Source organism: Archocentrus centrarchus, unplaced genomic scaffold, assembly GCF_007364275.1.
Source record: "Archocentrus centrarchus isolate MPI-CPG fArcCen1 unplaced genomic scaffold, fArcCen1 scaffold_32_ctg1, whole genome shotgun sequence".
NCBI classification, from domain to species: Eukaryota; Metazoa; Chordata; class Actinopteri; order Cichliformes; family Cichlidae; genus Archocentrus; species Archocentrus centrarchus.
The window spans coordinates 753,183-825,271 of NW_022060260.1; positions in this window are offsets into that span (position 1 = coordinate 753,183).

Consider the following 72,089-nt stretch of genomic DNA (forward strand, 5'->3'; position numbering starts at 1 on the left):
TGAAATAATCCAGATGGAAAAAGAAACTGAATTCATGCTTCACCGTCACATGTCAGCACTGAGATCTTCCACAGCAGGCCTGTGGTAAAACGTCTTTGCTCATTCAGTAATGGATGCAACCTGAAATGTGTCTGACAGCACTTTAAATAAAAAGTTCTTAGCTTGAGTACACAGAAGGAAATCTTTGGCACAGTAACTGAGTGTTTTTTCTCTGAGTTCAGCCCATGGTGTCCACTGTGCAGCCTGACAGGAAGGGTTTCACTCTGGATTTATTCTGAGTAGTCCGAGTCGTTCGGCTTCGGTGCTTAACCTGAATTAGCCCGTTGTTTTTAATTGAAACCATCCTCAGATAAGAGGCAGCTAACCAAATGAAAAAATGATTTGCTCAGGTTTGCTCTGACTTATGAAATGTGCCGGACTGAAAGAGATCTTATTACACCCGTGTTCCAGGAGAATATGGAGCAGTGCTGTGTGAACAGTTTAACCCTCTGTTCACTGTGTTAAAGTTACATCTATTTATTCAAATGTACATCTGTAGCTCATGAACACACACACTGTGAGCCCACGAGCAGAGCAGCTCGTAAAGCAGGCAGTGACGGGGTGATTGATCCCCTGCTGAAAATGGGCGATATTCTCCCAACATCGATATCAATAAAGCCTCTTAGGCTCGAGGCTTCTCAGGGTCTGCTTTTGTTTCTCTTCCGAGGAGAGCTCAGAAAAATCTATAGACAATTGATGGTGTCTGGGAGAAAGGCTCTATTGGAGTATATCAAATCAACATATCGGAGAAGGGAAAGTTTGGTCTGTGAATTAGACTGTTTTTGCTGCAAGTTCAGCAGCAGGCTAAGAGGGATGGACATGGTTTAAACTGAAGGAAAAAGGTGACAGTAATCTCAAGAACAGGTGGGAAAACGTTTCTTTTATGGTTTGATGGATGAACATGGCACCACACAAGTTGTCGGATTGGTTAAGAAGTGAAGATTGTTCATCCGCTGTGAGTCCACGCTTTTAGATCTCATATGGTGTTGGAAAATGAATCTTAATCTCCTCCTTTTTATGCACCAGCAGGTATTTTAATCAGAAACAACAAACCTTTAACTACGTAACCTGATCCCAACGCTCGTCTGCCACATCTGCAGCGCTCTGTGCTGTTAGCATGGCTTCATGCTTGTAGGTGGGTGCTGCAGGTAAAGCAGGTTCTTAATTTTAATCATGCTAGCATTAGCAAAGTCTTAAATACCAACAGAAACTCCACACAAGGGCAGAAGCTAACACAACTGCTTCACATAGGATCCAGAGCTCAGGTTAGCCTGTTAGCACTGCTTAGCAACACAGATTAAATGTGGAGCTTTGTGTGTGCGTGTGTGTGTGTGTGTGTGTGTGTATGGTGGGGGATATACTGAGTCAGATCTGATGTGTTTTCACAGTGTTAGCTTATAAAAACAGAGTGATGAAGTGCAGCTTCACCCCAACTTCAGCTTTAATTCTGCTTTGTAAAGATGAAGATTGAAGTGGTTACTGTTACTAATTACATATGAATGTTAGTGTCACATTTAAATGCAGAGTGTATGCATCATTTTGAACATGCATTTTGAAGATGCATTTTAGCCCAGACCACCTCATTTTCCCTAAACCTACCTCATTTTTTAAACTAACCAGCGAGTAAAAGTCAAAAATGGACAAACAGGATGCAAACCATAGCAACTTCACATTTACATCACCACTCATCCAACCTCTAAATCTGGAGTTCTCCTTGTGTAGTTCCTGTTCCAGTGGTGGAGGTTCATGTTAAACATGGCGTTTCCAGTAATGAGCTCAGTGTGTGTACAGTAATGCTCTAAACACTCAGTTTATTACAGGTCTTTCTTCTCTGGGACATGTATGATGTCATGGAGAGGGCATAGAAGCTCCACCCACTTTCTGTTTGTGAGGGGCAGCCAATCAGAAGAAGGTTTTCCTAAAGAGGGAGGAGCTAAAACAGCTTAAGACCAAGGATGAGCTGAAGGGCTGCACCAGGACACAGTATGAAATAAAGAAGGATTATTTTGGGCTATGAATCATGCTGAGCTGCTTTGGGAGAGTCCAGGAATGAAATGAGCAGAATAGGTCTCCTCCAAAACAGGAATATTGCCTTTAGGTATACAATATGGCCGTGGACAGCAAAGGACTCTTTTGGTGTAACTTTAAAGATGCTTGCAGGTTCTTACAGACCAGCCTCGTGAATATCGTGTTTGCTTTGTCACAGAACATCCACACCAAATGATTTGTCTTGACTGATTCTCATTTTGTTTATGGAGCTGGAACAAAATGAAAAACCAGAAAGAAGCTAAACAAAGCTCCAGATATGGTGCATCTACTTCATCCTTAAGCAGCCGTAACAAGCTGCAAAACAATGTGGTGTTTATAATTCATAATTATTTTCAGTTCTATCCCTGCTGGTCAGAATAATGTGCTTTTTTTAGGTTTAGTTTTGATCTGCATTGCCCCTCTTTCTCTGTATTTTCACAGGGGGCTGAGTGGTGGAGGAGACCCTAAGCAGGCCAGCCTCTGGGTAATTATTCTTTTCCAATCACTGTGACTGTCTAATTGCAGTGCTAGCTGCTAATTTATGCACGCCTTTGTTTTCTTCAAGGAATGCATTTAAAAAAAAACACATCAAAAGATTTTTGATATGTAAAGAATATAGCCACGCTGCAGGCGCTTAAATAGAAACTCCTTTTTATTTTCATATGATAATAAGTCAGAGAAAATGAGCAAATCAAAAGGGAAGTCATATAATGATGTATGGGCACAAATATGGCACTTATTGTATTTTTGCTCCACTTGAATACATTAGCATATTTCAGTGTTTTTTTTGGGGGGGGAGGGGGGGGGGAGGGGGGTTGCCTTAAGCTGGAGTCATGTAGGACAGCTCACTGACCATCATTCACAAGCTGCTCTGTTTCTGCACCTCGTCCATCAGGCAGCAATCTCAAATACATAACTGGCATTATATTTAATGTAAATGATGTCACCATTAAAGCATGCACGTAAATAGAAGCACACACACACACACATTTATCCACACTGTGACACCAGTGCACATGGGAACAGCAGTATTTGCTTTATGCATGAGGACAGGTAAAAAACACACAGGCCCACCGTGGACACAGGCTGTAATTGAATGTGACTCCTCTGTATACTATCCATAGCTTGGGGATCCTGCCAGCTAATTGGAATATACAGCTCCCTAAACTGCCGCTGAACGCCACAGAGAGGATTGCTGTCAGACCAGCACAGGTTCAGCTGTGGATCTCATACGATAATGTTCAAGCTGTGCTTCGAATTAGAGGATGATTAGAGTGATGAAGATATGCAGATACTCCTGGAAATACAGTATATATACACTGTAGGCCCAATGTCTAGCACAAACCCAGAGGACTTCTGCTATAATGGAGACCACCCACTTCCTGTTTCAGGGGGTGTTCTCAGGCTGCTCCAGAATGAATGGGGCTCTGTGGAGCTGCAGAACAAATGATACATTTTGGGGTAAACTTCCTGTTTTTGACGGAAGGACTCGAGACAGTAGGAGCAGTAACATTTTTATATGTTTTGCAGATTTCAGTTGTAGTAAAATTCCTTTCTCTGAGCATCAGGGACATCGGAGCACCTCAGATAGCTTTACAGTGTTCTCCATTGAAGGAAGCAGCAGCAGCTTCCTGATAGTGTTCCATTCAACCATCATAACCAGCTGCGTCTTGTACACACATGGAAGCTTCTGCTGGGCTTTAACCACACTGTCAACGTCTGCTGGAGTTATGGTTTGGAAATCTGTGCCGGAAGATGTCCGGTCCTAAACCTTTAACCAACCAATCATCACACATTAGCAGAATACTAGCGTTTTAGCTTCACTGTGAGAGAGACTACAGGATAGAAGCATTGTTTTATTTCAGTTATCCATTATGGATTTATTCACACTAAAATAAAATGTGAATGTTTTGTCTAGAACCAGGTCAGAATAGTTACTTTCATGTAGGCTGGTTGGGAGGCTGCTTTGTGGACTCAGAGAGGGCGTAATGTTTATGGACAGAATTTCTAGGCATAGCCAAGTAATGGAAAGTTTCCTCTTTGGTGGTGTCATGACCTCAACTCTGCTGTTTTTTTTTTTTAAACACTTTATTTATAAGGTTTTTTTGAGCATTATACATGGGATACAAAAACACAAGCAATTTGTTTAAGAAATAAAAACAGAAACGTTTTCTTACAAATAACTATGATTTTAACTATGAATTTTTAGAAATACTGTAAAATAATAATTTTAATAATCAACCAACGAGGTTGGACACATTGTGACTCACGGGTATTTCACAGTTCCTCTGACTGTGCCTCTTCGTGCTGATGCAGCAGGTGCCTTTGTCGGTGCAGAACGTGTCATCGACATTGTGGGTTTCGTCGTGGAGAAAATTTGCAAACATGTAAATTTGCCAAGCCGAACACATTCTGTACTGAACAGAGATGGAGGAGATTGATTGACAACCAATCAGGATGCAGAACACAATGCACGTTCATACACTGTAAAAAAAAAAAGCATTAAAAAACTGCAATAAAAAAATACGAGAAACAGCGAGGCTGCGAAGGGTGAAGCGCGTTTATAGTGAGGGTTCACTGTATATATATATATATATATATATATATATATATATATATATATATATATATAGATCAATAAACTGATCCACAAAGCCAGTGATGTGGTGGGAGTGGAGCTGGATTCGCTTATGGCAGTGTCGGAGTGGAGGATGCTGTCTAAGCTGCAGGCCATTATGAACAATGGCTCCCACCCACTCTACAACACAGTGATGGGACACAGGAGCACATTCAGTGCAAGACTCATCCCACCAAAATGCACCACAGAGCGCCACAGGAGGTCATTTCTACCTGTGGCCATCAGACTCTATAACTCCTGCCTTAATAGGTGACATTGTGGTTCATCAGTGTCATTCACTTATTAGTATTCAATTGTACATAAAATTGTTTAAATTTCCACATACATTGTACATACACTATATACATTGTACATACACTTATACATTGTACAAAAAGGACTGTGCATATATATATATAATGACACCTATTTAAAAATTTATTTATTTTTTTTTTTTTTTTTTTTTGCACTCACAAGTTTCATATGTGTATAGATTTAGATGTGTTTATAGTCAAATTATCTCTTTAGTCTTTATATTTTTATGCCTTAGTGTATGTTATTGTGTTTTTGGTTTACTCGTCTAAATGAAACGGTTGCAGCTGTAACAACAGAAATTTCCCTCTGGGATCAATAAAGTATTCTGATTCTGATTCTGATATATATTAGGGCCGGGACTTTAACGTTTTAATTTCAATTAATTAATTACAAAGACTTTAACGCGTTAAAAATTTTATCGCAATTAATCACATTTTTTAAAGTTTGGAGCTGGAACCTTTGTATTCACGTGTTCTAGCATGCCTGTAAATCTGATGCACAAGCGACATCCATAAACAACAATGGACGACGAAGCCGCTCCTCTTGGTCCACTGAGAGACAACTTTAGCTTTAAAAAATGTTCTGATGGGACTTTCGAAAAGACTACTGTTGTATGTAAGTTGTGCAAAAAGGAGTTTGCTTTTCAACGAAGCTACTCAAGCCTAAAATATCATCTCAATGCAAAACATGTTGCGGCAGGAACAGCCGTCCCCACAGCTAATGTCAGCGTCCCCAGCAGTGGCACAAACAAACATTTCAGCCGGCCCATATTGGACCAGATGACAGGGTTCAGGGCCAAAATAAGTAAGTCTACATCTGAGAAATTAAGCAACTCCCTGGCTAAATGGATCGCAACAGACTGTAGACCGCTTTCGGTGGTAGAGGATTAGGTGCTACAGTCTGTGTTACAGATAGCGACATCGGACCCTGCTTACGAACTCCCGTGTAGGAAAAACATGGCGAGTAAGATTACGCAGCTTTATGATGACGAAAAGCAGTCAAAACAAGACATACTGAATGCAGTTGAGTGTGTTGCATTGACAGGGGACCATTGGACTTCCGTCAGCAATTCTAACTACCTTGCCGTGACCGCGCACACAGTATGCGTTGTCAGCAAAGAATGGCAATTAGCGTCTTTCGTCCTCACTGTAGAAAAAGTCAACAACAGACATTATGCAGTAAACTGCGCAGACCAGTTTTTTCTGTGGCTGAGTCCTGGAAAATTGAGCAAAAGGTTACAACAATTGGCACAGACTGTGCCAGAAACATGATGGCAGCAGCAAGACAGCTCCCATTTCAGCACATGCCATGTGTTGCACATATTTTGCAGAGATCAATCACTGTGTGCCTGGACAGTTGTGGATTTAATGATGTACTAGCAAAGTGCCGCAAGATTGTGGGTCATTTCAGACACAGTCCAGCCAACACAATGGAACTGTATCAAGAGCAAAGGAAACTTGACCAGGAAAATGAAACCCTAATCCAGGATGTTTCCACAATGTGGAACTCCACACTGTTTATGATCTGTCGTCTTCTCAAAAACAAAGAGGCAGTAAAGGCTACTCTGGACAAACAGAGGCACAAACTTGTCTTATTATCAGCAGCAGAGTGGACAAAACTAGAGAGGTTGGCCGCCATCCTTGAACCATGCAGGTAAATGGAACAATGTAAAATATTTCCTAAATAATTATTGCCCAAATTGATCATTGTAATTGATAAACTAATTTATTTTATTTCTTTCTCACTGCAGATATGTGACTGATCTTCTCGGTGGAGAGACTTACATCTCATGTTCTGCGGTCTTGCCTGTCCTACGATTCCTGGACCACACTATGAAGGTCTCTGATGAGGATTCTACCTACATTGTGAAATTCAAGACTGCTTTCATAAAGGACTTGTCAGAGCGGAAAGCTGCACTTAATTATGATTGGCTCAAAATGGCTACAGTGCTTGACCCTCGCTTTAAGGACTTAAAGTGTCTTCCAAGAGAAGAGCGAGAAGGCGTGTGGAAAAAGCTTGAAGAACTCCTTCAAGATGGATCTATAAAAGCTACCTCTGAGCCCACAGATGAGCCACCAAAAAAGAAAGGCCTCTTGTGCTTTTCTTCTGACTCTGACTCTGATTCTGATGATGTAGGGTCTAACCATGCCTTGAGCCTCTATAAAGCAGAACAGACAATCAGTGAGACAGACTGCCCACTACAATGGTGGTCAGTGCATGCAGGGGCACATCCACAGCTCTCCGCTCTGGCTAGAAAATACCTAGCAAGTCCTGCCACTTCTGTCCCATATGAGAGGGTGTTCTCACTTGCTGGGAACATCATCCAGAGGAAAAGAGCAGCCTTAAGCGCTGAAAATGTGAACAGGCTTGTTTGTCTCAGTAACTGGCTCAAGGAGAAAAAGTAGCCTCAGTGTTATATGTTTTGGTTGTACAAAATATTGCAGGTTGAATGTTGTGTTAAATTCTAAGCTCTTAAATGCAATATGTTGTTTTGCCATAATTCGGTTGTTACTTTAGAAATGGCACTTTAATTTTTGTTTACACCAGATGTTAAACTTTCACAAGAGTTGCAATATTGTATAGTTGTTGTATTTATTTTTCATTTTTACAGTTCTGTACAAGAAATGGTGCTATCATTATTGGCTAGTGTGCTGTTCACATTTTTTTTTTTCAGATAAGTTAAACAATCAGGGGTTCCTGAAATACTTGAAATCTGAATAGCATTTTGCCCAATCTGTTGGTTTAATAACAATTAAAAAAACATTTCAAAAAGAAATAAACATGTTTGTTGTTAAACATATATGTCTATTCATTCAAAATTTTAGTAGCAAAAGGATTTTTTTAATTGAAAATGTTTAATTTGTTGATATATGGTTTTGCGATTAATTGCGATTAATTAATTACAGACCATGTAATTAACCCGATTAAAAATTTTAATCGAGTCCCACCCCTAATATATATATATATATATGCCTCCCTATATATATATATATATATATATATATATATATATATATATATATATATATATATATATATATATATATATATATATATATATAGGGAGGCAATTTTGCAATATTGGCTGCCCAGTAATAATACAGAAAATTAAGCAACCCTAGTCCACCCTTCAGCCTGGGCATTTCCACAATGGATCTTTTCATTCAAGAACTGGATTTATTCCAAATAAACATAGAAATATGGCTGTAAAGATCTCTAAACATGGACTTGGGTAGAAAGAAAGGAATCATCTGAAACAAATACAATAAATGCGGGAGCACTGGGGCGCCCGGGTGGCTTAGTGGTGAAGCCGGCGCCCACATACATATGCCGCGTTGCAGTGCGGATGCCGCAGGTTTGAGTCCCGGCCCGTCGCCAATTTGTCCGCATGTCTTCCCCTGCATCTTTCCCCCATTTCCCGTCTCTCTCTTTCTCTCCACTACCAATAAAAGCTGCTGTGGCCAAAGATGCAAAAAAAGAAAAATAATTATGTTAACCCTGCCTGAAAGAGGGATTGTCGGGGATGACCAGTTTATATATATATATATATATATATATATATATATATATATATATATATATATATATATATATATATAGTTTATTTTCCTTATATGAATGTGTCACAATGATACCCAAATAATTAAATGAGTTTGATTCTACTTTAAAAGGAAGGTCATCATAGATAAAATCTCAGGTTAATTGATTGACCGGAAATAGGAGACTTTTGGAAAAGTTAAGTTTATATCCAGAAAGCCGGCCAAAGCTATGAAATAGGTTTGTGAGCCATGGTAAGGAATTTGTTGGGTCAGCTATGTAAAGATGCAGGTCATCCGCATAAAGAAAAACTTTATGGCAAAAGTCACCTCTTGAAATCCCTGCAATTTTGTCGTCGGCTCTAAGGGCTGGCAAGTGGTTCAGTTGCAATATTGAATAAGTAAGGGGATAGACTGCAGCCTTGTCTATCACCACAACGAAGACTAAAGTAATTAGAACAGTCAAAATTAGTACCAACCAATGCAGTAGGAGAAGCATAAAGCAGCTTGATCCCGGATATAAATGATGGGCCAAAACCGAATCTATCCAAAGCTGAAAAAAGGTAATTCCATACAATAAGATCAAAAGCTTTCTCTGCGTTGAGAGAGAGCACAGTTTCTGCATGAACACTGGAGTGAGAGGAGTAGATCACAGTGAATAGTCTGCACGTTATAAAAAGACTGTCAACCTGGTAAATGGACTAGTTCTTATATAGCGCTTTTCTACTCAGTCAGAGCACTCAAAGTGCTTATACAACACGTTTTACATTTACCCATGCACACCCATTCATACAAGCACTTCCATATTAACTAAGCTAAGTGCTTTAATTATCTAACATTCACTCACATTCATACTCCGATGGTTGCGTCGGAGAGCAACTTGGGGTTAAGTACCTTGCCCAAGGATACATTGGCATGTAGCCTGGAGTAGCCAGGAATTGAACCCCTGACCTTCCGATCAGTAGGTGACCTGCTCTACCTACTGAGCTACAGCCACCAGCCACCTGGTGTGAACCCTGTTTGATCCAGAGAGATAATTTTCAGAATAACTGTCACAGTAGGCTGTGCAAGTATTTTTCAGACCAAAGTATACTATTCTGTAAAAGTAAATACTAGGTTGTCGGCCGATAGGCACAATATTCTAAAGGATCTTTATCTTTTCTGAAATTACAGCTTGTGTCATTGTTTCAGAAAGTTTCTGAAGTAGCAATGCCTCCTGATAGATGGAACATAATAGAGGAGCGAGCCTAGATGCAAAGGTTTTAAAAAACACAATGGGGAACCCATCAGGGCCGGATGTTTTGCCACCTTTCATGGAGTTAATAGATTTAATAATTTCTTGAGATGTTATTGGAGCTTCAATGATTTTAAGGGCTTCCAAGTCAATCTTTGGAATCTCTATCTGATTTAGAAAATAATTAATAACAGAAATGACTGCATTGAATACAAATTTAAATAAAACTGCCCGAAGCACTCATGAATAGTTTGGGGGTTGGTAGAGGTCACATTAGTTGCCACACGGATCTCTGGAATAGCATTATTGGCTGTCATTTGTTTAAGCTGATGGGAGAGAAGTTTATTTACTTTGTCACCATGTTCATAGAATATTTGTCTGAATTTGAATCCACAGGTTTCTGGAAGAGCACACGTAGGCTGCCATGACAGACGGCTGCTTCCACTGTACGGTTTTATACTTCCGGTTACCCAAAGTTAGAGCCAGAGTTAATGACAAAATTCAGTTACTTTTTGCTGTAACAGGCGGCTTTATAAGTTGGAATATGAGCTTGGATTCAACTTGTGCTGTTGTCGGTTGTCACTACATCAGTCTGTACATTATTTCAAATTATTTTATTCTGTAAATTTGTTCTTTTTCCCCAAAATTATTCTACCCAGTTGCACATCCTATTATTGTATTTTTTCCTCATGTTTTAAGTTTTCCTTTAATGTACAGCTGCTTATTTTTTTACGTTATTTTATTTATAGTGTGACACTACAGCATACAGCCTACACAAAGCTTAAACAGTGCCTGCCTTCATGTAAACACGTAGCAGTTAGCAGGATGACAGCTGCGTGTCTCCTCGATCACAGCCTTCAGCCAGTCCAGTGTTTCTGTTTCAGTGATCTGAACACTCTGATATCCAGATCAGTGATTTACCTTCCACAGAATAGCTGCAGCATCACTACATGATTTCCCTAATCAGTGATACAGGAACAGCTGACTGTCTCCACCGCTCCACTTTCCCTTAGCATGACCCATGCTAAGCGCTTAGCTTGGCCGATGCTCTGGCACGGCTCTACAGCTGCTTTAAGGAAATTAACGTTGCCTTGTTTGTTCAGCATTACTTGATTGATTTTATAGATTTGAAGGTAATCTGGTGCTCTTATAATTACATGACTCCCCGCCATCAACACCTTTGGAAAAAACAAGGTAATTGATAATGTCGATGTAGCTGACTTTGGGCCATAATTTCATGTCATCTACCCAGTCAGTGAGAAGTGACGGGTGAGGCACTGTTACTGAATTGTCCTCGCTGATTTTTAAAACATCCTTACAATGTATCCACCTCCAATGTGTAACCATTTAGGCCAGGTAAAAGAAACTGCAGTGTCAAAATGTTTGAATGAAGGTAATACTGGCTTCCACTATGAATTGGGGTAATGGCGCAAAGTCAGGAATACTCTGGATAGAAGCCGTTCCATATGCTTGATTGACAAATTGTCAAATTCCATTTGTAGCAAGAGTCGCTCTTTATATAGTTCCGGCTTAAAGTTAATAGATAGTTTTTTATCAATATCAGCTATTTGCGTAGATAACTCTGAAAGACGGCTCGTCCGTTTCCTTTTCTCGTAGACTGAATAGGAAATTATCTGGCCTCGAAGGAGAGCTTTCAGAGATTCCCATGCCATAGCGTATGACATCCATTCAAATTAATGTCCAAATAAACATCAATTTGAGTATTTAAAATTTTTAAGAATTCATTACTGGACAACAATATTGGATCAAAACGCCAAGTCCGTTGTGGTGCCATGCAGTTTGGGAAGCACATTTCTAGCCGGACTGGACTGCTGTTGGAAATAACAACGTTATGATATTGGCAGTCCTTCACAAAATGAAGAGATCCACTGTCAAACAAAAAGAAATCAATACCTGAATACGACTGATGGGCTGATGAGAAAAATGAATATTGTTTAGTTGTAGGATTGTGTTTCCTCCATGGGTCTGAGAGCTTACAGAAGAACCTTACCAGATTTGGAAATTAAACTGTCTGGTCTAGGTCTGGATTTATCTAATCCTGGATGTAACACACAATTGAAGTCACCTCCCAAGATTAGATGGTGGGAGTGGAGATCAGACAGTTTAGCTATGAAGTGGGAGAAGAACTGTTCAGTTCAGACCATGAATATTAGCTAAGACAATCTGTAAGCCAAGCAGTATAAATCTACCATAAATCTACCATTATCATCAGCATTTACAGAAGTTGTGACAAAAGGAATTCCTATTCTGATCAATATGGCTGTGGCTCTGGATCTGTGCTTGTACATGGAAGTACATGGAATCTGCCCAATTGAATTTCTGCTCAATTTCAAGTGTTTGCTAGTACACAGGTGACTTTCTTGTTAAAAAAAATAATATCTGATCTCAGAGATTTAAGGTGTGTAAAAGCTCTACTATGTTTGATAGGGTGGTTGTTCCCTTTAATATTCCAGCTGGTAAACTGGATAGAACCTGATGGACTAGTGCCAGATGTCACCATGATATATTAACATTTGATTAGTTGTACTGAATGGTATGGGTTTTGAGTTAAAACAAAAAAAACCAAAAAAACAATTAAAGGCCCTTGCCACCTGTGTGCCCCCGCGAACCCCCCACGACCTGCTTGAGAGCCGCTGCTCCTTCCACATGCGAACCGCCTTCCTTGCAAACCACCTGCCCTGCGAACAGCTTGCAACCAACCAGCAAGCCACCTGAAATCCCACTTTCAAGCAGTGTGCCACTGCTTCTGCTAAATGTAATCCCCACTGGCAAAAGTGGAAAATCTTGGCAAGGATGGACATGATAACACTGTTGATTCTATCTGTTTGTCTGTTTCGAAGTTTTCTACCTTTTTTCATGCATTTCAGAGAACCTAAATCTGATTCTCACCATGTAATGCTTTGGTTCCATCTGTACAGCGCGCTAGTGCAGTTGTTGCCCTGAATCCATGAATGTAAATTAAGTTTTGTGCAGTACATAAGAGAAAAAAAATGGCAAAGTGCAGAAAGAGTGCGTGAGTGATTGCGCAATACGTGTGACAAGGTTGTGGTTTCTCCATAGCAACGTGATCTTGACATTGGGGTGGTGGTCACGGATGCAGCGTGAAAAATAGGGCATGGGTCCAATTGACTTTTTTGATGAGAAGTATCTGAAGAATGTTGAAACAAATTTTCATGCCTGTCAGAGAAACTAATTTCAAGGACCGCCATACAAATTTTCATTTTGTTCTGTAGGGGGCGCTATTGCGGCAATCGCCATTGTTTCTCCATTTATGGATTCAGTGTAAGTCTGTTCATAACTGATTCCATTTTGGGGAAGATCGGGCAAAGCATGTGCGACTGATGGCAGGAAAGAGGACGGGAAATTTTTGTAAAACGAAGGCCAAATTCAGGGGCCTGGTGTGACAAGACCGTTGAAAAGAATACAAAACCTTTGATAACTGTAGATGCCCTATGTCTGTAGATGATGCTGAGCCATTTTGGTGATAGTGGGTCAAATGCTGTAGGAGAAGATGTCTCAAATACAAGGTGAGCGAAAAAAAAAATGGCAGGCAAAGTGCAGAAAGAGTGCGTGAGTGATTGCGCAATACGTGTTACAAGGTTGTGGTTTCTCCATAGCGACGTGATCTTGACATTGGGGTGGTGGTCACGGATGCAGCGTGAAAAATAGGGCATGGGTCCAATTTACTTTTTTGATGAGAAGTATCTGAAGAATGTTGAAACAAATTTTCATGCCTGTCAGAGAAACTAATTTCAGGGACCTCCATACAAATATTCATTTTGTTCTGTAGGGGGCGCTATTGCAGCAATCGCCATTGTTTCTCCATTTATGGATTCAGTGTAAGTCTGTTCATAACTGATTCCATTTTGGGGAAGATCGGGCAAAGCATGTGCGACTGATGGCAGGAAAGAGGACGGGAATTTTTTGTAAAACAAAGGCCAACTTCAGGGGCCTAGTGTGACAAGACCGTTGAAAAGAATACAAAACCTGTGATAACTTTAGATGCCCTATGTCTGTAGATGATGCTGAGCCATTTTGGTGATAGTGGGTCAAATGCTGTAGGAGAAGATGTCTCAAATACAAGGTGAGCGAAATTGCTGACTTCAAATTTCAAGCCAAGCTAGTGGATTTCCTGTGGGTCGTGCAGGGGTGCCTCAAGAGGATTTTTTGTTTGTCTGGACATGATCTATGTCTGACGAGAATTTCATGACTCTAGGTCAAACTTGATTTTGACTTCTCCTATAGGGGCCTGAAAAATGAATTTTCCACGGGGCGGTGTGGAGCCGCATTTTTGAGTTTGTTTTTGACGATATTAAAATATGTAATTTTTCGCTGGACCTGACCCCTATGCAAAAACTGGTGACTTTTCGTGCATGTTCAGGGGGTCAAATTTGGGTTTGAAGATGGAGAAAGTATAATAATAATAAAGAAAAAAAAGAATAATAATGATGAATTCGAGCAAAAACAATTAGGCGCTTTTCCAGTCACCCTGAAGCATACCTTTTCGGAAACGTCTCGACCTGACCCACGTCCCTATGAGGTCAGGGGTCACTTGCGACCACGTCCCATGCGACCTTGGGGATTTTTGCGCATTTTGGGGTATGTTGCATAGTGATTCCAATAGGCTCCTCGCCGAGACTTCATCGGCTCGGGCCTAATTTAAAAAAAAAACATGAAAAAGAGATGTAGAAAGGGAGGGACTCCCATAACACTATCTCTATGCTGATCACCAACCCTGTGGAAGAAAAGGCACCTCAAAAGTGCATGTTGCATGGAAAACGCAGCCTAAATGTGGCCTGCAGAAAAAATTTAGCTTAACATTAAGGCACCCTTGAATGGATTAATAAGAATAAGTGAAAAAGTCACAAAGTAGATGATAATGATTTAAAACAGAGAAAGCCAGAGAGCTATACTTTTAAATAGAAGTCGGTAAACATCTTATTTAATAACAGGCACTGTCAGTAATTAAGAGGTTTACCAGAGAAGAGAAAATACATCTGAACACTTGACTGTTCTATAAAACTGTTTTATAAAACTGTTTTCTGAATTATTTCAACACTTTAATGGTCAAAATCGCAGAATTTACGCATCGCCTGTTCAAACAGACGGAGGAAATGCGGAGTGAGCCAGTGCAGTGCTGTGGCTCACCTCTGGGGGCGCTGTGTCACATACAATAAATGAAGCAGGCGGTTGGCGCATGCCCATTGCTGTCTCTCTTATATCTCTTTATATACATGTTTGATGACACATGTGCTGCACATGCTGACGTTCCACAGTCTGTCTAATATACTGAATGAATGTGTGTGACATGTTTATTCTTTGTGATCGGTCATAAATCACGGTAAAAATACACAGGGTCAGGCAGAAAGTACCTTGCTGCACCGATAGGGGGCAGTGCTGCAGCAGTGCTTCCCCATAGGGAGAAGGATAGGCGCATGGACTTCATCTTCAAATAAAGATAAGATAATACATGTTTTTTTTATTTATTTAAAAAGCGAGATACCCTGCTCCCCCCAAAATAGTTTGACCTTAGAATAAATATTTTGTTTTTCTTGCCTTCATTGTTGAACAGTATGGAGTTGATTAAAGCATAATTAATCATTAGCATAATTAAAATTGAAATATAAGCTTCTATTTTGGGTTCATATATGTGAACATCCGACCCCAGACGAGTCAGTGCCTCACCGTCACAAACCTCACCGCATGTCACTGCTGTATAGTCGGGGAAGATGGAGATGGAGACATGTCGTTCTCCTTGAGCCTCTGCTTCTCTCTGGCGACGTGTAGAATCTTGACGCAGTCACTGTAGTAGTGCAGACGTGCTATTATGGTTCTCGGTCGCTGTCCTGTCTTTGGCACCGGTTGTAGGGATCTGTGGGACCTGTCAATCAGCAGAGCATCGGCTAGTCCAAGAGCCTTCTGTAGTAGGGTAGCAATGGATGAGGGGCAGCAGCTGTCGGGGCCCTCTGGAACACCAATGATCCTGATATTATTTCTTCGGGATCTGGATTCAAGATCTTCACATTTGTTCTGTAGTGAGTCAGTCAGAGCTCCCAGCCGCTTAACCTCTCGTTTCAGTGACTCGACATCATCGGAGCAGGCTGTTACCCAGGGTGCTACGTAGCGATGCTAACTCCGTGTTCATCGCTGTTTTAAAGTCCTCAAAGCCTGCTCGAACCGCCCACACATCTGTTTGAATCACTTCCATTTCACTTTCCAAAACCCCTCTGACCTTTTTTTTTATCATGGAGACGAAATCCGCCCACAGAGACAGCAACATATCTCGTTTTACAACCTCCATGTCGAGAGGCCCGGTGGGAACGTCAGGGTCATTGTCACATTTGCCACCAGAGGTTGAGGAGGCAGACGGTGCATCAGGCCTCGATGTTGCTGAAGTTGTTTTTCTTCCTTTATTGCCTTTATTTGCCATTATTTCCCAGCAGCGGTGTTTCCGTACTATTTGTAGTACTTTTCCACTTATATAATTATGTAAAAAGAGCCTTTAATATACTTATTTATGCAATAGTTCTGCAGAGCTAAGCCTTAAAGCATCCTACTCCATAGCTTGCTAACAGCGCCCCCCTCAACTCTGCTTTTTTGTAGATGATGTGGTTCTGTTGGCTTCATCCGACTGTGGCCTCCAGCTCACACTGCAATATTTTGCAATAGTCTTGAATAATCAGGCACCATCTTATCTCAAAGACCTCATAGTACCATATCACCCCAATAGAGCACTTCTCTCTCAGACTGCTGGCTTACTTGTGGTTCCTAGGATACTTAAGAGTAGAATGGGAGGCAGAGCCTTCAGCTTTCAGGCCCCTCTTCTGTGGAACCAGCTTCCAGCTTGTATTCGGGAGACAGACACCCTCTCTATTTTTAAGATTAGGCTTAAATATAGGCCTAGTCTGCTGGGGGGTTCACATAATGCACTGTTTCTCATTCACCTTATTTACTTTGTTTATACTCCACTCTGCATTTAATCATTAATTGATATTAATCTCTGGCTCTCTTCCACAGCATGTCTTTTCTCTCCCCTCAGCCCAACCGGTCGCGGCAGATGACCCCCCCCTCCCTGAGCCTGGTTCTGCTGGAGGTTTCTTCCTGTTAAAAGGGAGTTTTTCCTTCCCACTGTCGCCAAGTGCTGCTCATAGGGGGTCGTTTTGACTGTTGGGTTTTCTCTGTATTATTGTAGGGTCTTTACCCACAATACAAAGCGCCTTGAGGCGACAGTTTGTTGTGATTTGGCGCTATATAAATAAAATTGAATTGAATTGAATTGAATAGTTTGCAGCATAGTGTGAAGTGTAAGGAATGAGAATTAACACTTCTAAGTCTGAGGTCATGGTCCTCAAACAGAAAAGAGTAGAGTATCCACTCTGGGTCAGGGATGAGTTTAACTATCTCAGGGTCTAATGAGAGCAGAGGGGAGCAGGAGGATGACAGACGCAGTGATGCGGATGCTATAGTGGTATGCTGTGGTGAGGGAGAAGCTGATGACTTAACATCGATCTATCTTCGTAACCTCATCTATAATCACAAGCTGTGGGTAGGGACTGAAAGAATGAGACTGTGGACACAAGTGACAGAAATTAGTTTCCTCTGACGGGTGTCTGCGATCTCTCTTAGAGATAGCAGGAGCTCAGTCATTTGGGATGGACTCATCAAAAGTGGTTCAGCTGAGGTGGTTCAGACATCTGACTAGGACTAGGATACTTCCTGGGCGCCATCAAGGTGAGGTGTTTCAGGCATGTCCTGTCAGGAGTAGGTCCTGGGACAGACACAGGACATGCTGGATAGATGATATCTCTTGGTGTTCCCCTGGATGAAATGGAGGCCATGGAGAGGGAGGGCTGGGCTTCTTTGCTTAGACTTGGACATGGATAAGTGGTAGAAGATGGATGGATGGATGGATGGATGGATGGATGGATGGATGGATTCACGCCTGATCACCGAGAACTATCTGTGACCTGTTCCACTGCATTCGGACTCACCTGACCTCTGAGTCTGAATCCTGTTGACTCTGATATGTGACTGACAGCTCCTCCTGGTCAGCACCTGTGAATGAAGAAACCCTGAGCTGTGAAACAGTCCTCAGATCACAGTAACAGTGGCTCTCGGCACTGCGACAAACATGAATGAGAACTTCATCTCATCTTCCTTTAAAGCTGCCTGTTACCTTCATGTTTTCAGCATTGTGCTTCTCCCGACTCTTGTGTGTATCCAGCGGTGATTTCAGCTTCATATCTTTCCCACGTAAATAATGAAACACATAATTATCATATCATAATTGCAGTAAAGATGGCTTTGACAGAAATCATTTCCCGTATCTAATACAGCACTAATCGAATCTGTTCCCCCACTCACTAATACAACCTCTGGTGATTGAGTTTCGGACATTTGTTTGTGTGTGTGTGTGTGTGTGTGTGTGTGTGTGTGTGTGTGTGTGTGTGTGTGTGTGTGTGTGTGTGTGCCTCTCATGGCTCTGAAATTTCCTGTTTTTGCCTTTTGTCTTAAGACTAAGGTTTGAATCTTATCCATAAGTCATGTGACCTCCTGATGAATTACAGCTCCTGCTTTATGACCAGGTCTGAATGCTCTCTGAGCTGCTCTCCTATTGGCTGTGGGTGTGACTGATTGACAGCTCGTCAGATATAGCGGTGGCCCAGCAGATGGCCGACAGTGTATCTGAGCATGTAAATGAGAGTGAGCGCCATCTGCAGCCGAGGAACGTTCTTTACATTAGCTGGATGCACGGACGGAGGGACGGACGGGTTAAAGGGCAGACTGACATGAGCCTGAGGTCTCTAACAATGACTGATTATTGCACTAACGAGGCTGCTGGCTGCAGGGGATCCCTGTAATGTGATTGGTGCTGGCTGCTATCTATCTTGACCAATAGACAACTGACCCGGCTGTTCGCTGCATACAGGTCAACCAGAGTTCAGCCGGCTGGGGAGCAATGCAACAACACACACAGACACACACACAAGCACACACTGACTCAGGGGATAGACGTGCATTAAACATGTAAATACTGTACATGCAGGTTCTCCTTGTAAAAACACTGTAGACAGATTCAAGATCAGATCAACTTTATACCAAAGGTTCAGTGTTCCAGCAGCCAGGAGCATAAACACAACCAATAACAGTGACATTAATACAGTAGAAGAGCTCAACAGCACAAAATATGACAAAACAAAATAACTCAATAAAATTAGGTAAAAAAAAATGAGCTCATTTAAATAGAAGAAACTGCAGTGAGATAAAGTAGGTCATTAAGTAAAACTCTAAATAAGATGCTGAGCAAAAAGCTGAATATCATACAGTAGTATGGCTCTATAAAGCAATATAGTTCAGAAAAACTGAGTAAAACAAAATAAAACAGAGAAAGAAATGATCCAACTTAGCAGTGAGAAACTTTCAGAGTTGCAGCAGGACTGTTTACCACTGCTAACAGAGTCAAAGTAGAGGTGATATCTTCATAAATACATATCAAAGTGAAAAAAGGCACAAACTGATCGGGATCCTGCAGGAAGGGGAGGATGATTCCAGCCGTGGCCTCAAACTGAGGGAAAAAGTGAAAAGCTGAACGTGTGAAAAGTGAAAGGACGTCTCTTCGTCCTGAGACGAGCAGCAGATCTCAGAGGAATAATAACACAAGCATGCTTTTAGATTTAAAAACTGTGATCACATCCATTTCACAGCCTAATCAAGTCTCATAGATTCTCAGCTCGGTGTGATGCAGACAACTAAACGTTCACTTGTAGCCGTGATGACTGAGATCACCAGGCAGCGATGGCTAAAATTAGGCTGAAGTCTCTGTAACAGCTGGAAGAGGCGACTTTTCACCCATTTAACCACATTTTATCCCATTTTCAATTCAAATTTTTTTATAGCACAACACCCACTTCAAGGCCCAAATTTAGATGTAAAGAGACTTTTTTCAGACTGACCAGCCATGTTTAACCCAGCAAACATCTGTGGATGTCTGCTGCTCGGTGGGCTTTATCTGTCAGTAAACAGAATGTATAAGGAGAGAAGGGAAGGTAGAGGGAAAGGAAGGAGCCCTGCGTGTGGAGAGGGAGGGCGAGGCGTGTTGAGTAATGAGCGCTGTTGCTCCCAGAACAATCAGGGTCACCATTTTGCCGTGTGTTTCTACCTGATGTATAGTGTGAGCGGTGGGAGCTGCTGTAATAAGACCATTTGGACCTCTCATTGGTGAGCATTAGCAGCAAATATCTTCCACAGGCCTAAAGACAGCCTGCGGGCTGAACAAAGAGCCGCCTTAGCTGAGCTGCTCATTTGGTCCAAGCTGAACTGTGATAGGCTGGCTTCAAAACATCCTTTAATATTTACGAGGTTTGCAGTTAAATTTTCCTTTATTATAAAAAAGGTCTGTACTAGTCTAATAATGCATTGTTACAGACTACATGTCATAGTCCATTAAATGAATAAAACATATGCAGTTATCACATAACGGTGACGTTTACCAACAACTATGATGGTGATGGATCCAGATTTTTCCTGCTTCTGCCAATCAGGGTTGATGTCAGAGATGCTGCTGTGGATGCAAACAAACAGAGAGACAAACAGAGAAACAAACAAACAAAAAACAAACAGAAAAACAAACAAACACACTCAGCTGTGACTAGAACGTGGAGTGCCCATCCTTCCCTCCGTCCATCCCGGAAGTTAGCATCACTCTGGTTCCCTCAGTGGGATCTTACCTTTTAGACGATCTCAGAAAAATTGCAGCTATAGGAAATAAATATTATATTTATAATTTAGCATCAGTAAAAAAAACCCAGAAAATAAAGAAAAAATTAACTCCAGTTTTAATTCAATTCAGTTCAATTTTATTTATATAGCGCCAAATCACAACAAGGCGCCTCAAGGCGCTTTGTATTGCAGGTAAAGACCCTACAGTAATACAGAGAAAACCCAACAGTCAAAACGACCCCCTATGAGCAGCACTTGGTGACAGTGGGAAGAAAAAACTCCCTTTAACAGGAAGAAACCTCCAGCAGAACCAGGCTCAGGCAGGGGGGGTCATCTGCCGCAACCGGTTTGGCTGGGGGGAGTGAAAAGACATGCTGTGGAAGCCAGAGATTAATATCAATTAATGATTAAATGCAGAGTGGAGTATAAATGAAGTAAATAAGGTAAATGAAAAGAAACAGTGCATCATGGGAACCCCCCAGCAGCCTAGGCCTATAGCAGCATAACTAAGGGAGGGTTCAGGGTCACCTGATCCAGCCCTAACTATAAGCTTGATCATAAAGGAAAGTTTTAAGCCTAATCTTAAAAATAGAGAGGGTATCTGTCTCCTGAATCCAAGCTGGGAGCTGCTTCCACAGAAGAGGGGCCTGAAAGCTGAAGGCTCTGCCTCCCATTCTACTCTTAAGTATCCTAGGAACCACAAGTAAGCCAGCAGTCTGAGAGAGAAGTGCTCTGTTGGGGTGATATGGTACTATGAGGTCTTTGAGATAAGATGGTACCTGATTATTTAAGACCTTGTAGGTGAGGAGAAGGATTTTTATTTTTATTTATTTTTTTAATTTTTTTTGTGTTTTTGGCCACAGCGGCTTTTTGCTAGCAGTGGAGAGAGACAGGAAATGGGGGAAAGATACAAGGGAAGACACGCAGGCAAACTGGTGAACCCACGCCACCCGCACTGCACTGCATATGTATGTGGTTGCCAGCTTCACCACTAAGCCACCCAGGCGCCGAGGAGAAGGATTTTAAATTCTATTCTAGATTTAACAGGGAGCCAATGAAGAGAAGCCAATATGGGAGAAATCTGCTCTCTCTTTCTAGTCCCTGTCAGTACTCTAGCTGCAGCATTTTGGATTAGCTGAAGGCTTTTCAGGGAGCTTTTAGGACAGCCTGATAATAATGAATTACAATAGTGTTTCTAATTTTAGAAATATTGCACAAATGTAAAAAAAAATCAGTCCTACATATTTGTTTAATATGTGCATTGAAGGACATATCCTGGTCAAAAATGACTCCAAGATTTCTCACAGTGTTACTGGAGGCCAAAGTAATGCCATCCAGAGTAAGTATCTGGTTTGACACCATGTTTCTAAGATTTGTGGGGCCGAGAACAAGAACTTCAGTTTTATCTGAATTTAGAAGCAGGAAATTAGAGGTCATCCAGGCCTTAATGTCTTTAAGACATTCCTGCAGCTTTACTAATTGATGTGTGTCATCTGGCTTCATTGATAGGTAAAGCTGAGTATCATCTGCATAACAATGAAAATTGATGCAGTGCTTTCTAATAATACTGCCTAAGGGAAGCATGTATAATGTAAATAGAATTGGTCCTAACACAGAACCCTGTGGAACTCCATAATTAACCTTAGTGTGTGAAGAAGACTCCCCATTTACATGAACAAATTGGAGTCTATGAGATAAATATGATTCAAACCACTGCAGTGCAGTACCTTTAATACCTATAGCAAGCTCTAATCTCTGTAATAAAATGTTATGGTCAACAGTATCAAAAGCTGCACTGAGGTCCAACAGGACAAGCACAGAGATGAGTCCACTGTCAGAGGCTCTAAGAAGATCATTGGTAACCTTCACTAATGCTGTTTCTGTACTGTGATGAATTCTGAAACCTGACTGAAACTGACTGACTTTTATGAAGTCTTAAAACAAGCTACGCTTAAAACAAACTACATCACGGTCACATGACTTCGTTGGGCGTGATGACGTTGAATCTTCCTGACAGCATTCATTGTGGAGCGCTCACTGACATATTTTGTTAAAAAAATGTGAAGCTCATGTCAAACACAGACCTGAGATCAGACTGGGTGCAGAGATTAAATGTGCTTTCAGAGTCACACTGATTGCAGTGAAAAAAGGGAACACTTAACCGTTTTACATCTTACTGTGGTATGCTACTATATGATGAATGAGGCGTCAGGATCTGAAAAGTGAAGCCAATGCTGAAGCACTGCACGATCTCAAATACTCTCAAATGCCCAGCAGGGGGCAACTCCTCTTAGTCCAATGAAGCCACAGCAGCCATATTATTGGTCAGATAATTGCATTAAAAATGCTCCAAAAGGCTCCAACAGCACAAACCCGGTTCAGAGGTCCAGTTCAGGGACTCCAGTTAGCTGAGGTAAAGCCTAGCAGACGGCTACCAGGTACAGCCGCCTGTGTCACCGTCCACCTGTCAGTCAAATAGGCCACGCCCCTAATAATGCAAATGTTAAACAGGTGAGTTATAGAAACATACAGCTGTTATGAAGGGGGAAATTATCCACAGAGACCAAAGCAGTTTCTGTATCAGGTGTAAACATGTTTATTTCTGCTGGAAAGGTTTAACATGGGAGTCTATGGGGACTGACTCACTGCTGCCTCTGCTGGACTGCAAAGGAACTTTTTTTTTTTTTAATTTGGCAGCAACAACAGCAGGTCTATACACTGATTGGCTGAGCCAGCTGTTGTCTCAGCAGTATCATACAAATGTTGCTTTCAGGACAAAAACGTAAAATGAGGCAGTGGAGGATGCATCACGCCTTTAGGCCGACCACCTTTGATAACACAAACCCGTCACATACACAGACAGGAGAGAAAATAGGAGAGACGGTCATATGAAATTTCTTGTGAAGAAGCGAAATAGATTTCCAAAGAAAACACACAGTGCCGTTTTATTTACAGAGCAATCAAAGCCATTTGAATAGATTTGGAAAGCTAGAGCATACTGGACTCATGTGACAAGCAATAAGCCTTTATTAGAGGCTATTTTAAGTGTCAGGACAAAAGAATCAGAGCAACAAATATCTGCAAACATCTAAATAGAAGCTTTGAGACTGCAGCCAGTCTCAAAATCAGAGAACAAAAACCACGATGGCAGGAAGAGTAATCAGTGTGATTGTTGAAAAAGTGGCAAACATACATGTAACAACACACACAAAGATGGCTTCCTGTGCAAGTGATTTAATGACACTTTCATTGTCTGCCTGGTTATTCCAGGGTGTGTGTGTGTGTGTTTGTGTGTGTGTGTGTGTGTGTGTGTGTGTGTGTGTGTGTGTGTGTGTGTGTGTGTGTGTGTGTGTGTGTGTGTGTGTGTGTGGTTTCCTGTAGCAGGCAGGGTGGGAGGAGGGTTTTGCTGCAGAGGGAGAGTGGAAGGCGATAAAGACTCTGTGAGTGGCAAGTGTACATGGATAGCTTCACATCAACTGCCAATATGTTGTGAGGCGGCGGTAACAGGCAGGGGTCTCGGGGGAGGGCTGCGGCAGAGCAGGCCAGCAACAGACGGAGAGGAAAACAATTTCTGGTGCCAATAACCCCGAGCGGCACAGATGAAAAATGTTTTAATATTTGCAGCTGCTTTATGGCAGTCGGGTGACAGTGATGGAGTCAATGTCAGCTTTTTCCTTTTAAATGTCATGCTCTGTCTCGAGCTGTCAGAGCGTGTGTGTGTGTGTGTGTGTGTGTGTGTGCAAAATTGATCTTTTCCTCTTGTAAAGTGCCCAAATGTGAGCGCGCCCCACCCCTGCTCCCCTCACCATTTTACCCCAAACCGCCCCTCTGTGCCTGCGTTCCTCCTCCTCCTCCCTCTATCCTCCAGTTGTCCATAAAGACAGTGCGCTCAGCTGTCAGATGAAACTCCCCAAACCCGGCAGCCATCATTTAGATAATCACTTCCTCCTCTTTGCATTTTATTTGGTTTGATTATTTTTCATCTGCAGCTAGATGGAAACCATAAATTACATTGTGTCCCTGATGTCTTTGCAGAAATCAAACATGCAGCCAGAATCACAGAATCAGCAAATGGAGAGAAACAACATCTCCAACTTTATCAGAGACACCGCAATGCGCTTATACACCAAACTACGAGTGTCAGTGCACGTTTGCTCAGTGATTAATCATTTTTCCATAATAATATCCTGTTAATTCATTGATGCTTGGAGCCTGTTCTCTTTATCAGGGCACCAAAAAATGTAATTGTGTTTAAGCTGCTCGAGTGGTGTCTTTATCAGCAAGTCAGAGCATCAGGGAGCCGGGTCTGGTTACTGTTGTTAAGGGGCGTGCCATGTTTTCCTCAACCTAACCAGCTAGTTTTAGCAGCTAAAACTCACATGGACAAAACAGGAACCACCTCAGTCCAGCCTCCAGTGTCCTCAAAGGAGCACCAACCAACCCTGACACCAAACACAGAGATAACATGCAGTTATATTGATTTTAACAGGGGGCGCTCCACACACTTTTTAACATCCTTACTCCCATGGTAAATATAAAAGAAGCACTTTGTGTCCCAGCGCACACATATTTTTCAGAAAATTGTATTTATATTTATCAAATTCATGGATTTTAGCATGATTCAGTGCTATTGTCTCACATCCTTTAGCTAAAGTAAAAATCAAGTGAGGGAAACCATCCTGATTGTGAACCGCTCCCTCCTCACTGATAAATTTAGACAAACACTCAAAAGGAGGTGAAATCAAAGGTCTGTACACAGCAGTGCTTCTAGTTTTAGTTATTCCAAAATGTGATGTTCCGAGCACCAATAAGGTCCTGATGTGGACTCTGTAGATCCCTGACCCAGCACCATTATCGGTATAGTCCGTCTGACACACAAACACCTCGTCTGTGAGGGACACACGCTGCAGGTTCTGATTTCTGATGATGTCATGCTTCGAGATGAGAACACATTGATTGATCTTGCCTGTAAAATGACTTCAAATGTCTTAACACATGAGGTAAAGTCTTGATTAAACCACCGCTGTATGTCATCCTGTGTCTGCTGTGAAGAGAGTGTTTGCTGTGCTCCTTGAACTGCTGCAGATCCTCTTGACCCAGACTTGCTCTCACTTAGGAGGGTCAAAGGTCAGAGCAGCTACAATCAGCAAGGCTCCTTGTAATGCATGAAAGCCATCAGGTTAATGAAGGATTGATAAACAGCATCATTAGAACAACGGCAGCAGCCTACTATAACAATCCCATTCACAACGAATCCTCTGAGAGCTGCTCTCTGAACTCTCTGAAGCAAACACCTTCAGACAGATTCCAGAAGCTTCTTAGAGGAGGGTCATTGAGTCAGGAGGAACCCAGGACCCACTGCACCAGCGTAGGGTCTGACTCTGACAGAGGGTCCAAGGATTTCATCCTGATACCTGATGGCAGTCAGAGTGTTGTTGCCTAGCCTATAGAGGTCTGTGTGCCCCTCCATATGCCTCGCCAGACCATCACTGACCCACCACCAACAATGTTACAGGCAGCATAACGTTCTCCACGGCTTCTCAAGACCCTTTCAGGTCTGTCACAGGTGCTCAGGGTGAACCTGCTCTCATCTGTGTAAAGCACAGGGCACCAGTGGTGGACCTGCCAGTTCTGGTATTTTTATGGTAAATGCCAATCAGTCTCCACGGTGCCGGGCAGTGAGCACAGCGCCCACTAGAGGATGTCAGGTCCTCAGGCCATCCTCATGAAGTCTGATTGTTTGGTCAGAGACATTCACACCAGTGGCTGCGGGAGGTCATGTTGTAGCTCTGCAGGGCTCATTCTGTTCCTCCTGCTCAAAGGAGCAGATCCCGGTCCTGCTGATGGGTTAAGGACCTTCTCCTGTCCAGCTCTCCTAGAGTTCCTGCCTGTCTCCTGGAGTCTCCTCCATGCTCTGAGACTGTGCTGGGAGACACAGCAAACCTTCTGCCAATGGCACGTATTGATGTGCCATCCTGGAGGAGTTGGACTACCTGTGCAGCCTCTGTAGGGTCCAGGTATGACCTCATGCTACCAGCAGTGACTCTGACCATAGCCAAATGCACAACTAGTGAAGAACAGTCAGAAAAGATGAGGAGGGAAAAATGTGAGTGTCCTCCACCTGTAACACCATTCCTGTTTGGGGGGTGTCTCATTGTTGCCCCTCTAGTGCACCTGTTGGTAATTTGATGAACACCAAAGCAGCTGAAGCTGATTAACACCCCCTCTGATACTTACTGACCTCATCAATATCACAGAGGTTTACTGACTGATGCTAAACTCTGATTAAAGGGTTCCTTTAAGTTTTTTGAGCGGTGTATTTAATTCCTTGTGTTTTTTTATCTCCTCCTTTGTGTTTCTCGTGCAGTCTCTGTATTTATTGTTGCTTCCCCGGTCTCGTTGGCTCTGATTAGTTTCAGCTGTGTTCGCCTCCTGATCTCTGTGTGTATTTAAACCCTCAGTTTGTATCGTGTCTTAAAATAATGTCCGAAGTCATTTTTTAACAAAAGTTTTATCTTTGCCTAAATCATATTTTCAATATAAATCCTATTTTCCTAAATAGGATTTATATTGAAAATTTTGCCTATTTTAGTTTTTGTGTTTTCTGAAAAAAGAGGCCATGATTTTAGGAGGGTGTTGTTTCTTGTTGTGCCATAGTGTGTGTTTGCCTGGCTCATTCCCAGTGTTCCCAGTGCTCCATGTGAGAAAGACCACCACAAACAATATAAATATCTAAGATTCAAAAAAGGATTATATAAGAAAATAAAATGATTATACAGCTATAGCATGACTATCAAGTGTGTGTGTGTGCATGTGTGTGTGTGTGTGTGTGTGTGTGTGTGTGTGTGTGTGTGTGTGTGTGTGTGTGTGTGTGTGTGTTCCTGCATGAAAAGCATTGTTTCAATTAAAGGTGTTGGGTAGAGCAGCACGCTGGGACAGGCCTGCATGCTGGTTGTCTGGATGGAAGCTGCACTGCCTGCTGCGTGTCTTAGCGGGGGCTTATTTGCAATCCAGTGCCAGGCTTGTGGGCCCACACAGGATATCTCACCTATAATAGAAGCTTATTCCCCAAAGCTGGAGCCTTGCTGGAGGTGTGAGAGGGCCTGGAGTCAGGGTAGGGCACCGTGGACTCGAGATCCAAAAGTGTAGAGGTGCATTCATGTCAGTAAGCAGTGAAACATGAAGTTTAAATATCTGTACAAAAACTATCTGTGTTTAAAAAGTGGGGTTTATTGAACAGTTTCTGATGCGTTAAGTGCAAATAAGCAGCACACCTGTGAGGAGAAAACCTGGCTCAGTGGGGGTGTGGCCTCATCAGTCGGCCAGTGAAGTCCATCACCTCAGCGCCCCCCCCCCCCCCCCCCCCCCAGTGACTTTCCCGTCACTGGCCTGTAACGATAACACGTGTGGATCGGGATCAATCGACTGTTCCTCGCAAACCTAATTTACGACCGTGCTACGAGTGACTCGTTATCTATTTACTGAATCACAACCATTCAAAGAGCGGACGCAGCTTTGACATCGAAAATAGAGATAAATTAAATCTGTGTTTGCACGTTAATCTAGAAATCTAGAAGCTTATTTGTGGCATCATAAAATCAGCCGTTCAGGAGTTAAAGAAAGAAAAAAACCTTCACAATGAACTGAAAGCTGCATATTAAATACTGTATGCAGAACTTGTGTAAAGCACATTAATGCAGGCGTGCGGGACATCGGGCCTGTTCTTCCAGCCGTTCAGACTCATCGATGAACTGAGGCTGCTCTTCATCTCCAGTTCTCTTCATCATTTCGAGCTGTAACCGAGCGACCTCGAGATCGAGTCTTCATTTTTTGTGGATGATGTGGTTCTGTTGGCTTCAGCCTCCAGCTCACACTGGCGTGGTTTGCAGCTGAGTGTGAAGTGGATGGGCGTAGCAGAATGGAGAGTAACCGGTCAGTCTGAACGCTTAGTCTGAGGGTCTCAGACTAAGCGTTCAGTCCACATGTAAAGTCATTCGAGCTGCTACTCCTCCAAAAAAGAGGCGCCTGAAACACCTCAACAGGTGTCCAGGAGGTGTTTCAGGCAGGTTAGATAGCACACTGAGGCGACACTTCCACCACATTAAAGTCAGCTTTTTATCCATCATTCTGAAAAATGTGAGGATATTTTAAATGGAAAAGCTTTGAAAAATATTATGCTAAAAAGAATTGTGCAATATAGTTTCCTTACAGTTCAGTTTCAGCTGTATTACTGTAATTACTTTGTCTGGTTTTTAATACATGGACCTCACAGAACTTCTCATAACCACTGATGGAATAATTCTGTAAATCTTCACAGAAGCCTGATATTTCACACTGAATTGGTTATAATTTCCTGCCACGAAAAATTCTCCAGATTTGTCCTTTTTGTTGTACTTTCATTAGGAACTCTTGGCTGGGTATTCAGTGTGCACGGCCTAATTAAACTGCTTAATCAGTTAACGACTCCAGCAAACAGAGTTAAAGGGGAATTAAGCGCAAAGAGATTAAGGCAGGGAGCAGTGGAAATGCTGAGGAGACGCTTCAGCCGTCTCCAGTGTGAAATAAAACGGGATGCAGCTGAAGAGAGGAGGCCATTAAAATGTGAAAGAAGGGTGCTGAACTGTTTGCTGTCGCTCTGCTGAGGGCGAGCGAGCCAATCGAGATGCTTGTTTAAATGGGAAATGGGACGTCTTCACAAAGAGGCAAATTAAAAGCACTTTGCTCTGTTAAGCAGAGAGGAGACGAGGGAAAAACTGAGAGGAAAACAACAGCAGAGGTGAAACATATCTGAGAGGAAGCGCACTCCACCTCTGCATCGTTATGGTTCTCAGGTGATTTCAGATCAGTCGCTCTTAATGGACTTCACAGGTAAATTTATGAAGGCTCAAATTTGGTGTAGAGATGCATCGAGAGCAGCTGTGATGTGTTCTAATGTGGAGGAAAATCTTCATCACTCTTCTCTCCTCCTGTTTCTCCTTCTCTCTCGTCTCTCCCTCTGCTCTCCTCCTTTTGTCTTCTCCAGTTTCTCCCCTCCTACCAACTCCTCCATCATTAGATGTTCACAATCAAAACAGTCCTTTGAATTGATTTGAGGTGTACATCAGTCCCACACAACTGAAATGTGATGAACTAATATAATCTCTCTTTTTTTCCTCACTTAGTTATTACTAGTAAATCCAAAGTATTTCATTCACACACGACTGAATGAAAAATTTATGTTGACTCAACAGAATTTTGTTATTTATTGTAACAAAAATCTGTTGTTGAGCATTCAAATGATCTCATCGTGTTCGGGGTGATACGTTTTCACCTGTAACTGCAACTTGACTTTCAAGGTATTGTGTACTGAGTACATGAATACTTTTGATATATTACGTATATTTTCATGCTACTACTTAAGTAAAATACTACTTCTTCTACTACTAAAATGTAAATGTTACTACTTCTTTACACTTGCAAATACTAACCCCTAACCCTAATTGTTGTACAGTAAGCTGACGACTCAATGAAAAATATATTTTGTGCACTGTTCACCTTTAACCTCCAAAAACTATTGTCAGCATTTTTAAAAGCAGTGATGCAGTAAACAGCTGTATGTTGGCATTCTCACCGGTGGATGAGAGGGTTGCTTCCCTGCGCCTTCGGGCCAGGAAATGGGTCCTGACTGTTGTTTGTGCTTATACGCTGAATGGCAGTTCAGGGCACCCACCCTTCTTGAAGTTGCTGGGCGGGGTGCTGGAGGGTGCTCCATCCGGTGACTCCATCGTCCTACTGGGAGACTTCAACGCTCACATGGGCAAAGACAGTGATATCTGGAGGGGCGTGATTGGGAGGAACGGCCGGCAGGATCTGAACCAGAATGGTGTCTTGTTATTAGACTTCTGTGCAAACCCCAGTTTGTCCATGACAAACACCATGTTTGAACATAAGGATGTCCATAAGTGCACGTGGCACCAGGACGCCCTAGGTCGCAGGTCGTTGATCGATTTTGTAATCGTATCATCAGATCTTTGGCTGTATGTTCTGGACACTCGGGTGAAGAGAGGAGCTGAGCTGTCAGCTGATCACCACCTGATGGGGAGTTGGATCAGACCCAGCACACCTAAACGTGCAGTGAGGGTGTGCTGGAAACACCTGGCAGAAGCCCCATTCTGCGAGATCTTCGACTCCCACCTCTGACAGAACTTTGACAGCATTCTAGGGAGGCTGAGGATGTTCGGACGGCCTTGAAGTGACTCTGACAAACCTTCAGATGACTCAGGAAAGGAAAGCGGTGCTTTATTACACGGTGTAGAGTGCAAGTCGTGCGCTGCTGACTTCAACTGGGGCTGTTGTAGGGTGGTGGAAGAAATACTTTGACCTCCTGAATCCCACTGACATGCCTTCTGTAGTGGAAGCAGAGTCATTAAAGTGTGCACCACAGCTGCAGCTAAGCCACTGTAGTTAAATCAGACTATAATTTATTAGTTTATTTAGCCATCCATCCATCCATGCATCCTGTTCAGGGTCACGGGGGGGCTGGAGCCTATCCCAACTGACATAGAGGCGGGGTACACCTGTACAGGTCTCCAGCCTGTTGCAGGGCTAACACAGAGAGACAGACAACCATTCACACCTATGGGCCATTTAGAATCACCAATTAACCTAACCCCAGCTACTGGGGTTAGGTTATATTTTCTATTAATCAAATTCTGCTAAATAAGATTAGAGCTTTAAATGGAGTTCAAATTAAAATATTTGCCTTTGTATTTTTTATGAATAAATCAAAAATCACTGTGAAAGTTGATCTGTGCTATATGTCAGTAACTTGAAGTCTCGAGGATTTGCACGAGACAGTTGCTGATTTAGTGCTTTTTGCTTTCACAGAAATGGCAATGTAGCTTGAAAAGTTTGTAGTGCTTGGATGCTGTGGGATTGTTGGAGACATTCTGATGTGTGGATTCTGCCACATGGTATACCACTACGCTTTGACTTTTGCCCTTCGGCTGACCTTTCTGTCTCCCATGACCTGATTGGTACCTGTGCACCAGTCATTAAGATCCTGCAGGTTGTATGTGTTGGACTGCTGAACTTGCCTTTCAGCTGTAAATATTCAATAAACCCGTCTCTGTGGTACTCAGTCAGTGCTATGAGTTAGGGCCAAAACATCCATTTCTACCTGAGTGGGACCTGCAGTGGAGAAGCACAGGTGTCTATGCAAGTCTCTGAGTTAACAGCAGTGGCTTTAACTTTCTGTTCCTCCAGCATTACAAAACTTTATTCCCTCCACTCTTAAAATGTGCTGCTGGCATGAAATTCAAGAGAGTTCACTGCATTCTGCCTTTATTTAAATTACACACAGCCACGAAGCGTTCAGATATGTGAAGGCAAAATTTGGATCTATGCTGTTGTCTCTATGAGAGGTCAAAAGTGTGAAAGCCAAAAATATGGAGTGCTGCACTGCTGGCACTGCTGCAAGCTTGGACTGAACCGAACAACTAATTTTTACAAGAAGGCAGAATATGAGGACGACCAAAAATATGTTTTCAATTTTGATTCATGTTGAGCATGAATGGGAACACAGTCTGCAGAGAGCGCGTTTGAAACCATTCGATGATTTAATGAGACTCACCTGTACGTTCCCTCGGTATTGTTGGGTTTTCTCTCTAATATTGTCGACTCTGTACCTTTCAGTATAAAGCACTTGAGGCGACTGTTGTTGCAATTTCAAAACTTTCCGAGCTGTTGTGTTTTCAGACAGCATGACACACAAACACTACCACAAACATGACCCGCTTGGTGGAGGTAAGGAAAAAATAATATAAATAAATAATAATTGTGCTGATGATGTTGTTGCAGCTGTATAATTAGCACCCCAGCAGGTGGTTTTGTCAATAGTTTGACATCACAACAAGTTGAAAAAAGCAGGAAGTTTATGGAAGTTTACACATGGTCTCAATGACTGCAACTAACCCACATGCAGCAGCCGTCCATCCTTCATCTTTGTGCCATCGTCTGTATCTATACTGTTTATTTCATACTTACCTCCAGTTCTGCATATTTTGTAACGTTGGTGAAGTTTGGTCTGTAACTTTGATAAACTGGTGAACCATATCATACATGCTGGTAAAAGAAAACGATGTTAAAGTGTCTAAAGGAAAAGACTCCTGCTAACAGAACAAGTACTCATTAGTCACTCAGCACAATCAAAGCTCAGCTCACTCCTGAGGCGGGCCCACACTGAGAGGGCAGCAGCGCTTCCCCAGGTTTGATGCTGCGGGTGGCTGAGTGCTGAGTGGAGCCAGCTGGGCAGTGTTTCCTCAGAGGTGGGTGGCAGCTGAAACAGTGGGAGAGAAACAGGACACACCCACAGCAGGCCTGTGACGGGAACAACGGTAGCTGTCTGTGCATCTGAATCATGCTGTATTTGATACATGTTAAACTGCATCAACTCCATCAAATACATTTACATTTTAAAAATATGTGTATGTGTGTCCAGCTATGACTTCCTTTGGAGGACGGTGTTGATCTGTTTCCTCCTTTTATCACCACCTCTCATTCTCTTTCCAGTTTCCTGCTCACAGCATCCAGCATGGGCCTGAAATGTTTTGGGCGTGATCCAGGAATCCAGGGCTGCATGTGGAGGTGTGTGGAGGCTGAGGGGAGCTGAGGATTAGGGAGGGGAATATGGAAGGAAAGGATGCAGAAACAGGGACATGAGAGGAAGGAAAACAGATTTTTGGGATTCAGTTCAATTCAGTTTTATTTACAGTACCAGTCAAAATTTGGACACACTTACCCAGTGGATAAGTGGGCGCTGCCGCCCTCTCGGTGTCATCATCGTCATTATTATTATTATCACCTCCACCGAGCAGTTCATGTTTGTGGTAGCAATTGTGTGTCATTCTGTCAGCTTGAAAAGATTTGAATGAATTGTGATAAAACTCTGTAGGGGTCAGAGGTCAGAGGTCATGCTAACAGTCCAGTAAAATGTGGCTTCCACCCACCGAGGTTTTCAAGGTCAGCTTCATAATTTTTTGGTCCAAATTTGGCAAAAAGCTTCATAACTATGATTCTTACCAGTGTGCTGTAAACATGTAGAAAGTACCACATAAAGATTTCAAATGTCACATTTGACCTCTGACCTTGTACTGAGAGCATGTAGGAAATGATACTGGTATATGGGGATCCTAAATATCATGTTATGTTATCTGCCTTTCTTTCAAGCTGACCCCCAACTGTGCAGGAATGAGCTGCCTGGTTAGTTAGAAATACTGCAGTATAATATTATATGATAAGCTCCAGTTATTCACAGATCAGTATCTATTGTCCTTCGTGTTTGTGTAATCAGACGTCTGTCATCTGCTTTTTTTCTGCACTGCAAACCTCTTAACGCATGTTTAGGAATGAATACAGACAAAATACGATGTTATTGCCTTCAAAGGAAGCACTGCCCAGAGAGGGCGCTGCCTCGGTGGAGGTGAGTACTTCCTGTTTAGGGATCTGTTTCCTGGATCTGTTGAGGCGCGAGCTTCTGTGGGCAGCGACCCAGCCAACATTTCCACGTTGGGTGAGCGTCAGCTGGTCGTCATTGCTCAGAATAGTTCTAAAATGAAAGCTGAACTGACGTTGCAGATGTTAGTTCAACGTTGGTTCGAGGTGCTCCTTAAAAGTCACCTGGATGTCCTCGTTACGTGTTCAAGAAATTTTTTCTACTGTCTAATTTATCAATGAGAATAAAACAAAATTCAAACACTTTAAAAATAAGTTTCAAGAGTAGAAAGTCACTGCTGACTCAAAATCACAACCCCATGTGTTTGGATCCACTGCCTCTTCTTCCGATCAGTCCGATGTGTTAAGTTCACCATTTAAAGTACAAATAGCTAAAAAGTGTTGTTTGTTCTTCTAGAAAGCAGGCCCCGCTGCTCTGAGCCCACATGTAGATGGTTATTCACAGCCGGGCGCTAACCAGATTAGCTTTAAAAAGACAAATGCATTTGAATTCCTTCTAATCTGACCTCCACTTTGTGAGAGACGGGCTGATGCGACCTCTGTTCCAGGAAACGATGTGGATGGTCTGCGGTCCGTTCTGACCTGGGAGATGACGTTTCCCCTCTTTCCTGGTTATCGGGGCTCATGCCAGCTTAAATTTAGTTTAAACTTATTCCATTTGCATGATTTAAATCTAAATGATTGTTTTCACTGGTGCTGCACCTGCTGTTCGGTCTGCAGGAGCCATAATGACTTGATGCTCATCAGCTTTACGGATGGCTCGGACTTGATTTGGCATGTCTTGTATGACATGAGATCTATCGTTTCTCTATTTTTTAAGCATCACAGTCTAGTCTCTGGCGACACCTGTTCAGGTGTCTGTTTTCCTGGATGTGCAGTTGAGGTCTACTGTGGGTGGTGGGTCCTTTTTCTCCATTTGTGGCAATCATTGTTCATTCTAACTACCCAATTAGTCTCTACTTATTCCATTAGTGTGAATCTAAATGATTGTTTTCACCTCCGTGCTTGTTTCTTCTGAAGCAAACAGCCACAGGCTGCCTCTGCTGTCCACTTGTCTCTGAGTGCGTGTTGGATTGAAGGAGAATTAGCCGGATCTTGTTCTGCTGCTCGTGTCTGTCGACTGCGAGGGCTGCGAGCTGACAGCAGCAGCAGCAGCCTGCTACATGACATGTATTCCTAGCTGCTCCGCTGTTATTAGCACAATGCCAGGCAGCCAGCGTCAGTCGGCGCTTTGTTCACTCGCAGCGTGGCAGACGGAGAGCTCTCTGATAGACGTGAAACAAAGGTTAGGTCCAAAACTTGATCGGCGTGCTGATGGAGAATAAGATCACAGACATTTTTACTGTACACGTACCTCTGCTTTACTGCTGCTCGTCTAATTATTAGGCTGATTAACAAATGCTAATTAGTGCTAATTAATTTTTAGTTCTTAAAATGCTCCAAAATGCAGACTGACGACAGAGAAGCTGCCGAACGTTTCTGATGTGAAACTGCTGGGGAGACAAAAAGTGCTGCAGAGGCAGGACGTTCAAGAAGCCAAACAACAAAAATCCAAAACTGCGACAGGAGGAAGCAGCAAACACCAAGGTTCATCCGACAAAGACAAACACACACCGGGGACACGTGAAGGTGAACTCAGTCAGTAAAAGGAAGGAAGTAAAACCACAGGACTAACTTTCAAAATAAAACAGGAAGTAAACCAAAAGGGAGCACACACTGACAAAAAGAGACATTTCAGGAGTTCAGGAGGTAAAAACCTTCAGAAACACAAAATAAGTTAAAAATGAAGCCAGAGATGGTTTGAGAGACACTGAGATAATCAGTGTTTAGGCTGCAGCACGTCTTCTTTCTGCCTGCAGATCTTAACATACTCAAAAAGGATTTATGTTGCATGCTGAATCTTTACAGACATTCAAATTGTCCTGTTTGATTATATTCTGATTGTGATGCTGTAACCTGCTGCTGCAGCTTCTGGGTTTTTAAACATGGGCTGGAGCAGCGGAAGCTGCTGGAGCGGTCCTGGACCCGGGCTGCTGCCCAGAGTTTTGGGGGTTTTTGTATTCTTTCATGTTCTTTGATAATATTTTGTGTTTCCTAGTTTTGTTCTTAGTTTACTGTTTTTGGCTTGTTTTGTGTGTCTAGTTGAACAGGTTTTTTTGTATTACTGTGTTTGTGTTATCCTTGCTCCTCGTGTCTCAGTCCTGGTCTTTGTGTTTTATTACTTCCTGTTTCATTTTGGTGTGTCGTTGATCCTTGTGCAGTGTCTAGTTTTGGCTTCCTGTGTTTCCCTCCCAGGTCTTCCCTATTGTCTCGTTACCTGTGTGTATATTTTGCCTCAGTCTGCCTTTGTTTATTGTCTTGTTGTTGTCATGGTGGTGGTGTGTACATGCTTCCGTGTCTTCATTATGTACCTCGCCTTGCTCCAGAAAGGATTTTTTACGTTTATTTTCTGACTCGACAGTAAACTCCTTTCAGTTGAGTCCTGCTTTTGGGTCCAGTTCTGCCGCCTTCACAGTAACGTGAATACCAGCTCATATCACTGTATGAATTTACATCTTTCAGATTTTCACCTTCTTACTATGTAGTGAGATTTTTATTTTGGCGTGCTTGTTTAGTAAAATAGAGCACTGGGTTCTACTCTTTCAGCTTTGTAAAAACTTCCACACTGCCTGAAATTCAGTGCTATAAACAGGTACATTTTCTCATCATCCTGCATTCTTTCTTACCTTTTTTTCAAATTATTCCTTGATGGTTGCCAAATGAATTGTGCAGCCAACCACCACATAAACTCATGCTGTTAAGCACTCAAAAATTGTGCTATTCCCATTAGCATTCGCCCTGCGTATGAGCTAATTGGGTTTTCCATTAGAATACACAGGTCTGCTGGTAATGAGCAGAAATATAGTGGCGCAAAGAGGCCTTTAGCCGGAAATTACACAATGCACTCATTTTTCAACCACTTTCATAAACCTCAGTGTTCTGAGGACAAATTCAGAGACAACAGCACAGGAACTGATGTCCTCAGCTATGATGTCATCAACTGTTTTTTTTTTTTTTTTTTTTAAAGAAATTGTCCAAATTTATTTTGTGCTTTATTAAGTTTCAAGTCCACAGTGATAGCAAACATACACACACACACACACACACACACACACACACACACACACACACACACACACACACACACACACACACACACACACACACACACACACACAGTTGGACCTGCAGTGTGATAAGATGACAGCAAGCTCTGGGCTGTGTCTGCTCCTCACCGATGAGAGACAAAGCGTGTGTGTGTGTGTGTGTCTCTCAGTCCCCTTCAACATACAGAAGTGCTACACACACACACACACACACACAAACAGGTGACACACACTCACACACTTGTATGTGTCTGCAAAATAGTAATCTCCGGGGGGGGGGGGGGGGCAGGTCTGTGATGCTGTAGTCTCAAAACTGCGCTGATGGGGGGGATGAAGCTCTGCAGGTGTATAACAGATGATCTACCAGCAGGTCAAAAACAAGCACACCTGATAAGGTCAAACAATCTCCTAACCACAATAAGTCCAAGAGCTTCTCTTTGTCTTCAGACACAACGGGCCAGCTGAGGCCAGCGGGAGGCAGAAGTGATAAAGGGAGATCCCCTTTGTGAGAAACTGTAACAGGTCCAATTGTAAAGACAGTAAAACAAAGCAAAAGCTGGTTTGTGATGTTGCAGAGGTGTGTCTGTGTGTGTGTGTGTGTGTGTGTGTCGGTGCTGCAGGTTTCATTTCAGACCAGCCTGTCTGGGAATCCAAAAACCTGAAACAGTGCAATTTGCTCGGCTTTGCTGCCTGTAAGACACCCACACAGGTGGTGTTCTCCTTCAGCTCTCCATGTTACGTTCTGCCCTGTTACATTCAAGCAGCGCTGCAGACCAGGAGTATGAGGAGCTCTGGGGTGACACAGTCAAAGTTTTGGAGCTGCTCTCACAGCTTTGAATCATTAGTTACAAGTAAAGGTGAATAATGCTGCAAACAGCAGGAAACCACAAACCTTAAATCACATTCCTGTAATTCACTAAAACACTACAGAAACACCAAAATACACTGTAAAAATAACTGTCCACACCTTTCAGTCACACACCTGAAACGTCACCTGTGTGCTAAACAAGGCGATGAGGGGAGAACATCCTCTAAGTTTGCAGTGCAGTAAAAATGAGCTGACAGACATCTGATTACACAGACATGAAGGAGCAGGTCATGGATAATAGCTACTGATCTGTAAATAACTGGAGCTTATTATATAATATCATACTGCAGTATATTTCTAACTAACCAGGCAGCTCATTCCTTTAAACACAGTTTGGGGTCAGCTTGAAAGAAAGGCTGATGCTATAAGATGATATTTAGGATCCCCATATACCAGTATCATTTCATACACAAACGCTGCCACAAACATGACATAAAACATAAAGACTCAGTCACGAGGTCTCAGGTCAGCTCGCCATCAGTCCAACATGACGGCCAAACCAGCTGTGAAGCCACCGTGTGGTTCCCGCCCTCCTCCACTCATCACAGCTTCTATAAACACCATGTTCAGGGGTGCTTTCCTCCCCCCAGACAGACAAGCTTACAAGCCCTAAATCACAGGAGATTTACAATCACCCCCCCCCGACGCTGTCTCCTCCACCCTTTCCCCTGTAGACCAACTACACCACCCCCACCTCTGTCTGTCTGTCTGTCTGCAGGAAGAAGAAAGATCAGCAGGCCTGCTGATTTATGAGCGCTTAGCTCTGTAATTCTCTGCTATGTTATGCTGTGTGTGTGTGTGTGTGTGTGTGTGTGTGTGTGTGTGTGTGTGTGTGTGTGTGTGTGTGTGTGTGTGTGTGTGTGTGTGTGTGTGTGTGTGTGGTGGGGGGTTGGCAGGTGGAGACCCATGTGTTTTGTTGGTGAAGATGTAAAGTTGTTGATGAAGTAGGTGGGTTTTGCTTCCTTGGGATAATTTATGAATAGGTTAACTCACACACACACACACACATATACAAACACAAGTGTGTGATGTGTTATGTCTAACAGCAAGTCATCAGAGAGTCACAGAATATAAGATTTTGCAAAGACTGCAGGGTGACCATCATTTGGGTATTTTCCTCATTCCCATGATGCTCTGGGTGCAAACTTACAGGAAGGAAACTGGTGAACCGAACGAGCCAGAAGAAGCAGCAGAATGAGGAGCTGTTAGCTATTAGCTGAGAGAACAGAGAACTCCTGTTGGTCGTGGAGCCTCACCTTAAAGAACATGTTTGCTTTTATGGTTAATAACAGTTTTATGACCATGTTTCAACAAAAGAAGGAGGTCATGTGAGCGTGGCCCAACTTCAGGATGTGTGGGACACTTCTGATGTTTGACTACGACACAGAAACATCTTGAAAAGTTGTTTGTGTGATTTTGGAGGTCCGGATAATGCCAAGCAGTCATGTGTATTTCACATGTTAATGGAGCTTTACTGTGCACTCACTCTTAAAGCCTGATCGGTGCTCAGTTTGAAAAACCCTGGGCTCTCACTGTCTGCCTCTGTGTTGAGCAGTGGAGCCGTTTTACCTGAAGCTTAGTTAGCAAACAGCAAAAACTTGGCTCATGACTCTGTTGGTTTGGGACTTCTTAATCCAGGACTTCCTGCTCTGTTTTTCCTTTCTGGCTCCTCGCTGGTCATTAACCTGCACGCATGCACACCACTGCTGTTTCCACACAAGATGCAGGAAGCAGTGTAGCATCTAAAGTCAAAAGTGTTTTTAACCATAAAAAGTGCATCAAGCAGGTTTTGCACAGTATTTTTCCTCAGCTTTGCAACAATAGACAGAAAAATACTGTAAAGTGTCGTCCAAATGTGCTGCATGCAGCAAGCCTCAGCTTTGATGTACTGCCTTGAATGAGCGCTGTAATGTGCTGCCCTGCCATCATTAAATGTGACAGCACACGTGAGAAAAGGCTATTTTTACACAATTGACTGGCAAACCTTTTCGGTTCAGTGGAATTACGGCCTGATTAATCAGCCGTGATTAGCATTTAGCCAGGCCTCGTGGAACGTGGGGCCGTGATGTAGGTTATTTATTTATATACCTCCACCCTTCGTTTCTCTCCAACACATTAAGCTGCCAGTCTTGTCAGGCTGACAGGGTCAGCGCCACCGTTCATTACCAGACTCAGGAAGAGACGAAACGGGCCTGCCAGAGAGCTCAAAGCTCGCTGGAAGCTGGTGTTTATGCTCAGCCTCCCTTTACTGTGTCTGTCATGGCTTTCTCTCAGTCCGGCTTATCTCTGTGTTAGAGCTGAGACACGAGTGAATGAACATGCTCTTCCTGTAAGGTTCAGCACGTACAGGTGAATAAAAACTGCTTCCCATGGAGGCCGTAACTAAAAGTAAAAATAAATGGTAGTAAATTCTGGAACGTGACCTCACCAGGAAGGAGATCATGGTGGGTGTTTAGAACAATGCAATCAAATATGCTTCCCTGATGAGTGACCTCTGGTTATCGGTTAAATTTCTTACCCAGGAAGTGGAACTCTTGAGATCAAAACTCTTATTGCCAACAGCGTTAACCAAACAGATGTGAGAGGAACCAGAGTTCCACGAGAAAATGGGCACAAGGACGGGTAGAACATCCAAGGTCCACAGAAAAGCCATACCAGGGTCTGATCCCAGCACGCTCTTTCTGTGAGGCAGCAGCACAAACCACAGCTTCATTAGGTGATGTCCCTCAAGAGGCTGGAGTATTTGATGGTTTAGTTAAAGAGCCACAGAGCTGGCACAGGAAGGAGGTTAGGGTGGACGCACGGGTCAATGAAGCACCAAAGGCAGGATATAAGAGGATAAAACAGGTGATGCTGTAATCCATACTATTCCTGATGAGCCACATGGTTTTTGTAAAACAGTATATGACTGTTATCTACGGTGGCCCTGAGTGATGAAACACACTGCAACTTCAGAAAGCGCCAACAAATACTGCAAAAGCACCCAAAACACAGCAGAAGTGTTTTTGGGGAGACGATAACATGACGACGCAGCGGAGAGTGACTGCATGTATCTGCAGTATGAAAAAACACACTTCCAGCACGTTTTTCTGCCTCACATCACAGAGAATCCTCCGGCTCCGGGTTTGACCTCTCAGGGCCACCGTAGTTCTCACTGCTCTGCGTGGCCTGTGGAGAAAAAGCACCCACAGCAGCGTTTCCTTTCTATGAATGAGAATAATGATTGAAAATGCTAGATCGGGAGCTTTATTAGTGTTTGGTGCTTCGTGACAGACTTTCCTCCTTTTTCTGGCGCGCTGTGGCATTTTTCCGTGATGCGTGCACACCTGGGTGTTTCTTATGGAGGAGCGGCCATTAGTTTTGGGACATTAGCTCCACGAAGCAGGTCTGCTGATGGAAAACGTTCAGGTGGGGTGAAAGTGTAAAAAGTCCGAGAACCACATTAATAAATGATTATTAATTGCGTTGATGTTATTTGCTAATAAGTCCAAAGAAAACTCGGGCTGTAATGAGGCGTGGTGTTGGAATGTCATTTTCTTAAATATTTTGTTGTTTTCATTTTCTTCAGATGCTCCTCCTTAATCTACACTCTGTTTGTGCTTTTACTGCAAAATCACGACAGGTTTTCTCTTTGTTGCTGACGTGTTATATTCACATGTAAGATGGACACACATGATCATTCGGGGTGGCTGTAGCTCAGTAGGTAGAGCAGGTCACCTACTGATCGGAAGGTCAGCGGTTCGATTCCTGGCTACTCCAGGTTACATGCCAATGTATCCTTGGGCAAGATACTTAACCCCAAGTTGCTCTCTGACCGTCCTGTCGGAGTATGAATGTGTGTGAATGTTAGTTAATTAAAAGCACTTAGCTTAGCAGAAACATGGAAGTGCTTGTATGAATGTGAGTGCATGGGTAAATGTAAAAATGTGTTGTGTAAGCGCTTTGAGTGCTCTGACTGAGTAGAAAAGTGCTATCTAAGAGCTAGTCCATTTACCCTGACACACGGAGATCCAAACTTTCTGTTTACCCCCCAGGGTGGTTTTCAGAAGGCCAGACTAACTCAGAGTCAATAAGCAGCCACTCACTGCTAACCTTAGCATGCTAACAACTGGAGAAAAACATTAGAGCTTAAAAAATAACACGTAAGTCAACATGAGCATACATCTGGCCAAGGTCTGACATGCAGCACTGCACTGCTGCTCGGGCCAGCTGTGAAACAACAGCTGCTGAGAACCTCACATCAGGATTCTTCAGCCTTTCATTCACGTTGTGGTGGGAGATGGAGCTGGTCTGCAGGCTGCTCGGCCCGTGGCTCAGCCTGTATTTTGGCCCATGCGTGGTTCCAGTGTGGAGTTTATAATGAAGAACGTTTTTTTTCTGCATTTTGACAGCAGTTTCTTTGGAGGTTCATGCTTTAAAATGTGAACTGATGTGTGGAATCATCATGAGTGTCTTTTCAGAGGTCGGTCACTGGGAAGCTGATCACTGGCAGCTTCCTTTAAGCATTTCATTTGTTGTGTGATACGTAAGCTGAGGTAATCTCTTCACATCCAGCAGGTCACAGCTGAACCTGCATTTACATCAATGTGGACTCTTCAGAAGATCTAAATATGGATCTAAATGGTCTAAATCGAGACTCATCACAGATGCTGTGTATTTACAGCAAGTGTTGCGTGGTTGGTCTAAATGTCACAACATGTGTGACATCTGGCACGTGTAAGGTGGACCTGTGGTGAATCAGACTCACACCCATGGCCCGTTTAGAATCTCTCATTAACCTAACTAGCATGTGTTTGGACTGCAGTACCAAACACAGGAACTGGGAGAACACGCAAACCCCACACAGAAAGAACCCCGACTGGATTCAAACCCGGAGCCTTCCTGCTCTGAGGTGACAGTGCTAACCGCCACTCCACCCATTTACCTGCTGCAGGGTCTGGTCTTGTAAGGTGAAGATCCCACAGTATTAGAGAGAAAACCACAACAAGCAGACAGTCGGACGTGGGCCACATTTGGACACATTGCATTGCTACCTGGGAAATTTCCTGGACTGAACTCAACTTTATAAAGTGATAATATGATAAAATCGAGGGAGGGATTTTATTCATTTGCACATGTTGTTGCTCAGACCTCTTCTGTCGTATTGGTCCTTGAACTAACACAGTTGGATGTCATGTCTATCAGCCTCATCAGGAGTCTTCTGTCTGTTTCCTCATCAGCTTTCCTCACCTTGCTGCATCTTTCCATACAGGACTGTAATACTGGCGGTTGGCCCTGGGTGGCAATGCAATGTTCTCTCCCAGGACTACGGCAGACCTGGAAATATGGCTGCCAGGAGAGGAGGTGGCAGATGGCTGACATAGCATTTTTACCCATAACGCCCCAGTAAAACTTTAACTCCCAAGATTTAGTGCTAGCTCTCTGCACTTTGCAAGCTGCAGCCGCTGGCATATTTTTTCAAAAGTCCCAAACTGATGCTTTTGCAAGCTGCACATAAACATGCTTTATTGATTGTGCTGTTAAAAGATTCAAAGGGTCAGTATCATTTAGCAAAGACAGTTTTAGAGGACAAATAAAAGCTAAAAATTGCTCAAATGTTGTGGCAGGCATCATCGATTTTTAGACAAAAACAGAATACTGAATTAAATTATTCATCGTGTCATAATATTGACTGATGACGACGGAGGACAATAATTTAGAAATTTAAAGGTTCCTCGGCAACAATGGCAATTAAGGCATTTAATTCACCCAGTTAGAATCTCTGAGGGCTCGACCACAGTCATATCTCTCAATTTGTCCTGGACAGGAGAGCCATGAAAGTCACGCTCACTTACAAAACTGTCCAAAGAGAAAGCTTTATGTCCATAAACTGTGCAGAGTTTGGCCTGTTTTCTTAATGCTGAACATTTTGTTTTAAAACAAACAAGGAAAAAAAAAAACAGGTCAGAGCATTTCATCCATCGCTGTAATCAACTCTAAATTCCTCACAAACATAAAGCTGCCCTTCCCCAGGCTAATGAAAGCATCTCATTGTAGACTGCTGGGTTATACTCTGTGTGCTGACTGGAGGGTGTTTCAAGGACTAATTAGACCCTGGGTGCATGTAAGGATGGCAGGGTGACCGAAGGAGCTTCCAAGAGACAGAGAGAGCGAGTGAGGCGGGGGGGCCGGCCGTATGGTGATACTGAGCGAGATCGTGTTATTGGACTCAGGTGAGAGATGCACACATCTGTACCTGCAAGCCAGCTCACACTGTGTGTGTGAGAGTGTCTCTGTGCACAGTGATATTACAGAGGGATACTTCTATTTACTGCACACATCTGCAAATGCCTCTACTTGGGACCCGTAAAGGGTTAGACTGTGGCGCAGACTCAGATAAAGAAATCCCTGCATGACTCTATCCCCTGCTCCTTCTCCCATTCATCTGCTTTTATTTGAAAGGAGAATAAAATGGAAATATTTCATCCATCTGTGGGAATAGAAGCAGTTTCACACTCTGTGCTACAGCAGGAATGGAAGAACACTTAAAGGATTCTGCTACAGTAGTTTTGCATGAGTCACAGCTGATTCCCACACACAAACTTGGCCGGCGCGCCTCTGTATATAAAGGATTTGGTTCTATACAAATAAAATTGAAATGAAAATGGAATTAATATTAATAGCATTAGCATTTTTGAGGTTTTTTTCATCTGATTCCCTTTTATGTTGAAAGTTCATTTCCTGGTTAGTCCCAGGCTGTTCTCAGACCAAGCAGGCTGTTCTTGTGATGGTGCTCGTTATCATTCAGCTTCTCCTCCTGCGGTCACGCAGACTCCTCCTCCTCCTCCTCCTCCTCCATGCTCGTGGGCCTGGTTCTGTTCTGGAGGGGCACTCTAACCAGAACCTGCAGCAGGTGAAGAACGGGTCCATGAACTGCTACACCGAGCAGAACCAGGACCAGCAGCTGCAGAACTGCCTGTGTGCAGCTCCTCAGTTTATCCGCCATCTCAAACTAGCTGTTTTAAGACCAGCGCGGGCCTTAGTGAGTTCAGCCAAGTTTTGTGTAGTTTAATAGTTGACAGTAGTACTTAGGCACTGCTTGTGCTTGCTAAAATATGTATACAAACATTATGATCAACAATAACAGAGATACACAATTTCAATGCAAAAATGGTAAATGGTAAATGGACTAGTTCTTATATAGCGCTTTTCTACTCAATCAGAGCACTCAAAGCGCTTATACAACCTGTTTGCATTCACCCATGCACTCCCATTCATACAAGCACTTCCATCATTAATTAAGCTAAGTGCTTTTTTAATTAACTAGCATTCACACGCATTCATACTCCGACAGAACGGTCGAAGAACAACTTAGGGTTAAGTATCTTGCCCAAGGATACATTGGCATGTAGCCTGGAGTAGCCAGGATTCGAACCGCTGACCTTCCGATCAGTAGGTGACCTGCTCTACCTACTGAGCTACAGCCACAAAAGAAGTCAGAGCTAGAAATGAAATGGTTTTTACGTTTAAAATGTGGTTAGAGACTGAATGCAGGACTAATTCAGTTCAATTAAATTTTATTTATCACAACAGTCACCTCAGGGTGCTTTATATTGTGGGTAAAGACCCTACAATAATACAGAGGAAACCCCATAATCAAACGACCCCCTATGAGCAGCACTTGGTGACAGTGGGAAGGAAAAACTCCCTTTAACAGGAAGAAACCTCCATCAGAACCAGGCTCAGGGAGGGGGGGGGTCATCTGCTGAGAGGGGGGGGGGGGGGGGGGGGGGGGGGCAGAGATTAATGATAATTAATGATTAAATGCAGAGTGGGATAAACACACAGATTAGTTAATGAGAAGGATGAGTGGCAGAGGAAGGAAGACGAACCAGGACAACCAGTCTGTGGTCGAATAACCAGCAGCAGACGAACTTCCTGTAGCCTCCACCACCATCTATTCATCCGCCAGCAGAAAGCCAACATGCCAAATGCAAAGCTTTATCTCCACACATTAACATGATAGAAAATAGGAATCTTATCTCAGCCACAACTTATAAAGAGCATTCATCATGGAGCACATTATGTATTTATCATCCAGAGCAGGAAAAAGAGCAGGCGAGATCCCACTCTCTCATACCTGGTCAGTGTTGTATTATTGTACACTATATATCTCCATTTTTTCACTACCCTGGATCTGAAATTAACTTGAACTCCAAAGCCTGTGACTTAATAGGATAAAAATATAAAGAAATATAAAAAAAGACCTCGTTGGGATCAGTGAGATTTACAATATATATTAACTGAGTGTGGAGCTGTGATGTGCAGACTGATAAATGTGCTGGAATTACTCAATTCTTTCTCTTTTAATAATTCTGTCATCCTTACCCGCCATTTGACCATTACACTATTGAAGTCATTTTTTGCAGAAATAGGTAATATCATCAGTCATTATAATCATTTAATACATCTCTTTCCCCTCCATCCTCTTACTTTTGGTTCCTAAGCTGGTGCCAAATTCTGTATCTAGTAGCTCCTCATGGAAATGCATTTGTGGAATTGGGCTGCCTGCCATGTGGAACTATAACGGGCCAGATACAAGTAGTACAGGGCTGTGAACGAAACCGGGGGAGGGCTTTACAAATCGGCTGTGTGTGTGTCATTAATTCACTTTGTCTCGTGGGCCTGCCTCTGATTCTGTAGTGTGGAGAGTTTACAATGGGCCAATTCATGGAGGGATCACAGAATCCAAACAGGAAGAGTTCACATACATGACAATGTTCTAATAAGCTTCACCACAATATTCATGATACAATATTCAGCATCCTGGAAACAAACAACGTGTTTTTAATAAAAGTCTCATTACTTTACCCACGACAGAAGGAGGAATATATCAATTCAATTCAGTTTGATTTATGTACAAGCAGTCACCTCAAGGTGCTTTATATTGTAAGGTAAAGACCCTACAGTAATACAGCAATCAAAACTACCAAAAGTACAGTAGGAAGGAAAAGCTCCCTTTTAAGAGGAAGAAGCCTCCAGCAGAACCGGGTTCAGGGAGGGGCAGCTTCGCTGCGGATGTACAGTAACTGAACGGCCCGCAACAACAGGCCAGACACCACATACTTCCATAGCACCTCCCACAGGATACCCCAAAGGATGCAGTCGAATGCCTTCTCCAAGTCCACAAAACACATGTAGACTGGATGGGCAAACTCTCACGCACACTCGAATATCCTCGAGAGGATGAAGAGCTGGTCCAGTGTTCCACACTGCCCAAGATCTCCATGCGGCGTTGCAGAGGCATGTTAACCAAGACAGCCCTACAACATCCAGAGCCTTCAGGAGCTCAGGGCGAATCTCTTCCACCTCAGGGACCCTGCCACCAAAGACCACCACGACACGCACCAACCACCTCACAGCCACAGCTCTGAGCAGCAGCCTCACCGATGGAGGTGCGGAACATGGTCCATTTGGACTCAGCCTCCCCTGGAAGCCTGAAGACTTTTTTTGGACTGCTCTCAAAGTCCTGCCAGAGGTAGGACTTGAAGATCTTGCAGACTTGGGCAAGATACTGAACCCGAAGTTGCTCTCTGATGCAACCATTGGAGTATGAATGGGTGTGAATGTTACATATAAAGCACTTAGCTGAAGTGCTTGTATGAATGGGTGTGAATGGGTGAATGAGGCATGTTGTATAAAGCGCTTTGAGTGCTCAAAGTAGAGCAGAAAAGCACTATAGAAGAATAGGTCCATTTGCCATTTACCATATGTTCGAACATAAGGATTAATAATATCTAATGATGAGAAACAGAGTGAAAAGAGTTGAGTGCATATAATTAGCTAAGACAGCTCGGTCAAGTGATGGCTTTCTAAGTAATGGGTTAATTACGCCCATCTTGAAGGCCTGTGGTACATAGCCCATTAATACTCCAGTTAGGGTGGACAAGGCTAAGAGTCAGGCTTTAAAACATTGTCTGGGTCTTTGATTAATTAATAAGCTGGAATTGAAGATTGCTGCTACTCCTCCTCCTCGACCTGTGCTTCGAGCATTCTGACAGTTACTGTGACTCGGGGGTGTTGATTCATTTAAACTAACATATTCATCCTGCTGTAACCAGGTTTCTGTAAGGCACAATAAATCAATATGTTGATCAATTATTAAATCATTTACTAACAGGAAGAGAGACACCTAATGTTTAATAATCCACTTTTAACTGTTTTACTCTTTGGTGCAGTTGAGGAAGTTATATTGTTCTTTCTTTGTGAATTTTAATGTTTAAATCGTTTTTGCTATTTTTTTTATTTATTTTTTTTTGACTGTATCGTGACTCAAACTTTTATTGTACTTTAGTGAAGTGCAGAAAAGTCTAGTTTGTTCTAGTCTTTGTGTTTCCTGCTTTATTCTGAAAATGCAATCTTACTTGTGTATACTTCCTGCCTTTGTATCTTTTCTGCCTTTCAGGGTTTTTTTTTTTTCTCCGTCCATTTTAGTTTCACCTGCATCCTCTGAGGTCACTTGTGAAGATCTTTGTCCATTGTGGATTTCTTTAACGTGGACCCAAATGCAGAATGCAGGAGACAAAAGTAAGCATAAGGTGAGCATTTAATGCCAAATAATCCAAAAATAATCCAAAACTAAACAAAGTCCACCAAACAGAAAGCAAAGCCAGGGAATGCTGACAGCCAGGAGACAAGGAAGTGCACAGCTATAAGGGATGGAAGACTGAGATAATATATACACTCGGAGCAATGATGAAAGTGGAAACAGGTGGGGAATACAACGAAACACATGACATAATGAGTCCAGGGGGAAATGAACCTTAAGACACAGAGAACAGTCACCAAAATAAAGCAGAAATGAGACTGATGGAAGGAACAGGATGGAAACAGGAAAGGGAAACTAATTATTAAACCTAAAGTCATCAGTAATTTAACAGAAGACTGAAATAACAAGAGTAGAAAATAAACCATAAAGAATCTATGCGAAAGATAACCAAGACTTGCAAACACAAGAAGATAACCGCAGAAAACTAAATACTGTCCAATATTCCAAAGGAAATAAAACTCAAACATAAATCATGTTCAAAGCCAAAAGGCATAATGACCTGAAAACCCCAAAGCCCTGCGTCCAAGACCATAACGCTGCTGTTCATCTACAGTTCGCTCTCCTCGCGTTTCCAGTCTGTTTGTTCACCTCCACAGCCCGCCTCCGGTTTCCGAGTTGTCGTCTGTGTGCTTCTACTCGCTTTCCGTACGTCAGTGAACTTCAGTTTGATTTTGACTTTGTGGGGCTGTGTCACCTCAGTGTTGTTTCTTTATGGTTGTTTCCACATTTGAACCGTGGTTGCTGGATTGTGCAGGCTTTTCTGTCTGCTGTTCTTTCTCAGTAAAATTCCTCACAGTCCTCTAACAGAAGCTCTTGTCAGGGTAAAACTTTGCATCCTGATCGCTGCTGATCATGGTTTCCAGTATTTTGTGTTTCCCCAAGTCCCTGATTCAGATCAATGACTCCAGCTCGGCTAATCCAAGTCTCTCAGTGTAAACCTGACCAGTATAACCGGGATCGGTCGATCCAGGATCAGCCAGTTGACTTCAGATCTGAGGCCCGATCTCTTTGTGGAGATCGGGCCTCAGCCTGACTTCAGCGCAAAGAAAACATGAACGCCTTCACCTCCTTAAAGATGCTGGAGGAGTGTGGAGTTAATCTTCCCTCCTTTGATTCAATTTTGCTCAGCACTAAATACAAGGGGACTTAATCAAGCTTAAAAATAACAAACACACAAATAAAAGAGGTCCTGGGAGAACTCATTAGAAACCCTGTCAAACTCCAAGAGACTACATAATTACTTTACCAAAATAAAAATGCAAAGCTGTTTCATTTGTATTTGCTTTTCTCTCTGAATTCCTGCTGAACTAAGGTCATTCAAACTTTCACTTTTATCCTTCAAAAAGTTGGATTGAGCAGGAGAAGCTCCGAGGGCCTCGAGCCTGCCATGAACCCACGAGCACAAACTCAGCTCACTAAGACGGCGTCCATCAGTCGAGGAGTGGGAAGACGTGTGCTTTAATTCTCTCCATTAAAGGAGGAAACCCGGGCCCCGCTGACAAGGAAATGAAACAAGTCGGACAAATTTCTATAAATAAATCTTCTTTTTTTGTCATTTTAATTACAGGATCAGTTGAGGCTCAGATGAAGGGCCCGGCCATCAATCTTTAATTAATGTCACGCTTTGCAGATTGCAGCGATGCTGGGCCTGATTGAAAAATAAGCCCAATGATATTTCTATTAGAGTTTGTTTTATTAATAACGCGTCAGAGCTTTAAAAACATGTCTTGGGGAGAGAGCCAATCACAGCCACATGATAGACACTCTTTACATTTCGCTCTCTCAACCTCACACTTGCACAGATCTGCTTAATTATTTTTTCGTGCATAATTTAGCTCTCATAGCCCGTTTTCACTGTTCAGTGTGAAACCGCCTGCAGACGCCAACATTTAAACTCAAACTGGATTTTATAGCTTCTACATTTGCACTTTATTTCCATCCTTTAGCAACAATTTCTCCCCCTGTGAAACACTTTTTGGACTTACTGCAAAGCCATATTAAAGGGAACCCATTTAAAATGAAAACACGTTTAAGTCCCCCAACAGAACAGTTCTGCGATGATAGTAAACCTTTTTTCCATCATCAGACAGGCTGAAAAACCAGCAGCACAGCAACACCTGCAACCTCAGAGCTGCATGCTGGAGGAGAGGAGGAGGAAGGACGACGAGGGCTGCCAGAGCATGTTTCTCTGGGTTTGGCCTCAGCCCGACTCACAGTGAACATAACAGAGAGAGATCATACAGGAGGACCCAGGATCATCACCTCCTCTGAAACATGGAACAGGAAGAAGAAGGACATCAGTGAGCAAACCCGCTAACATCCACGCTGTGGGGACAAAGAGGGAGGTAGCATAGCATAAATCGGTCATTGTTAACATGAAGAGGTTTTCAGGGGAGATCGTCCATGAACCTGCACCTGCAGATGGTTTATTACTCACTGGGTATTTTTTTTAAAGACTGAAATCTTTGTGATTGCTGATTCTTTATATTCCACACTTGTCAGAATGAGGAGCTTATGCTCCAGAAGGTTGCATGTGCGTCCTCGCCTCCGCCCGCCGTCTTCAGCGGTGGTTTGCATGGATGTGAAGGAATAAATGTCTCATCCGGAGTTTTCCTGTGACTTGATTCCAAATCCAGAGAAAAACAGAGAATTGAACAGAGTGAGGATGCATTTCTTTGAGCACTCGAATGTGCTGAAAGATCTGAATTATGGACACCTATTAGAGATGTGGATAGGCTTGTGTCAGCTTCATTATAAAGCTGAAGTATGTTCTGCAGCTTACAGACACGTGTTTTTAGTTAGTGATGACTGTCGGTCCTCTGATGTCATAGATGCACCGCAGACCCACAGAAGACGACACGACTCACTAAATGATTTGAAGCTGTATGTATGACTAGATTTGACTTTGTTTTCAGTGTCTTTAATTTTAATGCCACAAATGACTGTAATACTTTAGGCAGGCATGAGTAACTCTGCTTCCTCAAATGAAAAACTGCTGCTCTGTATTATTTATAGCAGGATTTAAATTCTCTGTTTGCTGTCTCCGTTTGAAATCCAGCGAGCAGAGCGTCGCTCCGATGGTCAGTGATGGTCGCCCGCTGCACTCCTGGTGTCACAGCTCTGAGAAAACAGAAAACTTTTAGCACGCTTCCCAACACGCCTCATCAAACGAATGCCTGCCGTGTGCAGACCGATGCCAAAATAAGTCCTGTGAACATGCAGTGGAAAACAGCACAGTTTAATCAAAAATATTTAAGCTCATCAACCCAAAAAAGGAGAAAACAAGTTTAATCTGCACATGATTTAATCACTTTTAAGTTCATAGTGACACGACTGCGTGTGTGCTTCCCTCAGTGCGTCCTACACTCACTCTGAGTTGGTTTAATTAGATTCATGTGCAGTTTGATTTGTTCTTGAACGACTTTGTTCAGTAATTATTTTGTTTTTCGGTGTAATGATTCAGATAAAATCGTTCCTGAAGAAGCAGAGACCTGTTTGGATGTCGGATTTCATCCTCCGGTTTAAACCTTTAAACAGGAAGTGGTGGGCGTTTCGTTCCCTCCCGAGACGACTGCTGGCAGTTTCTTTGAAAGTCATCCATTCCTCCGGCTCAGCCTCGGCTATCTCTGCCACACCTTCCTCTCCTGTGTGGATAATGACAACCTTCCTGTGTGCCATTAATTTACGAGCGTGTTCAGTCGTTTTTCACGCCTTATCACTCTCTGCCATTTCATCTCTCTGTATCTCCCTTCTGTTTGTTTTTTGCATTCCTCTTTTTGTGCGTTTGAAAGCAGCTGACTGCTGTGTGTGCATGCAACAGCTCATAAATCTTTCACTCTCAGACCCTGTCACTGTGCTCACTGGAGGATGTGCCAGCACAGCTGAGGTTGCTGCTCTCACCCTGTTTGCTTTGCATGTTCCCCAAAAACAGGCCAGACAGCAAAGACGGAGCCATTTGTGACCTCTGTACCTGAAATCCCACATCTGCCCTGACAGGGACGAGATGGAGGTGGTGCTGACAGCTCTGAAGGCCGACCACATTCCAGCTCCAACCAAAGACGCGTGCCTGAAGCTCTTATTACCGCCACCGAGGAGGTCCTGTGGTCGGTTCGATCTGTGTGTCTACAAATGCTCCCAGAGGTGAAGTGATCTGCCGACCTGGATCCAGGGATTTTGGGAGGGATTTGTCAAAATGAAAATATTTCACACTGAGACAAGAAAAACTGGGAAACATCCAGGAAACTTCACAAAGTGAGGGAGGCTGTTTTGATCTAAAATGGCTTCAGATATTTTGTGTTTTCTATGAATTCATAGCTGTTGTTTCACACTGAGAATGGGAGTTACTTGATGGGCTGCTTGCTTTTGAATAAACTAACAGGTGAGATATTCTGAGTGCAGGTTAAAGTAAATCATTTCATGCTTACCTGCAGATTTCATACCTGCAGACAGCACGTTTACTTCTTTTGGATCTTATTATTCTTTCTGGACTTCTATTGAACTTAATAATTATTCTATTTGTACTTCAATGATTTTATTGGCTTTAAGTTATGTACTGCTCTGGACATTGAACCATCATGGCTGAACCTCACAGTTAAACAAAGACTTTTGGGTTTGGAAAGCTTTCCTGAGAAAACTTTCCTCTTTGTGGTGTAGCATTAATTCCGTTCGATTTAATTTTATTTATATAGCTCCAAATCACAACAAAGGTGCTTCATATTGTAAGGTAAAGACCCTACAATAATACAGGAAACCCAACAGCAAGCACTTGGTGACAGTGGGAAGGAAAAACTCCCTTTTAACAGGAAGAAACCTCCATCAGAACCAGGCTCAGGGAGGGGGGGTCATCTGCTGAGGGGGGGGCAGGACAAAAGACACACTGTGTGCCCCTTAAATATTCCTCCATCTGAAACACAGCTGTTCGATGAATTTCAGTTATAAGTACATCAGGAAAATGAAAATTAATTAATTGTATGTGTGTCAGAGCTGTGACAGATCAGAATCTGTTTTTGTTTTGGAAGTTTAAAATGTGAGCTGCTTTAAGTCAAATTCTTTCCTAATGTTAAATAAAAATGTGTTTTGTGACTGTGAGCTGAAGGAAAGCGGCGATAAAAGCCTTTGCTGGGCTGTGAGCGTGCACTGAGCACGCTCAGGAGCTTTCTGAGTAGGACAAACGAGCGCTGATGATGTGCTCGGTGATGGGATGCTTTATGTGCACTCGAGAGGCCGTATGGATTGTGCTGAGCGTTAAGAGCACATACTGCAGCAGCACTTTGCATATTTTCATCTCGCTCCTCTTCATCTGCCTGTTATTTTGGTTCCTAATGAAATCACACACAAATCGCCCAAAGTGCTGACAACACAGGCAACACAGGGCCACAAAGCCAATCCTCTCAGGGCTCCATTTAGAGGGAAGCTAACGGCTGCTCTCACACACACTTTGGTTTTGTTGCTGCCCAGGCTACTGTCTGCAAATATCTGAAGAAAATACAGCTGTGAGTTAATCTAAATCTGAGCCGTGGAGAGAAGAAGGAGAGGTGGAGAAATACTGCACATCAACAGCTCTGCTAAACTTCTTTGCATCCGCTACAGTCGCGGCTATATTTCCCTCCCAAAATGACACTTTAATTAAACAAATTACTGCGCCTCGGGAGAAGGACCTTCAAGAGCGCGATAAGGCCGAGGGGAGATAAAAGCCTTATAGGCAGTGTTTATCAGAGACGCGGGGGCTTAAACCTTTAATAGGTAATGCCCAGATAAGTAAGCCTTTGTGGTGTTACTGGCGCAGAGATATTTTACACAGAGGAGCTTACCAAAGAGAGGGGGAAACTGAATCTGGATCAGACCAACCACTGCAGCCATCTCTGATTAAGAAGGGGGACATCACAAAATGTCTCTTCACTAAACTCTCCTTTTATTTCTGTGCAGATTTCAGCCTTTTCTCAGGGTTTAACCTACGATGTGCTTTTATTTGATTTCTTCTTGCAAAGCAGCGTTTTTGATAAGAGTCTTTCTGATTTTCATGGATTAACATGAGTGCAAATGTTCAGTGGCAGCAGATTTTACCTGTCATACAGGCACAGACAGAAACCACACCTTTAGCCTTTCAGTGTGTCCCACCACAAAGCCTCCACCTGACATCACTGATCAGTGTAGTTATGAGATCAATATGAGACTAAAAAAACACCTTAGAAAGGGCTCTTTCTCTGCTGCTCTATTAAAGCTGTATTTTCATTATTTCATGTACATTCAGCAGAGCTGCTCACAGACAGGGACCATCAAGATTCACACATCTCCCATCGTGCTGCTGGTCCCAGTTCAGACGCTGTTTCAAGCTCACCATTGCATTCAGTTCAGTTCAGCTTTATTTATATAACACCACATCACAACAATAGTTGCCCCTGGACACTTCACACTGTAGGGTATTCAATTCAATTCAATTTTATTTATATTGCACCAAATCACAACAAACAGTCGCCTCAAGCTGCTTTATACTGTAAGGTAAAGACCCTACAATAATACAGAGAAAACCCAACAGTCAAACGACCCCCTATGAGCAGCACTTGGTGACAGTGGGAAGGAAAAACTCCCTTTAACAGGAAGAAACCTCCATCAGAACCAGGCTCAGGGACGGGGGGTCATCTGCTGAGGGGGGAGAGACAGAGATTAATAATAACTAATGATTAAATGCAGAGTGGAGTATAAACAGAGTGAAAAGAGGTTATCATCGTTAATAAAAACAAACAAAATAACGAAAACTGAAATTGAAAAAACATTGTCGTTAACTGAAATAAATAAAAACTAAAATTAAAAGGAAAAAAGGATAACTAACTAAAACTGTATTGTGAATTTAAAAAACTAACTAAAATCGTAGATAAAATGACCTTCCTTTCCTTGTTTGTCATTTGATTTCAAAACCTCGTGGACTGATCATTTTCCACTCTCCAAGTTTAAGCTGGGAGCGCCGTCGGGCAGCTGTGTGTGTGTGTGTGTGTGTGTGTGTGTGTGTGTGTGTGTGTGTGTGTGTGTGTGTGTGCGCGTGTGCGCGGGTGCTCACCGCACCGGTCCTCAAAGTAATGGCAGCGGTCTGCCGAGAAAGCGGCAGAGTCCCGTATGGAGTTTCTCTGAGTCCGATAATACAGATAGAAGCGTGTCTTGTTGTGAATGATGAAAAATGTATGGAACACGTCTCAGTGAGGAAAAAACAGCAACGTCAAAGTCCACCTGAGACTGAGACAAGGCAGCTACGGAAACCTCTCTGAACCGACGTGATCTGGGGTTCACCGCCGGAGAAATGTGACTACTCGTCGGGTCCACTCAGCTGCAACGTTGTGATGAACCTGTTCCGTCCTTGTGCGTTTCCGGCCACTTTATCAGTGAGAGAATAACAATCAGGAACAATCAATACAAGGACTCACAAATGTCAGCAAATTCCTGGAGGGAGCTGCTGAAACTGTCGGGATGGACGCGAGGGAATGAAGAAAGTGGAAAAACAGGAACAAATATGTTTGCAGCCAAAAAACTGAGCCAGGACCAAAAGAAGTCCCAGCCTGCACCGCATATAAAACACCAGCACACAACCATAAGGTAATGAGCACACAATCCAGCTACACAAGCAGAAATCGAGCATCTAACCAAACAGAAGCTGTTGTTAATCTGCTGCACTGACGCTGAACTTTATTGTAGTTTATTGTAGAATTTATTGAGTTTGGAGTTCATGTTTTTCTGTGTTTCTCCCTGTTGATGTTCATGTGTGTCCTTAATGTTACACACATTTAGCCTGTAGTGCTGCTGTCTGTGAACAGTTGCTTGTTGAATATATTTCTTTATGGTATCTTTTGTTGAGTCTTTATTACACAAGAGTTACTCTTGTAATTTGAATCTTGCACCTGACAAAGTATGAAAAACTAAAACTAATACTGAAACTAACGAAACTAAACTAAAACTAAGCAATAAACCAAAAATAAAAACTAGCAAAACCGCTCTGAAAACTAATTAAAACTAACTGAATTAGAGAAAAAAGGTAAAAACGAACTAAAATTAAACGATAATGTAAAATCCAAAACTATTATAACCCTGCTGCAGAGTCCCGTATGGGGTTTCTTTGAGTACGACAGTGAGACAGAAGTGAGTGTCATGTTGTGGATGATGGCAAGGGGAAAACCACCAACCTCAAAGTCCACCTGAGGGGCGCGCACAGGCAGTAACCTACGACCTAACCTGACCTGCACCTCTGGAGAAATGTAACAACACGCCGGGTCAACGCACCCTGGAACAATTGTGATCAGCCTGTTCAGCAAAGGAATGGACGTGAAGGAATCAACAAAGTGAAAACAACAACGACAAAACCAGAGGGACAGTGATGTTGATGTAAAGAGGGAGGAGCCGGGGGGGAAACAGGCCCACCGTTTTTTGTTTTCACCGCAGATAAAACACAACCACAAGGTAATTAACACACATAATGCAGCTACACAAGCATAAATGCCGGTTGGTTGCGCACCTAAGACCCCAGCAGTGAAGTCTAATTAGTGAGTAAGTAACGAAGCTAGCTCTCTGAGCAGCTCCAACAGAGAACCGGCATCACAGCCATGCAGCGAGGTGACAGCCATAATGGACCATTTCAGTTTAAAAGTAACTGCTGGCTGGTTAATACACAGAAACACTGCACTGATAGATGTGTTACTGAGACTGGGAGGTCCACATCACTGTGTGACACACACACAAATACAAACACACACCAGCCTGAGAAGCTGTATTTGAGCTTTGATTCCTTCAAATGCTCAGAGTTCAGTTTGTTCTGATGTTATAAACCACATGGAGCTGAGGTTACTCTACTGCACTGGACCTGCATCTGCTGCTGGACTCTCCAATTTATAAATATTTTATTCATATTTTTACATTTTTGAGATAAGAGTTTATTGGGAGTTTAGGTTTATTGCCTTTTTCTTTATGTTGCTCCCTTCAGTGTCTCATGATGTTCGTGTGTGTCCTTAATATGACACACATTAGCACATAATGCTGCTGTCTTGTGATGAGTTGGTTGTTAAATACGATTTCTTTTTATGGTATAATTTGTTGAGGTTTTATTACACAGTGGTCACTCTTGCACTTTGAAACTTGCACCTGACAAAATATGAAAAAAATAAACTGATATTAAAACTAACGAAAACTAAACTAAAACTGAGCATTAAACAAAATAAAAACAATCCAAACCACTTTAAAAACTCATTCAAACTAACTGAATTAGAGAAAAAAGTTAAAATCAAACTAAACTCCAAAACTATTATAACCCTGTGACAAAAAAGAAATCTACTAAATGTTCAATTTTGCTTGAATCTGTGATTTTGAATCAAGCACCGCTGGTTGTGCTCAGACTGCATATAAAGATGGAAGTCTGAAAAGTGAAGCTAGTGCTTAAACATCCAGCAGGGGGCGACTGTTCTCCTATAATTTCTATAGAAGTCCAGGAGGAAATGAGCCTGCTGATCACCTGATCTCTGAGTTTCTGGTCTCAGGTCTTACTGAATAAAACACGACGCTGATTTTGGAAACGTTTGTGCTGTTCGAGTCACAGAGGGACAGAAAGCAGCGGCGTTCACGGCGTGACTCACATGTTGCTACCATATGAATATGCAGCGTTTTCTTAGCTCCTCCCCTCGTCTGTCTGGTTTCAAAACTTCACTGACTGCATTCATCCTTTATACTGACTGTGGCTGCACTGCAAACACTGTAAAACCTGTGAGGGGGTCATAATACAACATTTACAGCATGGGAAGGTAGGAAGCCGTCTGTAGAGCACGGAGGCAAAAAACTGCAGAGATAAAAGTCTCTCCCAGCTCAGGTGGAAACAGCTTAAATTGGATTGTGTTGCTGTAATCAGAGAAACAGACGCATGTCGGTGGTTATTACTTTGAACTACAGCATTACAAAGTTTAAGTCTCTACTTACTTTTAAAGTTAAATAAAAGCAGCTGTGAGTGACGTCACCTCCCATAAAGAGGAGACACAGCGACGCGCTGAGGTCACTGTGTTACTGTACGTGCCCGCAGCATGTGTTTCAGGTTAGACGAGCATGTGGCCCGGCTCTGCTGCAACACACCGTTAAACCTGACAGCTCTGCGGTGAGGGGGGAGGAGAGCCTCACATCTTCACCTCCCCCACCTCCTGCATGTATGAGGGGAGGCCTCGAGGGTCCACCGTGGACCACCGTGGAGTGAGTTTAAAGGCCGTCTGTCCTTCTGGGAAATGATCTCCACGTGAGTGCTCCTCTAGCTAGGTGCTTACATCTTTCTGCAGAATCGACCGACAGAGCTGCGCGTAACGTGCAGTCGACTGTTTGTGTTTCTGCCTCTCTGGGGGTGTCTTCTCTGAGCCGATGACACACAGCCATTATTGGAGAGATAAAATGGCAGCCCTGGGCACACACAGTCCTTTTCCTGTCACATACCTGCTGCTGCCACTTCCCTTTAGCATAAGCAAGCATGAAATGTTTACATGAACACATTTGTGAGGAAGAGCGTGGAATGGGAGCTGGCAGCAGCTGCATAGGAGGCTCGCCGATGTGACGGATATATAAAAGAGAGAGGACACAGAGTCAGAATGTGGGGATAAGAAGGTGAAAGAGAAAGTGGCTCCTGCCATTGTGCCAGCTCTGAAGCTGAGGAGAAATCCAACCTGATGCAGGCGTCCTCGTGCCTTCAAAGCGTGCACACATCACCATGCTGTTCACGTCAAAGGACAGGCACACATTAGCTGTCAAACTCCTCTTTCATCTCCAAACTTCAAAGAGGCCCATTGATTACTCTAAGTGGCCATTACCAAACATCCGAGCCTGCCGCCTCAGTCAGAGGCGAGCGCTGACAAAGGGAGGCTGAATCTGAAGTGGATGGAAAGAAGCAAAGACCTCCGACAGACAGATGGAGTGACTGAGAGAAAAAGAGGCTCGCACCAAAGAGGAGAAAACCAGCAGCAAACAATACAAACGACAGGAGCCTCTGTGTGTGCACAAACACATCGCTGTTGTCGAACATGTGGTAAGAGAGTGATGTGAGCACGGGATCCCCTGAGAGTCCCCCGTGATAGTCAAAGACACAGTGCTGATGTGTGCACACAGACTCACACAGACAGAAGCTCTGAATCAAAGCTCCATTCTCATCGACAGCAACAGCAGAAAACATGCACACACTGTTTCACAACAACAGCAGCAACAACAATAATAATAATTAGAGGGGTCATGGAGGGGTCGTCACATCACACACTGGACTTCTCATTTTAAAGCCTCAGTGTTGGCATGTTGGCCGCCACCCTGTTGTTTCCAGAGGTGACTATATTTTGAAGAGATTGTGGCGCATTATCACCTGCCTCCACTGACTTCACTCTTGTCTGTTGGTCCAACGAAGCCACAGCAGCCATATTATTAGTCAGATAATTGCATTAAAAATGCTCCAAAAGGCTCCAACAGCACAAACACGGTTCAGAGGTCCAGTTCAGGGACTCCAGTTAGCTGAGATGAAGCCTAGCAGACAGCTAGCAGCTACCTGTGTCACCATCCACCTGTCAGTCAAACAGGTGAGTTATAGAAACATCCTCCCCCCGTACAGCTGTTATGAAGGAGGAAATTATCCACAGAGACCAAAGCAGTTTCTGTATCAGCTGTAAACATGTTTATTTCTGCTGGAAACATTTAACATGGGAGTCTATGGGGACTGACTCACTGCTGCCTCTGCTGGACTGCAGAGGAACTGCAGCTTTGGTGCTTCAATGTCAGCTTCATGTTTTAGCCTGGGAGGATGATGGTTCATTTAAACGTGATGTTTCCAGAGGTAACCAGCTCGGGTGGGTACTGAGTGGGTATGCCATATATACACACACACCTTACATCCTGTACCTGCAGCAAAGTCACTGTCATGGTCCTGGGCCTGTTTGGAGTTTGTTATGCTTTGTCCTCAGTTAAAGAGTTCTTAATTATCAAGCCTCGGTCTGTTTGGTGTTCATTACTTCCTGTTTTATTTTGGCACTTCCTTGTCTTGTGTGCGTTTTGTTCAGGTTAGCTTCCTGTCTTGTTTTTTCCAGATCAGTTTAAGCCATGTTTTCCATTTTCCTGTTACCTCGGTGTGTGTTTAAATCTCCGTTTGATTGTGCGATGGTTGCGCTGTTTCTCATGCCCAGTGCTGAGTTCTGTGTTTCTTCACGTTCCTAGTTTGTGTTCCCCGGTTCCAGCTCAGTGTTCTGCCTCAGTGAAACCTTCAGCAGAGTTCTTGTCGTGTATTTTGGGTCCAGCTCTGCCTGTTTTACTGCACTTTACGACAGCCACGAGCACTGATGCTGTTCTGTGTTTGTCACTCTGAGCTCCTTCTCTTTAACACGACGGCTCTTCAGCTGTTTGAAGAGCAGCTCACTGTTTTGCCACAGTGCTCATTTCAGATGAAGTGGTTCTCTAATCATGTCCAGCTCTTCCTCATGTGCTTTGCTGGCCTTCTTGTTTTTGTCTTCAGTGTTTCTGTTTCTGCATCCTCAGCATTCGCGTTCCTTCTGTGTCCCCTGTAAGTGTGAAAGCCTGTCTTTTGACCTGACCCTGGTGAGAAACACCTTCATTTTGTTTCCCCTGCAGCTTCATGTGGAAGGAATCATACGCAGAGAGAACACATTCCTCTAAGCCCACACAGATCGTTGCTGCTTTCTGTCTGACTCGCTGTGAACGTGATGTGTGGAGTGGATCTTGGAGGCAGATGGTGCTGCCAGGCATGTATATATTTTATGTTCCCTCCCCACCAACACTCAAAGGCTGGGGACACTAAAAAAATCAAAGATCAGCGGATAGAGCTAATAATGTAATCATTGGGAACACCTGCAAAGTTGCAGATGGGCGATTTCAGGCCGACGCTTCGTCAGTCACGAGGTCCCGCCCACCCATATGGAGAGCTGGGGTGGTGGGGGCACCGTCACTCATCCTCTCTGTTTCTGCCAAACACACATTGTTACAGCTATGATTGTGAGGATGTTCATTGATAAAATAAATGACCTGAACACCAGTCTGAGGCCTCAAACAGGAAATGACCTCACTCGTCAGGCGTCACGCAGACACGAGCGCACACGCTGGCCTGAGCCGTGTGTTACTACCTGCAGCTTTCAGGCCGTAAAGGAAACATTTCAGAGCTTTTCTGAACAGCACTTTAGTTTTTATTATAAAGTCATTAAAAAGATCTAAACTCATGTTTTCAATTGTCAGTAATTTATTGTTAATCAGTGCAAACATTTCAGTATCTGCAGACGTGTGTACTAATGATCTCATTGAAGAACGCAGATCAGCTCAAAATGAAGCTTTTCCTTATTTTTAACTGCAGAAGTTACAAGGCTTATTCCTCCAATCACACACATGCTTTTTTAGCTCCTCCCCACAAGCAGGTAGACACTTGCACACCTCCACAGTGTTTGTTTAAATGCAACAGCAGAAGCTTCTTCATGAGCTGTGTTTGGTCCTTCTGTCCTGATTCTTTGTATGAATGAATCCACACTGACTGTGTGTGGATGTGTTACACTGACACTGAGTGTGAGTACTGATGATGGGGCAAAGCACGATGAATTTAACAACCAAACATACGGCATGAGAAGACCATGAGAAGCTGGTGATGAGTGAAACCTTGTGATAAATGAGCAGTTGTACAACTGCTCATTGTTGTATTTGTTGTGTCCTGAAACAGTCACAGCTCACCTTCACTGCTGAGACACAATCTGAGAGACACACATAAATGTCTCAAACCAGCACAGACCTCCAACCTGAGTCTCCAGCTACAACTGCAGATTTCAGTGTTTCAGAAGGAAACTGCAAAAGTATCTCAGTTTGGACACGCTAGAGGAGATCGAGCAGGGTCACAGAGACATAAGTATAACAGGACTGAGAGATCTGAAAATAACAGTCACACTGATCCAGAGGCACGCGAGAAGATCCTGAATGGCAGATCAGCCAAATTTAAATCATTTAAGATTTTAGATTTCCATGGATCCAATCGTGTAATTTTCTAATTTCACCTTGTATGTTCTCTGAAGGACACATCACCTGAAACCTGATGTGTAAATGCAGGCCAGGTAACTGTTCTGGTTCTGATTAAAGAGCTAAATATATTTCACACAGTTCTGTTCGTATCGGATCAGATTGTCTTCCATCCATTCTTCACCTCTAAGACACTTTGAAGACCTCATCTGCATCTGATCTCTGATTTTCCTCAGTGCTCAGTAAAGTTTTCTGCATCCACCTTCTCTCTCTGTCACTCTGCTTCCCTTTGAAGATATTTAGAATAAAGTAAGCTCAAAGCTGGAGGTGTCATAAAGTTCAGCTGATTTAGTTTCAGAGTTGGTGGATGTCTTTCTGCTGCTGTTGAAGAGTGTGACACTTTCATTTTAAAGCTTTAAAGTAAAATAAATGATCATTTACAGATTTTTATGCTTCTGTGTCAGAGACAGCCACAGACAAAGCCATTGTGTGCATGTGTTGTATGTATGCACACAGGAAGCAGTGCAAATATTTTCTTGTGAATTGTGTAATGCATCACTTGCTTGTGCATTGGCAGTCTTAGCAACATTTCACCATCACCTATCAGAGAGTCCTGAATAGCAGTCGCTGTTTTGGTGCTTCCAACACGTCTCTTCTGCAGAAGTGTTGGTTGGTGGCGCTCTAACTTTGTGTTGGCTCTCTCTGCGGTATTGCATCACTTCCTGTTCCTGTCACTGAGCACAGTGGTGTTTAAAGTCTCTCATTTAATTACAAAAACTTTAGATAACAACTTATTTCATAGTGTAATCTTGCAAACCCTTGTAACAACTCACTCAGACTCAGCTTTATTGTCCTTCACACTATGAGACATAGTGTGAATAAAGTGCAGTTTCGCAGGTCTCGGTGTAGGTCAAACACAGGATTACAGTAATAAATAAAATACAACTTAAAAAAGTATAGAAACATTAATAAATAAATAGGTAGCTAAACTAGGATGCGTAAAAATAGAATAAAAATATACTAAACTGAACTAAAAACAGGTATAGCAGCACTCCACTATGGCAGCAACAACTTTGGTTTTAAGATTTAGTGGTTTAGACATAAGGTTTAGACATATGGTGTTGTGCAAATGTGGAGCATTAGGGGACACTGTTTGATATGTGTGGTGTGTGGGGAGCTTAGTCAGTCTACGGGGGTGGATGGGTTCAACAGTCTGACCACATCCAGGTAGAAGCTGTTTTTCTAGCTGTTTTTCAGCCTAGATGTTCAGCCTCCTTCAGGATGGGAGTAGGGTGAAAAGTCCTTGTGCGGGGTGGTTGTGGTCACCCAGGTAGCTCTGTCCCTGCCTGTGTTGATGTAGATGTCCTTGATCAGTGGTAAGCTGCCCCCAGTGGTTCTCTGTGCAGTCTTAACCACTCTCTGCAGCGCCCTTTTCTCCACCACAGTGCACCCAGCGTAGCACACAGTGAGGCAGGTGGTGATGACACTCTCCACCACGCAGCCGTAGAAGGACCTGAGAATGTCTGTCTTTAGGCCTCCCCTCTTTAACTTCCTCAGGAAGTAGAAGCATTGGTGGGCTTTCTTTATTACAGCTGTGGTGTTGGTGAGGTGTACACCGAGGTTCTTGATGAAAGGGACCGTTTTTACCGTTAGAGGAGGGGGTGCTGCTCCAGTCCTATAAAAAACCACCACCATCTCTTTGGTCGTCTGGATGTTTAGGATGAGGTTGTTGTCTTTGCACCAGCGTGTCAGGTCTTCTACTTCCTGCCGGTACACTGACTCGTCCCTGTGGCTGATGAGACCAGACACCGCTGTGTCATCCGCAAACTTCACTACAAGGCTGTTCTCGTAGTGAGCTCTGCAGTCGTGGGTCATTAGTTTGTACAGCAGTGGGCTGAGCACACAGCCCTGTGGGGAGCCAGTGTTCAGGATGATGGTGGAGGATGGTGGAGGATTTTGACCCTCTGTGGCCTGCAGGTCAGGAAGTCTAGGATCCAGTTGAATAAAGATGAGGAGGTTCCCAGTGCTCCCAGGTTGGACACCAGTTTCTGCGGGATGATGGTGTTAAATGCAGAACTGAAGTCCAGGAATAGCAGCCTCACATAGGAGTCCTTGTTCTCCAGGTGAGCGGGAGCCTGGTAGGTCACAGCCGCAATGGTGTTGGCTGTGGACCGGTTTTCGCCTGTATGTGTATTGGTGGGAGTCCTCCGCCGCATCAGTGGTCTGCACCAGATACCTCGCCACCAACCTCTCAAAGCATTTCATGGTGACAGGGGTGAGTGCAGTGTGGGGCAGTCATTGAGGCACAGTGTTGAAGAGGTTTTTGGCACTGGGATGATGGTTGATATGTTCAGGCTTGTTGGGACTCTGGCTTGGGACAGTGAGGTGTTAAATATGTATGTCAGGACCTCACACAGCTGTGTGCACAGTCTCCAAGAACTCTGCCTGGGACCCCATCAGGACCAGTGGTCTTCAGGGGGTTGACCCTCTGAAGTATTCTCCTCACCTCTGCAGTTGTTACTCTGATGGCTGGAGGTTCATCAAGGGAGGGGGTGAGTTGGGAGCAGTGATGTCAGTAACGCGTTACTATTTGCAGTCTAGTAATCAGATTAAAGTTACTTATCCAAGTCACTGTGTGTTACTATTTTTGTCATTTTCCGTAGTAAAAAGATGTATGCTGCTGCCGGTGTTGTGCCAAAAAGTGATCGTCTGCCAAACAGCAATTTTTGGTATTTGTCAAAAAATGACTGCCTGTATTTAAACGGCTGTAAATGACTTGTTGACCTATAGTCTGTGAAACACGTGTCAAACATATCTCTCATGAATGATTTCAGGTCATTTTGAGTGATAAACAACGTTTCTATCACAAGGTAGAAGCTGCACTCAGTTTTTGGCAAAGTGACTGTTATATATTCATTTTTTTATCAAGGTAAAAACTGTCTGACATTAAAAATGTCTTTTTAAACTGAAATCTGGCTCAGAAGGCTGCAGAAATCACAACAAATATAACATCACAGTTCTATAAAGATATTTGAAGTGGCCAAAAAGCATTCATAAATCATGCTGACTGCGCTCTGTTTACCAATATAAGCAAAGACATTACACATAAATGCACACAGAAACATCAGGATCACTTTATAGCAGACGATCACTTTTTGGCACACCGGCAGCTGTTGAATGTAACTAATAAAGTAACTTGTAATCTAACTTAGTTACTTCTAAAATTAAGTAATCAGTAAAGTAACTAAGTTACTTTTTAAAGGAGTAGTCAGTAATCGAATTACTTTTTCAAGGTAACTATACCATGACTGTTTAAGAGGGGGTGGTGGAGTTTGAGGCCTCGAAGCGAGTGTAAAAACCTTGGCAAGGTAACATTTTATCGATTTTTCATCTGCTTTTAACTGTATTCAGCCACATATTTTGGCTAAGAAATTACAATATTCGTAAGGTATTGACTCTGGCCTCATATGTTGGCTAATACACATTTTAAATTTACGTTCTCAGAGCATGAGGGTCAGCGGGGTTCTTTCCAATGTCCTCTTTTCCTCTTCTGGGTCTCCTCAGGGCTGTGTTCTTTCACCCTTTTTATTCATTTTAAATACCAAAGATTGTCACAGACAGTATCCACAGCGACACATTTTAAAATTTGCCAATGACTCTCTTACCCTGTCCTTCGTCAGCAGTGGTCAGGGATTTCACTGACTGGTGTGAGTCCTCCTCTTTAAAGATGTTTCTAAAAGAAGATGGTAATTGATTTTAGAAAAGTCACCGTGCCTGTGGTAATTTCTGGGGAAAATGTTGAGGTTGTGAACAGTACAAACACCTGGGAATGATCCTTGACAACAGGCTGGCTTTTGAAGCCCACGTAGACTCCATCCATCCATCCATCCATCCATCCGTCCATCCATTTATCCGGGGCTGGGTCGCAGGGGAGGAATCCTAAACAGAAAAGCCCAGACCTCCCTCTCCCCAGCCACCTCCTCCAGCTCATCCAGGGGGACCCCAGGATGTTCCTAGGCCAGGCAGGAGATATAATCTCTCCAGTGTGTCCTGGGTCTGCCCCAGGACCTCCTCCCGGTAGGACATGCAAGAAAGCAAGAAACTAACAAACAAACAAACAAACAGGAGACATCCTAGTCAGATGCCTGAACCACCTCCACTGGCTCCTTTTGATGTGGAGGAGAAGCAGCTCTACTCTAAGCCCCTCCTGAATGACTGCACTCCTCACCCCATCTCTAAGGAGAGGCCAGCCACCCTTTGGAGGTACTCCTAGAAATTCTGTCCATAAAAATTATGAACAGAATCGGTGACAAAAGGCAGCCCTGACAAAGTCCAAAACCCACAGGAAACAAGTCCAACTTATTGCCGGCAATACAGACCAAGCTCTCGTTGCGGTTGAACAGGAATCGAATGGCTCGCAACAACGGGCCAGACACCCCATACTGGATGCAGATATCGACTACCAAGATGTAGGACAAGTAGAGTGAGGGACTCCGTTGCTTGTTTTTTATGTTTGTTTCTTTACTACTAGCTGTGGAAAGAATTGCACTTACGAGATAATAACAGTTCAGTTGAATTGTATTAATCTTCACGTGCTTTATACAAATCACACTCTCTGCTGAATCACCTGTAAATTATATTCACATTATTCACTTAGTGTGTTTTTAGGGATTCAAATATTTAGTTACTCCTCGGCCTCCTTTAGCAGTAACTCTGGTTATTGGCGACTCTGTTTTGAGAAACATGAAATTAGAGACACCAGCAACCATAGCTGAATGTCTTCCAGGGGCCAGAGCAGGCAACATTCATGGAAATTTGAAACTGCTGGCTAAGGATAAATGTTGATTTGGTAAATGAATTCATGTCAGCAGTAATGACACCCAGTTACGCCAATCGGAGGTCACTAAAATTAATATTGACTCGGTGTGTAACTTTGCAAAAACGATGTCGGACTCTGTAGTTTTCTCTGGGCCCCTCCCCAATCAGACCAGGAGCCACATGTTTAGCCGCATGTTCTCCTTGAATCGCTGGCTGTCTGAGTGGTGTCCAAAAAATGACGTGGGCTTCATAGATAATTGGCAAAGTTTCTGGGGAAAACCTGGTCTTGTTAGGAGAGACGGCATCCATCCCACTTTGGATGGAGCAGCTCTCATTTCTAGAAATCTGGCCAAATTTATTAACCCTAAAAACTGACTACCCAGGGTTGAGACCAGGAAGCAGAGTTGCAGTCTTACACGCCTCTCTGCAGCTTCTCTCCTCCTGCCATCCCCCCAAAACCCCATCCCCATAGAGTCGGTGCCTGCTCCCAGACCACCAAAAACCAAAGCTAAAATCAGCTGAACTGAAGAAACCTCGTTGATGAGAGGTGAAATGTTTTCAAAAACTTAAAGAATTCCAGTCACCTTCCTTTCAAGCTCCTGAGACTACAATGTCCTGAATGACTAAGAACCTACACAGACAACTGTTGCCCATAATACTTGATTACAGAGATTAGAGCATGCCATAGGTATTAAAGGTACTGCGCTGCAGTGTTTTGAAGCATTTTTATCTAAATAGACTCCAGTTTGTTCATGATTTTCTGCTTCTAAATTCAGATCAAACTGAAGTTCTTGTACTCGGCCCCACAAATCTTAGAAACATGGTGTCAAACCAGATACTTACTCTGGATGGCATTACTTTGGCCTCCAGTAACACTGTGTCACAGCTGCTGCAGGCAAGGCAGAGAGGACCCCAATGCAGGACACAAGGTGAGAGCTTTAATAGGATTTAACTTTTATTTTAAATGCTTGAACTCAAACAAGCTGGTCAGGAGCCAGCTGCACAAGGAGACTCGAAACTTGAAACTCGAAATATGAAATTGAAACTCGAAACACAAAAAGGCTTACAGCAGGAACAAACAATGACGAGGACCTGAACAAAGAACAGAGGAAAACTGAGGGCTTAAATACACACAAGGGAATCAGGGAGAGTGGAAAGAACAGGGAACAACAGGTGAAACAAACGAACCTAATAACACAGGGGAAGCAAAACCAAACACAAAGCACAGGGAACACAAGACTGTCAAAATAAAACAGGAAGTGACGAACATAACACACACAGACCTAACACAGAAAACCTGACAGAGGGAACCAGACATTCACAAAGAAACAACAGGAAGGGAAACTAAACAGAACATCCAAGCAACAAACTGAAAAAAACTAACTATAAGAAACACTAAAATGCACAACCCAAGAAAAACAAAACAGAGCTATACAAAACACTGGGCCACCAGCCCAGGACCATGACACACTGTGAGGATCTAGGAGTCATTTTTGACCAGGATATGTCCTTCAATGCACATATTAAATAAATATGTAGGACTGATTTTTTTTGCTTTTGTGCAATATTTCTAAAATTAGAAACATCCTTTCTCAGACTGATGCTGAGAAGCTAATTCATGCATTTATTATATCTAAGCTGGACTATTGTAATTCATTATCAGGCTGTCCTAAAAATCCTTCATCTCACATACAAGGTCTTGACTAATCAGGCCCCATCTTATCTTAAAGACCTCATAGTACCGTATCACCCCAATAAAGCACTTCGCTCTCAGACTGCTGAGATGCTGAGACAAGAGGAGGCAAAGCTAAACACGAAGCACACAAGACAAGAGACTATCAAAATGAAACAGGAAATGACTAAACAGAAAAGTTGACAGAGAACACAGAGAAACAAGGAATTAAAGAAACTATAACCCAAAACAGAGAAATAACTTAAGAAGGCCCAACGATCAAATAAAGAAACAACCAGGAAAGAAACATTCAAAACTGCAAAAAGAAAATACAATAAACTAAGAATCAAACTGAGACATTAAATAACAGAATCAGAAAGTCCAAAACTGATAACCCAGGATCATGATACCAGGAGGCTCCACCTCAGGTGGCTCCTTTCAGAGTGTCTGATGTCTGAGCTGCACACGATCTCTTAGGCTGACCGCAGATACCCTACAGAGTGCTGCTCCCTCATATGCACGGCCTCATTCTTTCGGTCATTACCCAGAGATCAAAATGAATTTACCTGTACAGGTAGCTTTGTCTCTTGTTGTCTTGGTTTGCCCTCTCGTGGACATATTGTTGAAGAGTGATTTTTGGGAGCACTACTGTTAAAGTGTGTCTTGGTGCTTGTGCCATTAACACCTGCGTGATTAAAGCAGAGCGTACAGGTAGGTGCAGCAGCCTGTTTCGGTCATTTCACAGAGAGTGTCAGTCGTGGACAGGTAAAGACCGTGTGATATTTCTTGTGCCCACACACGTTGTGGTTTCTGCTGCTACTGTCAGACTTCACATTAGCTCTTGAAACATGCTCCCAGATGCTAAAGGCTGCCGCTGATTATGGTTCATCTGCTTGCAGCCAACACACAAACACACGTGACTGTGGACTCAGCATGCACTGGTCCATTTGGTCCCATCCAGACTCACAGCACACTGACACATGCCAGCTGATTAGTCGCTCACTGTGGTGTCGGGATGGTGTATTTTTACATCCCAGTTTGTAGCTTGAGGCTTCAGGGCCCTGCCGTGTACAGATCACTGACAGGTGTTAGAGTCGAGAGCACTGCTGTCACATTGTATTAAAAGACACGTGAATCCGGACAGACAGTGATGGAGGTAGCTAAAGTTGGGTGCTGATATCTCTGATTGTCTCTCCGAGGAGACATAAATCCAAAAAAGATGATGCTTTCTGTCTTCTCTTCAGTTTGGATGCATCCCAAGCAACCTGTCTAATACAAGTTATTATAGGAACATAGTTCACCACCGGTGAAATGAAAGAAACTCACATCTGAAAATACTCACACAAACAGCCTATAGGAGCATCACATGGTGTTACCTCATACTATCCAGATGTGAAAGGAAACTATTTCTGTAGAAACTATCAAAAAATGTGTTGTTTTTTTTAGATCATCATAAACCTGCACTCATAAACCACCATAGTCCATATTATACTATCTACTAACCTCTCAGTGGATGTACAGATGGACTTAATGCTTACCCACTCACTGGTCACTTAAAAAAACAACTAAATGCATTACCATTATTTAATCCATGTCAAGTCCTCTAAAATCATTGAAAGTAATGGTGTCTCCACCATCATCTTCATATTATATCATAAATGGTCAAAACATTTGGAAATTGAAACCTCAGCAGAGTATTAGAAATCACCTTTTCCTGGAGCTCAGACTCAAATGCCTCATAAAGGATTTACCGCACTATTTATGGTAGGTAGCTGTCTACACACAGGAATATGCAACCTTCTTCTCCAAAAATCCAACAGCCCGTGGCTCAACATGGAAGATGTGTGTAAAGCAAATGCTGATTGGGTGAAAAGTGGAGTGGAGTTGAGCAACAGCCACAAACATGAGCAGCGCAGAATGAAAAGCTCAGGCAGGCTGCAGTGGACACACCTCATTGTTTGTAACTTCCCCTCTTTGTATCTTGGAGTTTCACTCTTCTCCAAAGCTGAAAAATAGCACGAGCAACAGTCGCCAACAGACCGGCCATTAGTGACACTGCCCCCTGGTGTCAGGACACAGCTTCACCGTGTAGATAATGGTCTGTATGCTCTGTGCAGGACTGACACACAACCATGTTTAAGCTAGCAGACACTATAATTTGTTAATGTGGTCATGTGTAACTCCATCCATCCGTGCATTTTCTTCCACCTATCAGTTCAGCGTCGCGGGGGTGGGAGGGAGCCTATCTCGGCTGCCAAAGGGTGAGAAGCGAGGTCACCAGTCTGTCACAGGGCTAACACAGAGAGTCAGACAACCATTCACACTCACATTCACTCCTATGGGCACTTAGAATCACCAGTTAACCTAATCCCATCTAACATGTCTGTGGGAGGAAGCCGGAGAACCCTCAGAGAACCCGCACAGACACCGAGAGAACATGCAAACTCCACGGAGAAAGGCCCGGCTCTAACTAAGTTAGATTACAAGTTACTTTATTAGTTATATTCAGCAGCTGCCGGTGTGCCAAAAAGTGATCGTCTGCCATAAAGTGATCCTGATGTTTCTGTGTGCTTTTATGTGTAATGTCTTTGCTTATGTTGGTAAACAGAGCGCAGTCAGCATGATTTATGAAGAGCTTATATATAAAATGCAGAAATAACCTGTTTTTCAACAATCTTTAGGAGTCAGTGTTATTGTACCTACATTATAATCAATCCAGAGCTTTTTGGCCACTTCGAATATCTTTATAGAACTATGATGTTATATTTGTCATATATTAAGTCATTATGAAACTATATGAAATATTGTGGAAAAATCAGGAAACTACACTGAAAGTTTGAGTCTCTTGACTTTGAATGCACACATAGCAGATAAGACCCTGAATGCAAAAAAAAAAAATTAATCAGCCCATCTTTGTCATCAGAAACAATGGTTATGTGACAAAGTACCAACTCCTGCATCCTGTGAATAAAAGACAAATGAACAAGTACTTTGAAAAAATGTAACATTGA